This window comes from Aquarana catesbeiana, linkage group LG03, assembly GCF_042186555.1.
Source record: "Aquarana catesbeiana isolate 2022-GZ linkage group LG03, ASM4218655v1, whole genome shotgun sequence".
Lineage (NCBI taxonomy): Eukaryota > Metazoa > Chordata > Amphibia > Anura > Ranidae > Aquarana > Aquarana catesbeiana.
In genome coordinates, this window is record NC_133326.1 from 699,300,244 (window position 1) to 699,372,332 (window position 72,089).

General features: G+C 42.8%; 2 protein-coding genes across 2 annotated transcripts; both read left to right on the forward strand.

The window, feature by feature from the left end:
- Window positions 1-18,126: 18,126 nt before the first annotated feature.
- On the forward strand, window positions 18,127-32,306 carry LOC141134320 (olfactory receptor 8H1-like). Its single transcript, XM_073623892.1, has 2 exons — window positions 18,127-19,050; window positions 32,193-32,306. The coding sequence occupies exons 1-2, from the start codon at window positions 18,127-18,129 to the stop codon at window positions 32,304-32,306; spliced, it is 1,038 nt and encodes a 345-aa protein (XP_073479993.1).
- An 18,797-nt stretch (window positions 32,307-51,103) lies between these two features.
- LOC141134321 (olfactory receptor 5AP2-like) lies at window positions 51,104-52,057 on the forward strand. The gene has a single exon (XM_073623893.1). The coding sequence runs from the start codon at window positions 51,116-51,118 to the stop codon at window positions 52,055-52,057; it is 942 nt and encodes a 313-aa protein (XP_073479994.1). The 5' UTR covers window positions 51,104-51,115.
- The last annotated feature ends 20,032 nt before the right edge of the window (window positions 52,058-72,089 follow it).

Genomic DNA, 72,089 nt, shown 5'->3' on the forward strand with positions numbered 1-72,089 from the left:
CTTAGCACTAACAGGCTGACCCCCCCACCCCTTCAACCTCTGCAGCAATGCTGGCAGCACTCATACGTCTGTTTCCCAAAGACAACCTCTGGATATGACGCTGAGCACGTGCACTCAACTTCTTTGGTCGACCATGGTGAGGCCTGTTCTGAGTGGAACCTGTCCTGTTAAACCGCTGTATGGTCTTGGCCACCATGCTGCAGCTCAGTTTCTGGGTCTTGGCAATCTTTTTATAGCCTAGGCCATTTTTATGTAGAGCAACAATTCTTTTTTCAGATCCTCAGAGAGTTCTTTGCCATGAGGTTCCATGTTGAACTTCCAATGACCAGTATGAGAGAGTGAGAGCGATAACACCAAGTTGAGCACACCTGCTCCCCATTCACATCTGAGACCTTGTAACACTAATGCCCCGTACACACGGTCGGAAATTGATCAGACATTCCAACAACAAAATCCTAGGATTTTTTCAGACGGATGTTTGCTCAAACTTGTCTTGCATACACGCGGTCACACAAAGTTGTCGGAAAATGCGATCATTCTGAACGCGGTGACGTAAAACACGTACGCTGGGACTATAAACGGGGCAGTAGCCAATAGCTTTCATCTTTTTATTTATTCTGAGCATGCGTGGCACTTTGTGCGTCGGATTTGTATACACGCGATCGGAAATTCCGACAACAGATTTTGTTGTCGGAAAATTTTATGGCCTGCTCTCAAACTTTGTGTGTCGGAAAATCCGATGGAAAATGTGTGATGGAGCCCACACACAGTTGGAATTTCTGACAGCAAGGTCCTATCACACATTTTCCGTCTGCAAATCCGACCGTGTGTACGGGGCATAACAAGTCACATGACACCAGGGAGGGAAAATGGCTAATTGGGCCCAATTTGGACATTTTCACTTAGGGGTGTACTCACTTTTGTTGCCAGCGGTTTAGACATTAATTGCTGTGTGTTGTTATTTTGAGGGGACAGCAAATTTACACTGTTATACAAGCTGTACACTCACTACTTTACATTGTAGACAAGTGTCATTTCTTCAGTGTTGTCACATGAAAAGATAGAATAAAATATTTACAAAAATGTGAGGGGTGTGCTCACTTTTGTAAAATACTGTGTATATATATATATATATATATATATATATATATATATATATGTGTGACATTTATTGACATTTATTGTATATAATAGTTTCTATAATCCATTTATTGCATTATTAAAGTTTAATATTAGTATTTATAGTGTAGAGATGAAATTATATTTGTCAAATTTTATGAGGAGGTTCAAATAGCATAAATAACATTTGCTGAAAAAAATCATGTATTTATACTTTTTTTTATTTACATAAGTAATCAATTTATATTGTTTTATTTATATAGGTCATTAAATAGAAAAAAATATAAAATTGAAAGATTTAGAGGGCAATTGATAAAACTGTATTTGGAAGTATGTAGACAGAAGGAGCTTTGTTTGGGTAGCATGCTTGTCAAAGGTTTGCTGGCTTCCAGTAATATGTGTTTTTGCCAAAGCACAGAGGGGGCTGATTGCAAGGAAGGATGTGTGTCCGGAGAGGTGGCTACTTAGTATCAAATGAGAGAGGGGAACATCCAGGGTAGGGTTTCTCAACCCGGGTTCCATGGAAGCCAAGGGTTCCTCCAGAGGTTTCTAGGGGTTTTTTAATGAATTTCGACAAATTCGTAAATTGGAAAATTTGTTAATTCGTAAAATTGGAAAATTTATAAATTCGAAAATGCAAAATTCGAAAATCCGGAAACCCAAAAATTAGAAAATCTGAAATAATAACTATCAAATAATAACTTAACTATTACTAACTATTAAATTATAGGTATTGGAATTTCCTTTCAAATTTGGCTGTTAGTGAACGTAACAAATACAAATTTATCCTTTCAAATTTGGCTGTTAGTGAACGTAACAAATACGAATCTATCCGAAATAACGAATGTTGCATCTTAACGAATGGAACATAATGAATTAATAATAATAGATAACAATAATAATAATACACTTTTTATTATTATTATTTATTATTAATTTGTTCCGTTCCATTCGTTCAGATACGGAATTCGTTATTTCGGATAATTGGTAACTTCGGATAAACTCGTATTCGTTATGTTCACTAACAGCCAAATTTGACAGGAAATTCCAATACCTATAATTTAACAGTTAGTTATCAATAGTTAGTTAGTTATTCTTTTGAATTTTCGGATTTTCTTTCTTATTTTTGAATTTTCGAATTTATGACTTTACGAATTTTTGAATTTACGAATTTTTGAATTTACAAATTTATGAATTTACAAACTGCGATCATAACGAATGACCCGAGAAATGAAAAAATAAATAAGGAAAACGAACACATTTTTTGGCAGTGCACATGTCTACTGCCCTTTTTTTTTATCCTACCTAAAACTCACTGCCACTAACTGACATTAACTAATTAAAAAAAAATCCTGTAAAAAAATACTGACCTTGACCTTTAACCCTGACAATGGCCTTTGACCTTGACCCAGACACAAATCCTTGCATTGATCTAGATCAAACCTTGATCTAGGTATTTTTTATTTTTTTATTATTATTATTTTTTTTTTTTTTTCTACACACACTTTTTTTTCTATCTCTGCAAGGAGAGAGAAAGATACGATGTATCTTTCTCGTCCATTCACAGAGGCAGAAAATACAGGGGTGGGCTTCACAGTGACTGATCATTGTGATAGCCAATTAGAGGCTATCATAGCAGTCAGGCGATCTGATTGAAAGTTAGAGCGGGTACCTGTCAAAGCCAGGTCCCTGCATTTCACTATTTTCACTAAAAAAAAAAAAAAAAATTAAAAAAGAAAAGGAGGGAGGGAGGGAGGAGGGTATAAAGTTGAACTTTCCCTTTAGGTCGAGCTTCTGCTTTAAGGAACAGAGATGGATCTCTCATACACAGTAAAATATTTTCACCTCATTTGTTTTATCAAATAGATGTTATTTCAAGAAATGAAAAAGGAATTTCTGTATGTAATACATTATATTATGCTTAATCTATATGTGAGCTCTCATCTTGCAAAAAAATCCCATTCCGTTTAAAATAGAAATTAAAGGGAAAACATTTGTGTATAGATATTAAAAATATATAAATACCTTTTTTCTTTTTTTATAAATGATCATGTGACCTTTGTTCTCAGATGCATAAAAGGCTTAGAGGGGTGGAGGAGGAGAAACAGCAGTACACTGGTCTTTGGAGTGAATGGCTGTATGGGGGGGGGGGGCATGTTAGTACAATTCTGACCTTTTAGAGGACAGGCAGGCTGTTCTCCCAACACAGCCAGAATACTGACCACACTGGGATGGATGTGCTCTCATGCCTAGCGTGGACAGTTTGAAATAGAAAAGCATGGGGACTGGCAGGATCACCACTAGCTATTTCACACAAAGGAAGCAATACAAAGGGAACCGGATCCTTTTTAACACAAGTACATAGTACAGCAGGCACAATTTAGGAATATGAAATGTTGGAGTAACATAATCTTTAACTTAAAGTGGAACTATAGGCAAAGCTTTAGTTATGGAGGATTATAACCCCTTTAAAAAAAATTTTTATCATCTGTGTCCCATTGCAGAGATTTCCCTTCACTTCCTGTCCCATAGCCAAACAGGAAGTGAGAGGAAAGCCGTCCAAATTAAGGGAACTCCTTGGGGTCCCTCAGGTCACCAGTACTTCCCCATTGGAAGATTTCCCCTCTACTACTTTTCTGTGGACAACTCAAAATGTGGGGGTTTCTTTTACTTTCACTTTCAATGATAATGGTAAAAAAGGTCAAATAGAGAGAGGGAATCTCCCTAATGGGGACACAGACAGCAATAAAAACTGATAGGGGCTCTATTCTATCTCCACTCTATCGAAAACTAAAAAATAGTTTTTCCTTTAGTTATACTTTAACTTAGACATTAAATATAGAGGAATGAAGATGGAGATTTCCTATTGTCCCTGTGCTGTACCTACTGCTCCTTTCCTGGTTCCATTATTGTTTTATTAACCACTTACTGATGGACTCACATATATAAATGTCCTGTTAGCCAGTGGTTATTACAAAATCATGGCGGCAACCATGATCTTGGTACCATTTTTTTTTTCAGCCGACAATTAGCTATTTTGTAAAAGTAATCTGGGAGGCTGTAAAGGGAAGATTCACCCCCCACCGTCTTGCCACCATTCCTCCAGGGAAAATGGAACCATGGTAAGTAGCCGGGAATAACTTCACATAGAGGAGATGGAGGAACATCTGTACCCCCACCTCCTCTATGAAACAATGATGACATTGTTTCAGAGCTGTCATTCTGTTTTACAGATTGTTACAGACCGTGCATGGTTAGCTGCTCTGGAGGACAGAGGAGACATTGGAGCTATAATAGACCCCTATGATGTAAAAGTTTCATTAAAAGTTTTTGGATATTTCCAGCATGCATGCAATGGCAGAAGACAATGACAATCAAGAAAATATTCTTGATAATTAATAACAAGTAAACAGAATGCTCAACTGCAGCAACAGCAAAAGAGGATGACCGTGAGAACCACATCAACAGCAAAAAGGACGATGGCCAGAAGGGCCACATCAATAGCAGAAAAGGAGGATGACCAGAAGGATCACATCAACAGCAGAAAAGGAGTATGATCAGGAGGACCACATCAGCAACAAAAAAAGGAGGAAAAGGAGGATTACCAGGGGGACCATATCAACAACAGAAAAGGCAGATGACCAGAAGGATCACATCAACAGCAAAAAAGGAGGATTACCAGGAGGACCACATCAAATGCAGAAAAGAAGGATGACCAGGAGGACCACATCAACAGCAGAAAGGGAGAATGACCATGAGGACGAGGTAAACTGCAGAAAAGGAGGACCAAATCAACAGCAAATGAGGAGAAAATGGAGGGTGACTAGGAGGATCACATCAGCAGAAAAAAAGGAGGTAAAAGAAGATGACCAGGAGGACCACTCCAACTGCAGAAAAGGATGATGACCAGGAGGACCACATCAACAGAAGAAAAGGAAGATGACCAGGAGGACCACATCAACAGCAAAAAAAGGAGGAAAAGGAGGATGACTGGGAGCACCACACTAACAGCAAAAAGGAGGAAAAGGAGGATGACCAGTAGGACCATATTAACAGAAAAAAAAAGGAGGAAGAGGCCGATGACCATGGGGGCCACATAAACAGAAGAAAAGGAGGATGACCAGGGGGACCACAACAACACCAGAAAAAGAGGATGACCAGGAGAACCACATCAACATTAGAAAAGGAGGATGGCCAGGAGAACCACATCAACACTGGAAAAGGAGGATGACAAGGGGGACTACATAAACACCAGAAAAGGAGAATGACCAGAAAGAACACATTAACATCAGAAATGGAGATTGACCAGGAGGACCATATCAGCAGAAGAAAATGAGGGTATATATTGGGCAAAAATGGTAGACTGAGGACCATTGGGTCTTTTTCTGCCATAAGACTTTTATGCTCCTATGAAATGATCAGGGTAAATTTACCCTTAGTAATACTTAACCACTTGCCGACCGGGCCATAGTTGAAAGACGGCTGCAGCGCGGTTGGCTAGTTCTGGGTGGACGTCTGTGGAACGTCCTCCCAGAATCCTGCTCTCACGCGCCCCCTGGGGCGAGCGCACCCGAGAACTTCCGTGACTGCCGGGTCCAGAGGTGATCACGGGCGTTTACCATGTGATTGCTCCGTCAAATGACGGAGCGATCACATGTAAACAAAGCGGCGTCATGTCATGAGGCCGGTTCCTCCCTCCCCTCTCTGTACCGATCGGTACAGTGCGAGGGGAGGGGGGAGGGATCGGATGGCAGCATCACTGTGGGCTGCATGTGTAGTGCCCACAGCGCTGCTCAGTAACAAATACAGTCACATCCATCCATCCCTCCATGCTCAGCCATCCCTGCAATATACCCTGCAATACTCTGCAATATACCCGGCAATACTCTGCAATACACCCGGCAATACTCTGCAATATACCCTGCAATACTCTGCAATATACCCTGCAATACTCTGCAATACTCTGCAATATACCCAGCAATACTCTGCAATCTACCCGGCAATACTCTGCAATATGCCCGGCAATACTCTGCAATATGCCCGGCAATACTCTGCAATATACCCTGCAATATACCCTGCAATATACCCTGCACTACTCTGCAATACCCCGCAATACTCCGCAATACTCCGCAATACTCCGCAATACTCTGCAATACTCTGCAATTTTTAACCAGTTCCTGCCCGCCGTCATATGACGTCCTTCACTTTGAGCGGGGATATCTGAATGATGGGTGCAGCTACAGGTATCATTCAGATATCAGCTTTTTCAGCCGGCGATTTCCTACACCATAAGAATGATCATAGCGGCCGTTCCACTGCTTGATCGTTCTTATGGGAGGCGAGAGGGGGCGCTCCCCCCTTCCCGCCACCCTCCGGTGCTTCTACCGACTCAACGCTACGATCGAAGCCAGGATCATTTTTTTTTTTTTTTTTTTATTTCAGGCTTCCCAGCCTAGAGGTGAGATGTGGGGTCTTGTTGACCCCCATATCTCACTGTAAAGAGGACCTGTCATGCCATATTCCTATTACAAGGATGTTTACATTCCTTGTAATAGAAATAAAAGTGATCAAAAATTTTTTTTGGGGGAAAAAAGTGTCAAACTAAAATAAATAAAGTAAAATGAACAATAAAAAAAAAAAAAAATTTTTAAAGCGCCCCTGTCCGTGTGCTCGCATGCAGAAGCGAACACATACGTAAGTCCCACCCACATATGAAAATGGTGTTCAAACCACACACGTGAGGTATTACTGCGAACGTTGCAGCGAGAGCAATAATTTTGACCCTAGACCTCCTCTGTAACTCAAAACATGTAACCAGTAAAAAATTTTAAAGCGTCACCTATGGAGATTTTTAAGTAGCGAAGTTTGGCACCATTCTACGAGCATGTGCAATTTTGAAAGGTGACATGTTAGGTATGTATTTACTCGGCGTAACTTCATCTTTCACATTATGCAAAAACATTGGGCTAACTTTACAGTTTTGTTTTTTTTTAACCACTTCAATACCAGGCACTTAGACACCTTCCCGCCCAGGCCAATTTTCACCTTTCAGTGCTGTCGCAATTTTAATGACAATTGCGCGGTCATGCTACACTGTACCCAAACAAATTTTTTATCATTTTGTTCCCACAAATAGAGCTTTCTTTTGGTGGTATTTGATCACCTCTGCGGTTTTTATTTTTTGCGCAACAAATAACATTTTTTGTAAATAAGTACGCTTTCTCCTTCAATGATGGGCACTGATACGGCTGCACTGATGGGCACTGATACGGCGGCACTGATGGGCACCGATGAGGTGGCACCAATGAGGTGGCACTGATGAGGTGGCACTAACGGGCACTGATGATGGGCACTGATAGGTGGCACTGATGGGCACTGATAGGTGACACTGGTATGCGGCACTGATGGGCACTCATAGGTGGCACCGATGGGGACTCATAGGCGGCACTGATGGGCACTCGTAGGTGGCATTGATTGGTACATATGGGTGGCACTGATGGGTACATATGGGTGGCACTGATGGGTACTTATGGGTGGCACTGATGTGTGGCACTGATGGGCACTGATAGGTGGGCACTGATGGGCACAGATGGGCAATGACAGGTGGCGCCGATGGGCAATGACAGGTGGCAGTGATAAAACATTGCTGGGCAGATCTGGGCATTTCTGGGCAGATCAGTGACATAATGGTGCCAATCAGTGCCCATTTGTGGGCACTGATTGGCACAGATTGGGCACATGTGGATGGCCATGGGGTACATACCTGGCCATCCACGTTGCCCCTTCCCTGGTGGTCCTAGTGGAGATCCCTGGTGGTCCAGTGTGGTGATCTGAGGGGGGGCTGCGCTGATAAACAATCAGCGCAGACCCCCCCTGCCAGGAGAGCCGCCGATCGGCTCTCCTCTACTCGCGTCTGTCAGACGCGAGTGAGGAAGAGCCGATCAACGGCTCTTCCCTTTGACAGCGTGATCAGCCGTGATTGGACATGGCTGATCACGTGGTAAAGAGCCTCCACCGGAGGCTCTTTACCAAGATCGGTGGAGCGGTGTGTCAGGCTGACACACCGCTCCACCGATCGCCGCGATGCGCGCCCCCGGGGGCGCGCGGCACCACGTTATCCTGCTGGACGTCATATGACGTCCAGTCAGGATAACAGAACCACTTCCCGGACGTCAATCCGCTATAGGGCGGGCGGGAAGTGGTAAAGCACAAAACTGTTTTTTTTCCCAAAAAAAAGGCGTTTGAAAAATTGCTGCGCAAATACCGTGCGAGATAAAAAGTTGCAACAACCGCCATAGTATTCTCTAGGGTCTTTGCTTAAAAAAAAATATATATATATATATATATATATAATGTTTTGGGGGTATGTCATTTTCTAGCAAATAAATTATTATTTTTACATGTAGGAGAGAAATATAAGAATTGGCCTGGGTGCTCCAGAACGCCTGGAGGTGCTCCCTGCATGTTGGGCCTCTGTATGTGGCCACGCTGTGTAAAAGTCTCACACATGTGGTATCGCCGTACTCGGGAGTAATAGCAGAATGTGTTTTGGGGTGCAATTTGTTGTATGCATATGCTGTGTGTGAGAAATAACCTTCTAATATGACAATTTTGTGGAAAAAAAAAAAAAAAATCTTGATTTTGCAAAGAATTGTGGGAAAAGATGACAATTTCAAACAAACTCACCATGCATCTTTTCAAATACCTTGGAATGTCTTCTTTCCAAATAGGGGTCATTTGGGGGGTATTTGTACTTTTCTGGCATGTTAGGGTCTCAAGAAATTAGATAGGCCGTCAGTACTTCAGGTGTGATCAATTTTCAGATATTGGCACCAAAGCTTTTGGACTCTCTAACATTCACAAAGACCAAATAATATACACCAAGTTGTACTTATTTTTACCAAAGATATGTAGCAGTATAAATTTTGGCCAAAATTTACGAAGAAAAATTACTAATTTGCTAAATTTTATAACAGAAACAAAGAAAAATTAATTTTTTTACCAAATTTTCAGTCTTTTTTCTTTTATAGCGCAAAAAATAAAAAAACCCAACGGTGATTAAATACCACCAAAAGAAAGCTCTATTTGTGTGAAAAAAAGGACAAAAAGTTCACATGGGTACAGTGTTGTATGACTGAGTAATTGTCATTCAAAATGTGAGAGCACCGAAAGCAGAAAATTGGTCTGGTTAGGAAGGGGGTTTAAGTGCCCAGTGGTCAAGTGGTTAAGGGCCATACAAACTTGTGTGTTGTGAGAACACAATTATTATTATTATACAGGATTTATATAGAGCCGACAGTTTACGCAGCGCTTTACAACATGAGGGCAGACAATACAAGTACAATACAATTCAATACAGGAGGAATCACAGGGCCCTGCTCGTTAGAGCTTACAATCTAGGAGGGAGGGTCAAGTTATACAAAAGGGTAATAGCTGTGGGGGATGAGCTAATGGAGAAAATAGTGCAGTTGTTAGATGGAGGCAGGATATGCTTCTCTGAAGAGGAAAGTTTTCAGGGATCGCCTAAAAGTGGATACATTTGGAGACAGTCTGACAGATTGGGGTAGCGAATTCCAGAGGATGGGCGAGGCTCGGGAGAAGTCCTGGAGGCGGATATGGGAGGAGGTGATGAGGGAGCTAGAGAGCAGAAGGTCTTGGGAGGAATGGAGGTGGCGATTAGGTTGGTATTTTGAGACTAGGCTAGTGATGTAGCTGGGGGCAGAGTTGTGGATGGCTTTGTAACTTATTGTTAGTATTTTGAATTTAATTAGTTAGGTGAGTGGTAGCCAGTGGAGGGATTGGCAGAGAGGGGTAGCAGACACTGAGCGGTTTGTAAGGTGGATGAGTCTGGCAGCAGCATTCATGATGGACTGAAGGGGGATAGTCTATTTAAAGGTAAGCCAATGAGGAGGGAGTTGCAGTAGTCAAGGCGAGAGATAACCAGGGAGTGAATCAGGAGCTTTGTGGTTTAATTGGTTAGAAAGGGACGTAGTTTAGAGATGTTGCGGAGGTTGAGGCGGCAAGCTTAGGAAAGTGATTGGATGTGGGGCCAAAAGGAGAGTTCAGAGTCCAGGATAACACCTAGCACCCTGACATGTGGGGACGGGTGGATGGTTTTGCCATTGCTCTTGACAGAGAAGTCAGGGGAAGAGGCACGTGGGGGAGGAAATATTATAAGCTCGGTTTTGGACAAGTTGAGTTTGAGGAAGTGGTGTGACATCCATACAGATATGTCGGTTAGTAAGTTAGTGATGCGTGAGGAGACTGATGGAGTGAGTTGAGGGGTGGAGAGATAGATTTGTGTGTCGTCAGCATAGAAATGATATTGAAAGCCATGAGAGGCTATCAGCTGACCCAGGGAAGAGGTGTAGATTGAAAATAAAAGAGGTCCAAGAACAGAACCTTGGGGGACCCCAACAGAGAAGGGAAGAGGAGTGGAGGAAGTAGAATTGTAAGTGACACTGAATGTGCGTTGGGATAGGTAGGATGAGAGCCACTGAAGGGCACAGTCACGGAGACCGAGGGAGTAAAGATTAAATGTGAATGGGCCCTTACTGATAATGCCGTTATGCTGTTCATAGTTGTGGGGTTAACACATGAAACACTTACTAAATGATGTTCTCCTTATTATTAATTAAATGAATCCACAAGAGACCAGTTAGTAACTGTTTTGTTTGTTGATAAAAAATAATGAATGATATCCTTTGGGATGGAAGACAATTGCTCCCAAGCTAAAGCAATTAATTATAAAAAAGGATGCAGATTGCCATGGACAGATCCTTGACTTTAGACAGCTGTGAATATTGGAGAGGTAAGTGGCAAAACAAACGATACAAGGACATCGTTGTTGTATTGTTCGGTTTTGAAATAAAATTTGGAGGCTAGGACAATGTCAATCACAATGCTCCAGATCTTCAGCTGCAATGCTTTATTGAAGGGAATGCACAGTGTGTTTTCTGTGAGTGCATATTCTGAGTTACATTTTGCCTTAAAGGGTTGGTTCACCTTTCCAAATAAAAAAGGCCTATGCATTGCAGCCTCTCTAGAATATTACAAAGCAGGGCTCCAATTTTCATAATTAAGCTTTTTGTAAAAGTAACACCTGTAGACCATGATTGTCTCCCCCAAGCCTGTCTCCAAACTGCTAGGTGGCGAAAGGAAGCAGTGGACGTTGTGTGCGCAGCCCCAGGAACCCCCTCCTGCCCTACTTTCATGGAATGGCGCTCCAGATGTTGGGTGTGCAACCCTATTACACTCCCTTCCTGCCCTGCTTTCAATGAAGGAAACTCTGGAAGTTGGGTGCATAGCCCCAGTACACCCCCCTCCCGCCCTGTTTTCATGGAAGGATGCTCCGAATGTTGGGTGTGCAGCCCCTAGGACACCCCCCTCCCACCCTGCTTTCACAGAAGGATGCTCTGGACGTTGAGCATGCGGCCCCAGTACACCATGATCGAGCACTCTCGCTCGTTCAAAACTTGTGCATGCAAAGTGCACACTCTCTCCCTCTGTCCTAGCAGAGACAGAGGGAGAGAGCACTCACTGGTCATGTGTTAGTTTTGAATGAGCAAGCGTGCTCTTTCATGCTTTGCTGGGGCCAAGTGCCCGACATCCAGAGCAACCTTTCTCAATCCTTTAACATGGAGAAACCCTTAAAATAACTTCCATGTCTCTAGGAACCCTATAATTATTACTACATCTACAGCTCACTGTACATTATTTTATAATCAGTAAGAAGAATGTTTCTTAAACTTGTTGTCATTGAGAAGAACCCCCCACTTACGCATAGCTTGAAAGAGCATTGTTGTCAGTGGCTACTTATCTAAAAAGAAGAAAGTACTCAGTGGTTAAGGGACCCCTTGCAACCTCTGAAGGAACCCTAGAGTTCCACGGAACACTGATTGAGAGAGGCTGGCCCAGAGCAACCTGCCATGGGGGCAGGACAGGAGGGGGCCAACCACCTAGAAGTTTTGGGGGATAGGCTTGGGACAGGTTGGGCACAGCCTAACTTTTAAAAGAAGCTTTATTGTGAAGATTTGACCACTGCTTTGTAATGTTCTGGGGAGGCTGCAATACATAGGACTTTTTTTTGTAAAGGTGAACTAACTATTTAAAGCGGAAGTAAACCTATCCATAACACAGTTTATTTTCCGGCACGTCCCGGAAATGTAACACTCCCGTTGGTTGTGCTCTCAACCAAACTGTCAAACCATCCAATGGCTGGTGTCATAACTGATCACATGTGCAACATCATGACAGTTGTAGATTAAACAGTGGCAAAGATGGCAGCTTCCTTGGCTGAAAATGATAGGGGGTTTACTTACACTTTAAAGTGTATCTATAGTTTTTTTTAGATAAAGTGGGTAAGGATTGAAACTCCTGCCAGGATTTCAGAGGCTCAGTTGGAGAGATTACTTAACTTCCTGTCTGATAAAAAAAAAAAAAAGTTGCCCCCAGGACAGGAAGTAAGGGAAAATATCTCTCGATGTAATTTCTTTTCCTTTTTATTTCTTTTTTTTAATTAGTAGGTCAGTGCTAGAACCTCTGTTACCTTTTTATTGCTGTCTGTTTGCCTGTTGCAGATTTCCCATCATATTGGTTAAAGGTTGTCACCAGAACATTAGGGGAGGGGGAGATGGATAACAGTAAAGCCTTACAGGTGTTGTAACCTTTCCCCTAAAAAAATAGTTTTGAGTATAGATACATTTTACAGTGTATGTCTAGGCTAGCCCAAACATTTTCTTTAGTTTTGGAAATAACAGAAACGGCTAGAACCCCTGCCAGGTTTTACTATTACATGGGGCTCCATTAGAGATATGTTCCTTTATTTTCTATCTTAATGAAAACAGTTTTACTAGACAGGGAGTAGGAGCAAAACTCAGCAGCACAGACAGAAATATATATATTCTTTTTACATTTAATGTGTAATTTTTTTTTTTTTTTGTAAAGCACTGCACAAACTGTTGCTGCTATATAAATCCTGTATAATAAATATATACTGTAATTTATGTATATATATATATATATATATATATATATATATATATATATATATATTTATGTAAATACAGTATATATACACAAATTATGTATCAATATTCAAGCCAGGTTCATGAGAGAGTATAAATTTCATTAATACATATATATATGTAATATAGACATATAAATTGAGAATCCAACCAAAAATATAAAAACGTTCAAAATCACACGTTACATTTAAACATTACATTTAAAAAAATAAAAAGTTAAAGTAAAATACAACATAGCCCATTATCCCATAAAAAAACCCCACAATATTCCAAATATTCACCAGTGACCAGGGTGGTTACTTAGAGCTAAATTGTGAGTATAAAAGAAATTATTTAGTGCTGACCATCCAAAAAAATGAGATAAAATGTGTAACTGCTATCAAGAACTGAATAAAGCTAAACAGCTAATATATCTTCAACTAATGACTGGAAAGATCAATAAAGCACTGAACAATGTATTTTTATTTTTTTTTTTTACAATTTATCAAAAATGTCATTTTTACTTTGAATTTTGGACTTGTTATACCAACATTTAGTTATGTTACAGACTTATTTCAAAATGGATTATTTAAATTCATTATTTTCCTCAAAATTCTACAAACAATATCCCATAATGCACATTTATTAAAAATAATAATTCCCATGTACATAAGTATTCACAGGCTTTGCCATGACACTCAAAATTGAGCTCAGGTGCTTCCTGTTTCCACTGATCATCCTTGAGGTGTTTCTACAACTTGATTGTGGTAAATTCAGTTAAGTGGACATGATTTGGAAAGGCACACACCTGTCTATATAAGGTCCCACAGTTAACAGTGCATGTCAGAGCACAAACCAAGCCATAAAGTCAAAGGAATTGTCTGTAGACTTCAGAGACAGGATTGTATTGAGGCACAGATCTTGGGGAGGGTACAGACACATTTCTGCAGCATTGGAGGTCCCAATGAGCACAGTGGCCTCCATCATCCATAAATGGAAGAAATTTGGAACCACCGGGACTCTTCCTAAAGCGGGCCACCCGGCCAAACTGAGCATTCAGGGGAGAAGGGCCTTAGCCAGGGAGGTAACCAGGAACCCATTGGTCACTCTGATAGAGCTCCAGCGTTTCTCTGTGGAGAGTGGAGAACCTTCCAGAAGAACAACCATCTCTGCAGCACTCCACCAATGAGGCCTGTATGGTAGAGTGGCCAGACGGAAGCCACTCCTCAGTAACAGGCACATGATAGTCCTCCTGGAGTTTGCCAAAAGGCACCTGAAGGACTCTCAGTCCATGAGAAACAAAATTCTCTGGTCTGATGAAACAACAATTGAACTCTTTGGCCTGAATAGAAAGTGTCATGTCTGGAGGAAACCAGGCACCGCTCATCAACTGGCCAATACCATCCCTACAGTGAAGCATAGTGGTGGCAGCATCATGCTGTGGGGATGTTTTTCAGCCGCAGGAACTGGGAGACTAGTCAAGATCGAGGGAAAGATGAATGCAGCAATCTATAGAGACATCCTTGATGGAAACCTGCCCCAGAGCACTTTGAACCTGGTAACAACCAAATCCAAAGCAACAAAAGAGTCCACATGCAAATAAGGAAAGGGAGAACAGGAGACACAGTCCTCTTCCTAAGTGTTCATATAAACTTGTGCATATAATGAGCATCCATCACCTTTAAAAAAAAATCGGTGACGCCACTACCGTTATGGAAGGAATACAGGCTTACCAGCTACTATATACAGTATCTCACAAAAGTGAGTACACCCCTCACATGTTTGTAAATATTTTATTATATCTTTTCATGTGACAACACTGAAGAAATGACACTTTGCTACAATGTAAAGTAGTGAGCGTACAGCTTGTATAACAGTGTAAATTTGCTGTCCCTTCAAAATAACCCAACACACAGCTATTAATGTCTAAACCGCTGGCAACAAAAGTGAGTACACCCCTAAGTGAAAATGTCCAAATTGGGCCTAATTAGCCATTTTCCCTCCCCAGTGTCATGTGACTCGTTAGTGTTACAAGGTCACAGGTATGAATGGGGAGCAGGTATGTTAAATTTGGTGTTATTGCTCTCACTCTCTCATACTGGTCACTGAAAGTTCAACATGGCACCTCACGGCAAAGAACTCTCTGAGCATCTGAAAAAAAGAATTGTTGCTCTACATATAGATGGCCTAGGCTATAAAAAGATTCCCAAGAGCCTGAAACTGAGCTTGAGCATGGTGGCCAAGACCATACAGTGGTTCCACAGGTTCCACTTAGAACAGGACTCGCCATGGTCGATCAAAGAAGTTAAGTGCACGTGCTCAGCATCATATCCAGAGGTTGTTTTTGGGAAATAGATGTATGAGTGCTGCCAGCATTGCTGCAGAGGTTGAAGGGGTGGGGGGTCAGCCTGTCAATTCTCAGACCATACGCAGCACACTGCATCCAATTGGTCTGCATGGCACTAATCCCAAATGGAGGCCTCTTCTAAAGATGATACACAAGAAAGCCCACAATTTGCTGAAGACATGCAGGCTAAGGACATGGATTACTGGTACCATGTCCTGTGGTCTAATGAGACCAAGATAAACTTATTTGGTTCAGATGGTGTCAAGCGTGTGTGGCGGCAACCAGGTGAGGAGTACAAAGACAAGTGTGTCTTGCCTACAGTCAAGCATGGTGGTGGGAATGTCATGGTCTGGGGCTGCATAAGTGCTGCCGGCACTGGGGAGCTACAGTTCATTGAGGGAACCATGAATGCCAACATGTACTGTGACATACTGAAGCAGAGCATGATCCCCTCCCTTCGGAGACTGGGCTGCATGACAGTATTCCAAAATAACGACCCAAACACATCTCAAAGACGACCACTGGCTTCCTAAAGAAGCTGAGGGTAAAGGTGATGGACTGTCCAAGCATGTCTCCAGACATAAACCCTATTGAGCATCTGTGGGGCATCGTCAAACGGAAGGTGGAGGAGCGCAAGGTCTCTAACATCCACCAGCTCCGTGATGTCGTCATGGAGGAATGAAAGAGGACTCCAGTGACAACCTGTGAAGCTCTGGTGAACTCCATGCCCAAGAGGGTTAAGGCAGTGCTGGAAAATAATGGTGGCCACACAAAATATTGACACTTTGGGCCCAATTTGGACATTTTCACTTAGGGGTGTACTCACCTTTGTTGTCAGTCCTTTAGACATTAATTGCTGTGTGTTGAGTTATTTTGAGGGGACAGCAAATTTACACTGTTATACAAGCTGTACACTCACTACTTGTAGGAAAGTGTCATTTCTTCAGTGTTGTCACATGAAACGATATAATAAAATATTTACAAATATGTGAGGGGTGTACGCACTTTTGTGAGATACTGTATATATCTTTAGGAAATATATGCAACAAATACATTTATACAGTATGTGATTAATATGATATGTGGGAATAGATATAGAGATGCCAATGAACACAAATAGACAAAAGTGTATGTATATGAAACTGGCCTTTGTTTACAAGACCAACAATTGCTTTTAAGAGAACTGGTCTTTTCTGTTGTTGCTTTCATTAATATCCTAAAGTAAAATTTTGCACATTATGATTAAAGCCACGTATACATGAGCGGAATGTCCGACAGAAAAAGTCAGACGGAAGCTTTTCATCGTCTATTCCGATCGTGTGTATGCTTCATCGGACTTTCTTTTTCGAAAATTCTGACGGACCTAGAAATGGAACATATTCTAAATATTTACAATGGAACCAATTCCTATCAGGAAAACCGCTCGTCTGTATGCTGTTCCGACGGACCAAAAACGACGCATGCTCTGAAGCATGTACGAGACGGAAGCTATTGGCTACTGGCTATTGCACTTCCTTTTTCTAGTCCCGTCGTACGTGCTGTACGTCACCTCGTTCTGAACGGTCGGACTTTGGTTTGACCGTGTGTAGGCAAGACCGCTTGAATGGAATTCCGTCGGAGTTCCGTGGGAGAAACCTTCGGAGTTTATTCCGACGGCAAAACCGGTCGTGTGTACAGGGCATAAGATTCCCCCTCTGTCTTCAGAAGGCAGGCAAATAGGTGGAAGCAAGTGTGTCTCCATGAAGGTCATATGGCTTTGGTACAGTATGTTAAGAGGCCAACTGACGGACAAATGCATAGAATCACAAGTGGGGTATTGTAGTGTCTGAGCAGGCATGATTTCAGGAGATAAAGTTTAATGAACTTGGAGTTCTTCAAAGCAAGCAAGAGACACCAAGTCTCTGAATATTAAGGAGAGATGTTAATTAATAATGGACAGTCATCATATTAAAGAGGGCTTGAGCTCCATCCAATCGTTTTCATGAGAAAGATATGATTATGCAGTTTGGACTAGTCAGAGATTCCTCAAAGATAGCAAATGGAAAAAACTAGGATAAGAATCGCAGAGGGAGATCTGACTGGGAGACCTGAGCAGGAGAGACCGGGCCAAGAGACACTTGAGACATGTGGAGGTCAGGCACATAGGGGCAGACTTAGAGAGAGGCAAGCCATTGTTCAATCCCCTGGGATAAGTAATAATTGGTATACTTTTAAATAGTTATACAGTATATCCAGTTTATGAGGGTTTGAATGTATCATAATTTGCTCTTTAGAGGTGCTTTATTAATTGAGTGTCACATTGTGGTGATTTATGTGCCACTTGTTCTGCCATTCTTGTGTAATATTTCCTTACCAGACATTACCAGAGTTCATGATTGATTTTGTATAAAATAAACTATTTTTCACCTATAGTTTGTGATGTGTGTTTCCATGTTGAATGGTGAGAAGTGGGTGTTGATTAATAATATAGATATTGTTTATTAATGTCCATGTTATTATTTGTTTCATCATCATTTTATTATTGGGTCAGCCAAGACAACTAATATTTTCAGGAACAGGTCAATATTGATCACCTCTGCATTTCTATTAGCCTCGGCTTCCATCCCAAATCTAAAATTTAGATATTTGAATATTTTTCCATACCAGAATAACTCAATGACTATGGAAAATAGCACACAAGTCAAAGAATTTGTGCTTTGTGGACTTAGTAATAATGATAAGCTAATCCCATTCCTTTTTGCCTTTTTTTTCATGGTATACCTTGTGACTTTGTTTGGAAACATTGGCCTGATCGCCATTGTCAATGTTGCCTCCAATCTCAACTCGCCAATGTATTACTTCCTGAGTTACCTCTCAGCAGTTGACCTTTTCTACTCCACATCTGTCACTCCTAAAATGTTGTCTGATCTTATATCTCTCAAGAAGACCATATCATTTCATGGATGTGCCATGCAGCTGTTAGTCTTTGCTACCATGGCAGGAACTGAGGTTCTCCTACTCTCAAGTATGTCGTACGACCGATATGTTGCTATCTGCCACCCTCTTCGCTACATTTCCATCATGACCAAGAAAAAATGTGTGTCTCTGGTCAGTCTCTCATTTTTCTTTGGCTTTCTTCAGTCCTTTGCGCAGATCGTCTGTATGTTTAGTCTTTGGTACTGTGGACCAAATGTTATAGACCATTTCTACTGTGACATCCCTCCAATACTTAAACTGTCCTGCTCCAAGACACTTCAATGTGACATTATATCCATGACCTTAATTGGTTCTTACAGCATTTGTACATTGTCAGCAATCCTGGTCTCGTACGTTCTCATTTTCTCCACCATATTGCGTATCAATTCTTCTAAAGGACGACAGAAAGCATTTAACACTTGCTCCTCTCATCTCATGTGTGCCAGTGTCTTCTATGTCACAGTTATTTTTACTTATGTGCATTCACCCCCCAGTGGCCTACAGAAGCAAGACAAAGTGATCTCTGTTTTCTATGCAATAGGAACCCCCATGTTGAACCCACTTATCTACAGCCTGAGGAACCAAGAGGTGAAAAGGGCCATCATACAAGCATTTAACAATACAGTAAAACCTAGGATTGCGAGCATAATTCCTTCCAGAAACATGCTTGTAATCCAAAGCACTTGCATATCAAAGCAAATTTCCCCATAAGAAATAATGGAAATGCAAATGATTTGTCCCACAACCATTTATTCATAAGTCCTTCACTTTATAGTCCATATAAAAAGATTATAGCAATGTGATAGGTTGTGTAAGCATAAAATGTCCATCCATAAATGGAAGCCTCCACAAGAGGATTAGAAGCAAAATCTAGATGGAGCTGAAAATTATAAAAGAGAAGAGAGGCCCCTCTAAGTATAGCAATATGGTTACATTTAATGAAGGTCCAATATTTAGCAACTTACATGGTTGATAATTAAAAGAGGCACATCTAAGTATGCAGACATCCGCTGTAAGGCTGTACACATAGACCATCCTCCGCACCGCCAGCTCTCACAGCTGTCAGTGTGCAATCATGACCGGGAAGACTACCCTGCAGTAGAGCGATCTGAAAGTGAGGCTTGAAGCGATCTTGGAGCGCAGCATAGAAGGGATGACGTCGATGGTGGTGAGGGGGATGGTCTTTGTGGACAGCTTTACCCCGGAAGCCTGCATACTTGGATGTGTCTCTTTTAATCATCAACCATGTGAGTTGCTAAATGTTGTACCTTCATTAAATGTAACCATATTGCTACACGTAGAGGTGCCTCTCTTCTCTTTTATACTCAGTTGTGACATGACGCTACTTGTATATCAAGACATCGCTTGTATATCAAGTCAAAATGTATTTAAAAATGTTGCTTGTCTTGCAAAACGCTCTCAAACCAAGGTTTTACTATATTTCACATTTAGTTAAAAAAAACATAGCTGTTTAGGGTAAAGATTATGGTTCCTCTTGTTTTCTTTTGTTTACTTTCTTTTTATTAAAGATCATAATAGAGAAAAATAAAAAATATCAATGCATCCATAACAGAATACAAGTGGAACAAGTAAAGGAACTCGACGCTCATGATGAAGCATACTGTATATATAAACAGACCAGAAAATGTTACATATCAGATGTGACATATGACAGTAGTGGTACAATAAAAGTTATGAAATCTCAACATATATCTAGATACAGAATATAAAGTTGTCTAGACTCCAAAAGATTAAATTTGATCTGTGGCAAGGGTATGTCAGGCGATTTCCAATGGAGCGCAATCAACTATTGAACTGCAATACACAGCGTATGGATCCATTTTTCTTGGAAATGAGAGGTGGCCAAACAATAGGCACTGAGCTGTGGTTAATGAGTCTGGGCTACCTACCTAGGTAGCTGAAAAGGATTGTATTTTCCACCAAACATATTACGCCTTTCCACAAGACCAAAAAATATGAGAGTGTCCCAGGAAAAACATGTGGGCAATATAGTGCGGTGAATGTATGAAGTTTGACTGGGGTTAGATACCATCTGGTGAATAACTTCAAAGCTGTTTCCCCAGGAATCGAGTATTCTTTTGAAGGTTGGTCAAACAATCTTTCCAATCCTCTGGGGAGAATGAGGTACTACAATCCACCTCCCATTTAGCCATATGTGTCAATTTGTCTGGGGACACCAATCATGTAGCCTTTAAATGTCAGAGATAAGGCCTTTGCCTCTAGGAGAGTTCTGCCAGATTCTTCTGAATATAGAAGAGGTGGGGAAGGCAAGTTAGGGAGTAGTGGGAGTAAAAATAGTGGCAAATCTGTAGATATCGGAAATGCTCAAGCTGCGGAATTTGCCTAGAGAGAACTGAGAAAGATACAAAAGTACAGTTAGTTTGAAATCACACCAAGAAAGTAGCTTTTGAGAAATCCACCAGGATTTGGAAGGGGAAATTGGAGAATTCAGGGGGGAAGCAGGATTGCCCAAAATGAGGCTTGAGGTGGGGTAGATAAAACCAAATTACGTTTTCGTTTCTAGAGGTGCCAAAGGGAGTGAACAGCCGTATGATTAACCGGTTCCTGATGGGCTTGTGTACATATACGGGGGCAGAATGGCTCCCCTGCGCGAAACCCCGTACAGGTACGGGGTTCCTTTAAGAGCCGTCAGAGGGCACGCACACTGCACGGCGGGGGGCCTGATGAGCTTGGTCGGCGGTCGCGATCGCCGCCGGCCATGCGCGATCGTGTGCAAGAGCGCCAGCACAGGGATTTGTGTGTGTAAACACACAAAACACTGTGCTGTCAGAGGAGAGGAGACATGTCGTTTGTTCCTACTATGTAGGAACAACGATATGTCTCCTCTCCTACTCAGTCCTATCCCCATACAGTTAGAACACACTGCAGGTCCGATGAAGCCCACACACGGTCTAATTTCCACCGGAATCGGTCCGTCGGACCAGTCCGGTCGAAAAGTCCGCTCGTGTGTACGCAGCATTAGAGGTTCCATTGGGCTAATCAGGAGAATCGTGCGACCAAATTATAGAGCCAAATATAAGAAGGCCCAAACCTCCCCTGTGTTGAGAGCAATATAGGATGGGCCAAGAATTAGCCCATATAAATGTTTTGACCTTTGTATGAAAAGAGCCAAGTAAGACTTTGTTAGCCAATTAGGGAGGGCAAAGAATAAATATAGAAGTATTGGCAGGGCATTCATTTTAATGGCAGTAACCCGATCTAAGAATGAAATGGGGTAGGCAGTCCAGAGCTTGAGCATCTTTCTGAATCCTAGACAAAAGTGGGGGCTAATTTAAAGAAAATAGAAATTGCAATGTGGGGCTTAATTTAGGCCTCATGTACACTGCTGCTGGTAAATGGACGTTTAGGAGCAGTTGGGCATTTTTTTCAACTGCTCCTGAACTCTCCTCTATGTTATCTTATCAGTACATGTACATAGGGTCATTTATAGTCGCTTCTAAACAGTTGCGTCCAGAAGCTGTGTCTAGAGGCATTTCAAACGCCAAACACGGCTACCCGCGTTTAGGCGCGTTTTTTTGTCTAGTAGCGTTTTTAAAGGGAAACATTTTATCTATTACTTTTGAGCCTGGAAAATGCTAAAAACACAGGATAAATACAAAGCAATTCTGCGCTGCCGTAACGAAAAAAAGCAGCTAACACAACCAACAAAGCAAGACAGATAAAAAACACACAACAAGTGTAGCGCTAAACACTTGTTGTGTGTTTTCTAAATGCTAAAAACACACCAAAAACTCAATTATCACTGTATGCAAGCTTGATATACCATGTGATATTCCCCTCATCAGCCAATTATGCTGTACAATGCACAACTTGCATTACTTGATGGATATATATATGAGAGAGAGAGAGAGAGAGAGAGAGAGAGAGAGAGAGAGAGAGAGAGAGAGAGAGAGAGAGAGAGATGGATGGATATATATATGAGAGAGAGAAAAAATGATTATAGAGAGAGAAGGAGAGAAATATATGGAGATTGATAAATATATACACATACCTGAGAGTCACCAACAGACGTTCCTCTGGTGGCATGCTTTTCCTCATGTTGGTGTCCACGTGAACTAGACGTGGTCTAACCTTTTCTAAGAGAATGTCAAAGGTGGCAATTGACATGCGTGTAAAATTAAAAAAATTCTCTGGGTAATTACGCAGCTGAACATAGATATTAGAAAAGTATCCTGTGGACATGTGTTGAGCCATCAATGGATGTGTCCATTAGCGACGAACTCTGGTCCTCTCACTTTCAATTTTCTACATCTTTGGAGCCTCAGCAAAAGCAACATCAGGAGCATTTCCTCACACATGCTCATCATGGGATCCATATTAACAAACCAACCAAAAAAATAACAGCTAGCTACAAGCACACTGCTTTCTCAGCTGCTACTCACACTGTTCTCTCACAGAATGGCTGAAATAGTTAATACTTTTTTTTAGTGCTTTCTAATCATTTGGGAGGGTCTCCTGAGGGGCTCCTGAACGCAAAAGCGGCTGAACGCAAACGCTTGTAAACGCTGCTAAACACACGTTTTTAAACGTGGATTACTAGCTGTGATGTTCCAGCGTTCAGGAATGGTTGAGAAACGTCCCGTGTACGTGAAGCCTTAATTCTCTCATAGTTGCGCTAGGTGGCAATAGAGCAGCAGTAGTAACATAGTCAGTCAGCAAAGTCACCAGGTAGCAAAATACTCCAGCAGATAGAAAACAATAAATTTGAAAAACAGAGGAAAAGAAAAAAAAGGGGCTTTCAACAGGAAATGTCCGAAGAAAACACAGTCCAAAGCAGTGCCAGGACAAGGTCATCTAGTGCACAGGGCAAAGATGTCTAATTGCGACCCCCTTCCCTTAGGGTTATGGTTAGCAGTAATGTCGCTGTCACTACTCCTGTCAACCTTGTAACATAAAGGGAGTAAGGGCCCCAACCCCAGACTCACCAGGGAAGATGCAAGCGGACTATCTTGGTACATTTAAAAGGAAATATACAGCAATAAGCAAAGAATATATATATATATATATATATATGACAAGATTTATTGATACAACAAGCAAAAACAACACAAAATATACCAAAAATGTGCACAGATGACATGGAGTTTCGACTAGTTTCGCGGAATAACCACTTCATCAAGGACTATATCTGTGAATGAAATATAATACGATAAAATGTACTTATATTCATGTGAGAGGTATTACAGAAACATGGGATAGGGGAAGGATAGAAAGAAGTTATAAACAATTATATAGGGCTGCTTACCCATGTTGCGGTGCATGCGAGGCATAGAACATCCCGACAAAGCCTCCCGCGGCGATTGGGAAGGACATGTATGAGAAATCACCAGGAACCTAGCGTCTGGATGAAGTAATATAATATAAAATGATGCCCATGGTCAAGAAGGTGAGGACAAGTGTATGGAGCACCAGTGGAAAGTGAATAAAGAAAAATGAGGTGCGATAAGGGAACCAGGATCAAAGGAGAGAAGGGGGGGTGAGGTGAGTGGACAAGGTAGATCCTGATACCAGGAGAAAGACCATAAAGAATGGCCATGAAATAGGGAAATGCAACAGTGATTGTGCACAAACACAGAATGTGGGAACAAACGTATGAATGTGGAGGTGGTGAAAGTGTGACCAGTCAAAAAGAACCCGCAGAGTGAACCCAAGGGTGCAACTAAATAGCAAACAATGAAGACTAGGATGGGTATATACCTGGACCAGATGGGTATTGGTAAAAAAAGGGGCCCGGAGGCAGTGGCGTAGCGTGGGGGGTGCGAGGGGGGCATAGGCCCCGGGCGCAACATTTGGGGGGGGCGACATCCTGCTCCAGTATGTGTCACCCTCTCTCCATACAGCTAAATTCTGTTCTGTGACCCCGCGCTCCGGCCGCCATGATAATTCTCAGGCCGGCCCCTGGCGCCCTGTGATTGGGCGAAAGGGGTCATGTGCGGCAGGTGGGGCTGGCCTGTACTCAATCGGGGGGGGGGCGGGGCTGGCCTTTGTTGTGGCCGCCGTCTTCTCCTGCTCCTCCTCTCCAGCCCGGGTCACCAATCATGACGGCCGTTGCAGAAGGCAGTCTGTGGCCGCCGTCTTCTCCTCCTCTCCTCCTCCTCTCCGGCCCGGGTCACTGAACATCATGACCCTGTCGGCCGTCGCGGCAGGCAGTCTGTGGCCGCTGTCTTCTCCTCCTCTCCTCCTCTCTGGCCCGGGTCACTGATCATCATGTCCCCGCCGGGGCAGGCAGTGTGACAGTCGGCGGCGCAGAGGCACAGCAGATGGAAGAAAAAAAGGTAAGAGACTCACTCGGCCCGGGGGGGAGTAGATATGGTCTGAGGAGAGTGAGCAGCCAGAAAGTTAGCGTATAGTGTAATGTATAGTGTTGTAGGTAGTGTATAATGTATTGTGTGTAGTGTATTGGTCTGTGGGTAGAGTGTTGTGTAGCAGTCAGTATGTAGTGTATTGAGTAGTAGTGGTCTGTGTCTAGTGTATTGTGTAGTGGTCAGTGTGTAGTGTAGTGGTCAGTGTGTAGTGTAGTGGTGTGTAGTGGTCAGTGTGGTGTGTGGTTGGTGTGTAGTGTAGTGTAGTGGTCAGTGTGTAGTGTAGTGGTGTGTGGTTGGTGTGTAGTGTAGTGGTCAGTGTGTAGTGTAGTGTAGTGGTCAGTGTGGTGTGTAGTGTAGTGGTCAGTGTGGTGTGTAGTGGTTAGTGGTGTGTAGTGGTTAGTGGTGGTCAGTGTGGTGTGTAGTGGTCAGTGTTGTGTGTAGTGGTCAGTGTGTAGTGGTTAGTGGTCAGTGTGTAGTGTAGTGGTCAGTGTGTAGTGTAGTGGCCAGGGTGTAGTGTAGTGGTCAGTGTGGTGTGTGGTCAGCGTGTAGTGGTCAGTGTGTAGTGTAGTAGTCAGTGTGGTGTGTAGTGTGTAGTGGTCAGTGTGTAGTGGTCAGTGTGTAGTGGTCAGTGTGTAGTGGTCAGTGTGTAGTGTGGTCAGTGTGTAGTGGTTAGTGGTGTGTAGTGGTCAGTGTGTAGTGGTTAGTGGTGTGTAGTGGTTAGTGGTCAGTGTGTAGTGGTTAGTGGTGTGTAGTGGTCAGTGTGTAGTGGTTAGTGGTGTGTAGTGGTCAGTGTGTAGTGGTTAGTGGTGTGTAGTGGTCAGTGTTTAGTGGTGTGTAGTGTAGTGGTCAGTGGATAGTGTAGTGTATTGTGTAGTAGTATAGTGTAGTGGTCAGTATAGGAATCAGGTAGGTCAGTGTGTGGTGTTTAGTGTAGTGGTTAGTGTGGTGTGTAGTGGTCAGTGGATAGTGTATTGTGTAGTGGGTAGTGTAGTAGTATAGTGTAGTGGTCAGTATAGGAATCAGGTAGGTTGGTGTGGTGTGTAGTGTAGTGGTCAGTGTATAGTCGATTGTGTACTGGATTGTATAGTGTAGTGGTCAGTGTGTAGTGTAGTGGTCGATGTAGGAATCGTGTAGGTTGGTGGGGTGTGTAGTGGTCAGTATAGGAATCAGGTAGGTCAGTGTGTAGTGTAGTGGTCCTTGTAGGAATCGGGTAGGTCAGTGTAAGGGTCAGTATAGGAATGAGATAGGTCAGTGTATTGTATAGTGTAGTAGTATAGTGTAGTGGTCAGTATAGGAATCATATTAGTGGTCAGGTAGGTCAGTATTATTGTAGGAAGGGAAGGGACTCAGGGAGTGCGAATTGTCCGCAGGTTAGGGGGCGCAAATTACTTGCCTTGCCCCGGGTGCTGGCAATCCACGCTACGCCACTGCCCGGAGGTAGAGTCCTGTTAACTTGAGCAGCAGGTAGGTATGGATCAAGAGGGTCCAGTAGTCAGCAAGGTACTCATTGTACAAATTATGTACCTTTTTGAGTGCCGAGGTATTTGGAGACCAGATCCGATATCTATGGAATTAATAGTAAAAAATATATATTAAATGTAGTGACGATGCCTTCCCGTCCGCACTCAAGATTGGAGCGAGTGTGGTCTGCAGACAAACATGGGGTAAGTGAGTTAGATAAACTTACTCTAAGAAAAGCTGATCAGGGGTTCGTCCGTGTCCCACGCTGGCCTGTGAGATCTGCGGGATGAGCCCGCTGTATATATGTCCTACAACCGCGTGCGGTCACGGCAACGCCAGTGTTGGCGTGCAGTGGCGTCACGGGGTCAAGGGGCCTGCAGAGTGCGCGCGCGATGCGATCGCACGCGCGCCTGCGCACAACGCCTCAAGGAGTCAGTGGACATGTAGGGCCTGCGCATGCAGCGCGGGTACCCCAGTACCATCCGGCAAAGCCTCAGCGGTGCACATGCGCGAGTGGGTCACGGACGCGCCTGCGCAGAGGCCAAAAGGTCCCGGGAGGGACCCAAGCTGAGGCATGTACAAGCGACCAGTGGGACCATCCCAAAGAGGAAGGGGAGGCCCATCTGGTCGCCAGGGAACCTACCAATCGCCGCGTAGAGGCAAAAACCGGGAGGCTACAGCCAATTGCAGAGCCCAAACAACCGGGGGTTGAAGCCCAATAAATTAGGTGATAATATTGTATAACACAAATACAATGCAATGTGAAATGCAAGTAAAATGTAAGAAACACATTATAGATGTGAACATATCAAAGGACATAGTCACAAACAGTATATGATAATGGTAAGGAATTTTATACATGAACAAGAGGATTAAATACCTCAATAGAAGGCCTATAAATAAAACAGACATGTATGAAAGTTATGCATAGGTCAATAATAGCATACAGGGCAATATACATGGTAAACCAGAACCGATTAACAACAGCGCTGCCAGGTGCCAGGGAGATATCAGGAAACATTTGAAGGGAGATGCCATCCTGCATTACGTTTTGTGTGCTCCTCGCTGCCCCAAGGATCTCCTCTTTAATAAGAAAGTCCTTCATGCAGAGAACTATGTCTCTTAGGGGGGTTATCTGAAGGTAGCTTTGGTTGTAAGGCTCTATATATCTGGTGTGACATGTTGGGGCTTTGTAGCTCAATGGTAGCGTCAAAACAGTTGGAGTTTACTCCACACCAGAAAATGTTTTTAGGGCTTGTCTGCCCACTTTTATTTAGAACGCAAGAAAGGGGAGATTGGGACTTTAGATGAGGCAATTGACTAGTGGAGGTTAGGTTGTAAAAGCATTTTAAAAAATAAAACAAGACTTTTCCTCAGTTTAGGCCGATATGTATTCTTCTGCATATTTTTGGTAAAAAAATCGCAATAAGCGTATATTGATTGGTTTGCGCAAAAGTTATAGCGTCTACAAAATAGGGGATAGATTTATGTCATTTTTAATATTTTTATTTTTTACTAGTAATGGCGGTGATCAGCGATTTTTATCGGGACTGCGATATTGCGGCGGACAGATCGGACACTTTTGACACATTTTTGGGACCAGTGACAATTATACATATATGTATAAATGTCACTGGCAGGGAAGGGGTTAACACTAGGGGGTGAGCAAGGGGTTAACTGTGTTCCCTAGGTGTGTTCTAACTGTGGGGGAATGGGACTGACTAGGAGGAGAGAAAGATCGGTGTTCATACTTAGTATGAACACACGATCTGTCTCCTCTCCCCTGAGATAACTGGGATCTGTTTACACACACACAGATCCCTGTTCTCGCTCTGTCACGAGAACTGTGTCTGGGGAGGTGCTATATATACACCCCACACCACCACCAGCGTCACGTTGTCATGGCATGCGCAGGGAGGGCCCATCGATCCGGGCGGTAATTACCGCGGTAACCAACGTCCACATGTACCACAATTTTAAACAGTGGCATGGGCTCACCCCTCCACACTGGTCACAGGTAAAGAACTGAGTAGCCCATAGTTTTATGGTGTACATAGTTTCCAAGCTGCTATCAATGTCCTCTTTAGTGAGAGGAAAGTACTCAATGTGGTGCTTTTCCTCTAGTTAGGCTGCCTGTGAGCCAGCGCCATCTTGAGCCATGGCGAAGGGCTCTTTGTCCCTCAGGAGATAATGGGTGAAAGCTTATTGGCACCCTCCTTGCTTTTTCCTGGGTGTCGGCGTGCACAGCTTGTTCACCCAGGGGATGAAAGTAAAAGCAGTCCACTAATAGCTATCTTTGACCCCTGAGAGAACGTGAAATGCCCTAGGGTGTCCAGAGCTGTGCTCAGATGAAACTGTCCCACTCCACGCCGAGCATGCGCATTTTTGCATTTTGAATGTTTCATTTTCAGCATTATCACTGCTTCTCACCAAATGAAATTTTTATAAAAAATGTTTTCTGCTTCAGTACATATCTCGCAGGGCAGTGCTCATCTCCCATGCCTTTTGTTGAACAATCCTCCTCCTGTTAGCTCTGAAAATGGCCAGAACTGTTTTTTAACATTCAGTTCCCATTGACTTCCATCCAATTTGGATTCACCAGCTGAACTTTAGTCTGGTTAGCCAAACCTGTCTCAAACTGAAGCCAGGTACATTCAGCTCATCACTAGTGTTTAGTATATAGTTATCTGGAGAAGAATGGACTGTGATCTAGTAAGTGTACAGTATATCAGGAAGTGGTATCATAAAGAAGTTTGTAAGAAGGGCTTTGTGGTTGGCTAAAATTGGTGCCAAGAGCACAAGTCCCTACCCCTGCTCCTGTCCAGCTAGAACACTGTCCCTCCTGCTGAGGTCGAACCCTCCGCCATCTTGAGCCAAACTTTATGCCAGAGACCTTGATGACATTCCTGGCCCTTGATCTTTATTCCCAAAGGAAAGAATGTTCACACATGAAAGTAGTTTATTGAAAGAGGAGGTCTAAAGCCTAATGCCCTGTACAGATGACCGGTTTTGCCGTTGGAATAAACCAAGAAGGTTTTTACGACGGAGTTCCGATAGAATTCCGCTCAAGCGGTCTTGCATACACACGGTCACACCAAATTCCGACCATCCAGAATGCGGTGACGTACAACACGTACAACGGGACTAGAAAAAGTTGGTTGGCTAAAATTGGTGCCAAGAGCATAAGTCCCTACCCCTGCTCCTGTCCAGCTAGAACACTGTTCCTCCTGCTGAGGTCGAACCCTCCGCCATCTTGAGCCAAACTTTATGCCAGAGACCTTGATGACAATCCTGGCCCGTGATCTTTATTCCCAAAAGAAAGAATGTTCACACATGAAAGTAGTTTATTGAAAGAGGAGGTCTAAAGCCTAATGCCCCATACACATGACCGGTTTTGCCGTTGGAATAAACCATGAAGGTTTTTACGACAGAGTTCCGACGGAATTCCGCTCAAGCGGTCTTGCATACACACGGTCAAACCAAATTCCAACCATCCAGAATGCGGTGACGTACAACACGTACAACGGGACTAGAAAAAGGAAGTTCAATAGCCAGTAGTCTCGTACTTGCTTCAGAGCATGCGTCGTTTTTGGTGCGTCGGAACAGCATACAGACAAGCGTTTTTTCCGATAGTAATTTGTTCCGTCGGAAAAATATAGATTATGTTCTCTATCTAAGTCCGTCTGAATTTTCGACAGAAAAAGTCAGATGGGCCGGTTGGAATATACGATGAAAAGCTCCCATCGGACTCTTTCTGTCGGAAATTACGCTCGTGTGTAGGCGGCATAAGACTTATTCACAACAGGACATTGAGTGAGTACACCACAGCACCATGTGTAATAGAAGGGTTGCTCCCGACACATATGCTAAACTTCAACCCCCCTAGAACTTGGAACTGTTTATTGATGTTCCATCTCTATTACCATGTACTGGATAGTAGAAAGGGATCCTGTATTCTTCCAGTGTATGGACTGTTATAAGTACATTTAAATACTTTTAAACTAAAGTTTCAAGCAAAGAACTATCTGGTTTCATTATTGTCTCAGCTGGGGGCCGGTCAGTAACAGTGTATTATTTGAAGTTACACATTACGGTTTTGGGGTGTGTGTAAGGAATAGCAAATTCAGAGTGGAGTCATATTAGTGTTTGGTGCAATCTGGTCAGCCTCAGAGCTGGTGGAAATTGGAGAAACAGAGTCATCCTCCTGGTGGTGAGAGAAGACCCGTAACAAATAGATGGACCCTGCCCCCACCATTAACTGGCCTTCACAGCAAGTAGCACATGGAAATGCATACGCACCCGGAAGAAACGCCGAGGGCAAGATGTCAGCTCCCTCGGCGTGGACTGGGCTGCAATACGGGGGCTTCGATCTAAGGTAAGTATTTCATAATGAGCTAGTATGCACCGCATACTAGCTCATTATGGCTTTGCCTTGCAGGGTTTTTTTTTTTCTTTTTTTTAGATGTGTGGGTATACAACTGCTTTATATCAGCAAATAGTACTTGTACTTCTATAAGTACTAGTATATACTAAAGCAGTGCTACTGTCATTTCCCTATATGACAAGCTTTCATATGATTATAAGAACATGAGAAAATATAGATGACAGATGGTGATGAGAAAAAGTCTAAAAGACACAGGATGTGGTCCTAATGCTGGATAATAGTAGTGCACCTTACACCAAGATCCTCCAAAACGTGCCTCACACTCCCCTTAGGGGTTCTCACTCACCAGATATACGCAGAAAGCAAGCCTTTAATATGCCCAAAGATACGCCATCCTCATCTTAAGTTGGGTCAGAACCGTAAATCACCTCGGCAGGTACTTGAAAGAACAGCGTCTGCTGGTTACTTCCGGTTGTCTCTTCCTGGCTGTGGAATGCAAAACGTCACTTCTGGTCGCCGTAAGCTCACGCACTGACGTGTTTCGTCATCACGACTTCGTCTGAGGGCGTCGAAGTCGTGACGACGAAACGCGTCATCCTGTGTCTTTTGGACTTTTTCTCATCACCATCTGTCATCTATATTTTCTCATGTGCTTATTATCATATGAAAGCTTGTCATATAGGGAAATGACCGTAGCGCTGCTTTAGTATATACTAGTACTTATAGAAGTGGACTTGATACTATTTGCTGATACAAAATTTTATTTTTTAGCAGCTGCTGATTAATGAAGTGTATGTGATACATATGTGTTAGTGTGTTGTTATTAACATTCAAGCTTCGGAGCGCTGGGAGAGTGGAAGGAGGCCCCGTTTTTCACTATTTTTTATATATATATATATATATATATATATATATATATATATATATATATATATATATATATATATACACAACCGCTTTAACCCCCTCTGATCTGCATGCAAACTACTTCCAGAGCCCTGTGTAGCCTGCAAAGTGCTTTGTGACACTGAATTTGTGTCTTATGGACGATCTTTGCTTTGTGTCTGATGATGATCTATTCCTGTAATAAAAAGTGTTTTGTGAGCACGCCACGGCATGTGTTGGTGATGTGAGCTGCACACAAAGGACACCCCCCCCCTCTCCTTTCCCCAGCAGCAGTGCATGGCTGAGCTCCTAACTTGTGGATCAAACAAACTTTCTGCTGCATGAAGGGATGTCAGTGGGAGCACATGGGCTCTGCTCACCCACCATCCATCCATCCATCCCAGGCTCCATCCCCGCCTCTTCTACCCAATGTCATGTGTATGTGACACCAGCCCACACAGCTGGGAACGTCTTTGTTTGGGAATCAGGCTTGCATTCCTTAGGGGAATGGGGGAAATAACTTTTCAGGATGGATGTTTTGCTGATTCTGTAAAAAATCCCCCTCGTCAGACATCCTATGAGTGCACTGATCATCTCATCTAATAAGAGGACGGCCTTTCTCCTTACATTTGGGAGAATTAGGAAGCAATGAATGATGATGTATATGTGTGTCATCTGTATTGTGACAGTTCCCACAGCTGGATTGTATCTGTGACCTGTGCACCCAATCTCATCCAATCTTCATCATGGCAATGTTATTTCCAAAGTTCTTATCAATCTTTTCAAATCTGCAGCTGTCATGATAATAATACTCAGCGACAGTGGCGGCTGGTGCTCAAAATTTTTTGGGGGCGCAAACAAACTGAAAAATTCTGAAAAAAAAAACCATCAACCGCAGCCAATGTGCCCATCAATTGCCGCCACTGTGCCATCAGACGCAGCCACTGTGCCCATCAAACGCAGCCACTGTGCCCATAAATTGCTGCCACCGTGCCCATCAATTGCCGCCACTGTGCCCATCAAACGCAGCCACTGTGCCGTATCAAATGCTCCCAATGTGCCCATCAGTTGCCGCCACTGTGCCCATCAAATGCTCCCACTGTGCATATCAAATGCTCCCACGGTGCCCATCAAATGCTTCCACTGTGCCCCATCAAATGTTCCCACTGTGCCCCATCAAATGCTCCCACTGTGCCCATCAAATGCTCCCACTGTGCCCCATCAAATGCTCCCACTGTGCCCATCAAATGCTCCCACTGTGCCCATCAAATGCTCCCACTGTGCCCCATCAAATGCTCCCACGGTGCCCATCAAATGCTTCCACTGTGCCCCATCAAATGTTCCAACTGTGCCCCATCAAATGCTCCCACTGTGCCCATCAAATGTTTCCACTGTGCCCCATCAAATGCTCCCACTGTGCCCCATCAAATGCTCCCACTGTGCCCCATCAAATGCTCCTAATGTGCCCCATCAAATGCTCCCACTGTGCCCATCAAATGCTCCCACTGTGCCCATTAAATGCTCCCACTGTGCCCAACAAATGCTCCCACTGTGCCATCAATTGCTGCCACTGTGCCCCATCAAATGCTGCCACTGTGCCCCATCAAATGCTGCCACTGTGCCCCATCAAATGCTCCCACTGTGCCATATCAAATGCTCCCACTGTGCCATCAAATGCTCCCACTGTTCCCATCAAATGCTTCCACTGTGCCCCATCAAATGCTCCCACTGTGCCCCATCAAATGCTCCTAATGTGCCCCATCAAATGCTCCCACTGTGCCCATCAAATGCTCCCACTGTGCCCATCAAATGCTCCCACTGTGCCCATCAAATGCTCCCACTGTGCCCATTAAATGCTCCCACTGTGCCCCATCAAATGCTCCTAATGTGCCCCATCAAATGCTCCCACTGTGCCCAACAAATGCTCCCACTGTGCCATCAAGGAAAAGGAAAGGGTTCCCCTGAGTGGATTTTTCCGGCACTTGCAAAAGTAATATATGTAAAATAGGAAGATACGCGTATATATGTATATTAGATAAAACAGTATTTATGTTTATTCAAAACGTTCTAGTATTAAAAACAATGCATACATTGGCAAACAACAACAACATGTACATTAAACATATTACAAAACGGTTGTAATGTCTATTTCGGTTGGTAGGTGACAGATGATGTTTAAATAGTGGAGTTCTTTTCAAGTCCAACGCGTTTCGGGTACATTCTATTTCAGTCCTTCTTCAGGGGTAAAATTGAAAAGAAAAATTCATCTGTTATGTTACCGTTGATGTTTATGCAGAAAAAGACATTGGTAATTACAACCAGGAATGGGAAATGCTTGCAAGAGAGATGGCGTTTGATTTGATGTTCATGAGTAGGAAAGCTGTTCTGTGCCATATCAAATGCTCCCACTGTGCTCCTACTGTGCCCATCAAATGCTCCCACTGTGCCCCCTGCCCGCGGTCTGCCCGGCACTTACCCTGTCTCATTGGGGCAGCGGGTGACGGCGGCGAGCAGTGTCCTCCATGCTCCTCAGTGTCTTCTCCCATCCTATCTTCCCGTCCTCTGCTATGATTGGACGCCTGATAGGTGTCCAATCACAGGGACTGTCGTTTCAGCCAATCGGGTGACGGGTAACAAACCCGAGCACCTGATTGGTGGAGAGGCAGTTCAGTGTTAGGAAAGTGAATATTCATTCGCTTTCCTAACACAGCTGAGTGAATTGTGAACAGCATGGCGCTCGCTGTTTACCTTTTTTGATGCCTATTAGAGCCTATGGCTCTAATCAGGTGCTTAAAAAAAAAATACCCCGCTGCTGTAATTCAGGCGCCCAACGCCTGAAAAGGGGCCAGGCGCCTGAATAGGGGGTGGCAGAGGTGGTCATGGATAGATTCATGCAATGCATAAATCTATCTATTGATGCTAGAGGGTGTGGCAGGAGAGAGGGGGCGGCGCCCGTGCGCCCTTATGGATGCACCGCCACTGCCCAGCGATCCTTCTGTGAAGGTCCATGTTCAGGCACTTCCTGTTATTGTGGCAACGCTCTGTCCCCCTCTGCCAATTGTTTTCCTGGGTTGTCACCTGGTTTCACATACTGCTGGTGGAGACGGATGTGACAACATGCATCGTGCAGAAAGGTCCTGCCAACCAATGACATGCAGCTGGTGCAGGGGGCATGCTTATAAATGGGAAGTAGCTGCTAATAGGCAGCCACTTCCCAGAAGTGCTAAGATGCACAACTGCATGAAAAAAAAAAACGTTTTCTCAAAAAAAGAAAAAATGGCATTTGTTATGATAAACCGTGCTTTAGCAAGCTAAATGTCATTGTCATAGTAGTTAACATCTACCTTAAGTGTGTTAGGTATAGAGACAGGGAAGATGATAGTTGTCCTATATCTCATACACATGGCCAATTAGAGCCACATACCACCCTGATCAGCATATGTCTGCAGCGGGCATGGCCAGGTGTTTGTGATCAGCCACAGATAGGAATCAATTGTTTGCTATTTAGCACTGCATCGCTTTAATTGACAATTGCGCGGTCGTGCAACGCTGTACACAAATAAAATTGATGTCCTTTTTTTCCCACAAATAGAACTTTCTTTTGGTGGTATTTATTTGCGCCCCCCCCCCCCTCCCAAAAAAAAATATTTTGAGCACCAACCGCCACTGGTTAGTACTGCAGGTAATACAGGGTGCGGCGAAGAGGCCTTGCAGCTTATGCATGCATTTGGAAATGTGTGCTAACTAAACCCCTGTTCTTAACGCAGACTGTTGGACAGGTTAATCTGGTTGGTAAGCAGACTGGTTGGTGAGTTTAGGTGGGAATTTTCTTTGGTTTTGTCGGTGAGAGAAGACCCCCCCAGAAAACCCTCACCAGGTGGTTTGGGCCCCTGGTTTGAGTGTTGGGATAGACTCTGGCCTGGACCACAAGTAAACCCAAGGCCTGTGTAAGTGTTTGCTCTGGGCAAGAAGGGGTCAAGTAACTGTGACCAGGGGATGAGAAGAGACTGTGGCCTCCAGCCTGCATGCAAGCTTGTCTTCAAGTGTGAGCTTGGCAGACAGATTTATCATTTGCTTGAAGCTCTGTGTAATGGAGCAATGGGCAGGCCACTTCTCTGCATGTGCCCCTATGTATATGGTATGCAGTGAGGCCCTGTCTACAGGTGGAAGAGGCATTTTCATTGTATAGTCATTGGCTACATGCATTTTTTTTTTATCCTCCATAAACATATAGTTGTCTCATACCATTCATGTTCATGGGTACTGTGAGAGGAGGAATGGAGCTTTGCTAGAATTCATGTATGGGTATAGGGAGGTATGGAACAGAGGGATTCCCAAGCAGGTAATCTGTATGAGAAGGGGTGCCCAACCAAGAAGGAGGAACAGAAGGGGGGCTCTGTCAAGTAGGCTACATGGAAGGGGGTGCTTAGTCAGGTAGGCTGTGCAGTAGATATGCCCTGTCAAACTATTTGGTGATCCATTAGTGAAAGTTAATGAAAGTTATCTGGGCATAAGAAATTCCCCACTGTGTATATAGTAATGGTTCTTCTAGCACATTTTATGCGCATCAGAAATCTCACTTTTGGTAAATGCCCAATGTTGGTTTCTAAATTGCCAGCTCTCGTTGAGATAGCTGTGCCATTTTGTATGAAATATTTATTTCCTTATAGATATAGTGTGTGGGATGGTGAGAGCCGCATGTTGTCATTGGCCTCATGACCTTGTTGACCTCAAAGCACAACAACTGGGCTCTACTGTTAAATTATAGTCCAAATAATAAGGAGGAGGCACAAATACTCTTGTAATTTCATTTTAATCTTTCAAAATTTAGAGTACACAAGGAATAAAATAGAATATAATGGAATAACAGTTTTGGGCACCCTTACCCATTCTCATGTTCACTGTGAACTTGAGAAAGGGCGGGGATGCCTGAAACTTGTTCCAGTGTGTTCCTTGTTCAAAGCTCAAAAGCCAGGTTTCTCCCTACAATACATGTTGTTCCATAAATGTATATATATTGATGGTTGTCAGCAAAATGTAGACCTTCATCCCACCCAATATTCCACTAAGTCTCCGGAATGCAGAACCCACACCAGAAATTGCTAGTTCTGAAGAAAGTTCAAAAGCCTTTTTTTCTCCTACAATACATGAAAACTGCTGTTCCATTTTGTTCCTTGAGCAATATATATATATATATATATATATATATATATATATATATATATATATATATATTTAGATAGATAGATAGATAGATAGATAGATAGATAGATAGATAGATAGATAGATAGATAGATAGATAGATAGATAGATAGATAGATAGATAGATAGATATACTCATACAGTATCTCACAAAAGTGAGTACACCCCTCACATTTTTGTAAATATTTTATTCTATCTTTTCATGTGACAACACTGAAGAAATGACACTTTGCTACAATGTAAAGTAGTGAGTGTACAGCTTGTATAACAGTGTAAATTTGCTGTCCCCTCAAAATAACTCAACACCCCTAAGTGAAAATGTCCAAACTGGGCCCAATTAGCCATTTTCCCTCCCCTGTGTCATGTGACTCACTAGTGTTACAAGGTCTAAGGTGTGAATGGGGAGCAGGTGTGTTAAATTTGGTGCTATCGCTCTCACTCTCTCATACTGGTCACTGGAAGTTCAACATGGCACCTCATGGCAAAGAACTCTCTGAGGATCTGAAAAAAAGAATTGTTGCTCTACATAAAGATGGCCTAGGCTATAAAAAGATTGCCAAGACCCTGAAACTGAGCTGCAGCATGGTGGCCAAGACCATACAGCGGTTTAACAGGACAGGTTCCATTTAGAACAGGCCTCACCATGGTCGACCAAAGAAGTTGAGTGCACGTGCTCAGTGTCATATCCAGAGGTTGTCTTTGGGAAATAGACATATGAGTGCTGCCAGCATTGCTGCAGAGGTTGAAGGGATAGGGGGTCAGCCTGTCAGTGCTCAGAACATACGCCACACACTTTTGTCCTAATGGCTGTTGTCCCAGAAGGAAGCCTCTTCTTAAGATGTTGCACAAGAAAGCCTGCTAATAGTTTGCTGAAGACAAGCAGACTAAGGACATGGATTACTGGAACCATGTCCTGTGGTCTGATGAGACCAAGATAAACTTATTTGGTTCAGATGGTGTCAGGCGTGTGTGGCGGCAACCAGGTGAGGAGTACAAAGACAAGTGTGTCTTGCCTACAGTCAAGCATGGTGGTGGGAGTGTCATGGTCTGGGGCTGCATAAGTGCTGCTGGCACTGGGGAGCTACAGTTCATTGAGGGAACCATGAATGCCAACATGTACTGTGACATATTGAAGCAGAGCATGATCCCCTCCCTTCAGAGACTGGGCCGCAGGGCAGTATTCCAACATGATAACGACCCCAAACACACCTCCAAGATGACCACTGCCTTGCTAAAGAAGCTGAGGGTAAAGGTGATGGACTGGCCAAGCATGTCTCCAGACCTAAACCCTATTGAGAATCTGTGGGACATCCTCAAACGAAAGGAGGAGGAGTGCAAGGTCTCTAACATCCACCAGCTCCGTGGTATCGTCATGGAGGAGTGGAAGAGGACTCCAGTGGCAACCTGTGAAGCTCTGATAAACTCCATGCCCAAGAGGGTTAAGGCAGTGCTGGAAAATAATGGTGGCCACACAAAATATTGAAACTTTGGGCCCAATTTGGACATTTTCACTTAGGGGTGTACTCACTTTTGTTGCCAGCGGTTTAGACATTAATGGCTGTGTGTTGAGTTATTTTGAGGGGACAGCAAATTTACACTGTTATACAAGCTGTACACTCACTACTTTACATTGTAGCAAAGTGTCATTTCTTCAGTGTTGTCACATGAAAAGATAGAATAAAATATTTATAAAAATGTGAGGGGTGTACTCACTTTTGTGAGATACTGTGTGTGTATATATATATTACTGTGCAAAAGTTTAAGGCGGGTGTGAAAAAATATTGTAAATGAAGAAGGCTTTCAGAAATAGAAGTGTTCATAATTTATTTTTATCAACTGACAAAATGGAAAGTAAACGAAGAGAAGAGAAATCCAAATATTATCAATATTTGCCCTTCAAACCGGCATCAATTCTTCTAGGTAGACTTGCACACAGTTTTTGAAGGAACTCGGCAGGTCGGTTGTTCCAATCATCTTGGAGAACTAAGCACAGGTCTTCTGTGGATGTCGGCTGCCATAAATCCTTCTGTCTCTTCATGTCATCCCAGACAGACTCCATGGTGAGAAATCAGGGCTCTGTGGGGGCCAAACCATCACTTCCAGGACTCCTTGTTCTTCTTTACACTGAAGATAGTTCTTAATGACATTGGTTGTATGTTCGGGGTAGTTGTCCTGCTGCAGAATAAATTTGGGGCCAATCACACGCCTCCCCCATGGTATGGCATGTTGAATAAGTATCTGGGGTTTAGACCCTTCCAAAAAAAAAATAATTGGCCATGCATGCACTTTAAATGTAACTAGTGAAGCAGGAGGGGAAGTGGAGGGGCAGAGCCATTCACCAATCAGGTTTCCAAATGTCCTTTGTTAGGATATACGCTATTCAGTCTGTTGCTACTTCCCGGTATAATCACAGAACTCGGAGCATGGAGGTGACCAAATTGTATTGCCTAATTGCAGTAGAGAAAGGTCAGGTGACTGTATTGCCTGGTAGAGCTGTGTATATCTTTGGGACTGGATTGGCATCCTCTTGAAAGTAAAACTGTGTATTTGGCTGTCTTCCAGTACATCAAGAAAAAAGGAAAAAAAGAAAATAATTTAAAAAAATAAAACCAAATACATTTAAAAAAACAAAAAAACGAAGTAAATAAATAAAATAGGTACATAAATAAAGAAATAATATTATGCCAAGATCCTTAAAGGTTTGCTTTAATGTATGTATTTTTCAGAAAAAATGTATTTCTTTAAATTAAAGTGTTATTGTTACTTGTATTATTATTTTAATTAGCGTTTTCTGGAGAAGAGACAAGAATTGCCACTCAGGGGAACTGAGATTTATATAAAGAGAATTACTTACTTACAGAGATGAATGTACAGTATGTGACTTAGAGCTGTTACACAATATATGACGTACAGGTAAGACTGGGAAAGAACATTTTATGGTGTCGGTATTGTTTAATTGCTGAGCAAACACCAAGTTTTGATAGCCGTCTGATCCCCGATCATTAACCACTTAAGGGCCGAGCCTCTTTGAGATTTGTTGTTTACAAGTTAAAAACATTTTTTTTTGCTAGAAAATTACTCAGGACCCCCCAAACATTATACATTTTTTTTCCTAACACCCTAGAGAATAAAATGGCGGTCGTTGCAATACTTTCTGTCACACCGTATTTGCGCAGCGGTCTTACAAGCGCACTTTTTTTAAAAAATTACACTTTTTTTAATTAAAAAATAAGACAACAGTAAAGTTAGCCCAATTTCTTTTTTTTTTTATATTGTTAAAGATAATGTTACGGCAAGTAAATGAATACCCAACATGTCACGCTTCAAAATTGCGCCCGCTCGTGGAATGGCGACAAACTTTTACCCTTAGAAATCTCCATAGGCGACGTTAAAAAAATTCTACAGGTTGCATGTTTTGAGTTACAGAGGAGGTCCAGGGCTAGAATTATTGCTCTCGCTCTACCGATTGTGGCGATACCTCACATGTGTGGTTTGAACACCGTTTTCATATGCGGGCGCTACTCACATATGCGTTCGCTTCTGCACGCGAGCTCGTCGGGACGGGGCGCGTTTAATTTTTTTTTCTTATTTATTTTACCTTTTATTTTTTATTTTTACACAGTTTAAAAAAAAAAAAAAATGTGTCACTTTTATTCCTATTACAAGGAATGTAAACATCCCTTGTAATAGAAAAAAAAGTTAAATATGAGATTTGGGGTCAAAAAGACCTCAGATCTCATATTTACACTACAATGCAATAAAAAAAATAAAAAATGGTATTTAGACGGGTGGGGGGCATCTTCCCCTCACTCGTCTCCATACCCAGCAAGGGATAACATCCGATCACCTCCGCCGCTACCGAAAGCGCTGGTAGGCGGCAAAGGGCACCGGAGTGCGGCAGGAGGGGGGCCCCTCTCCCGCCGTCGATGAAAGTGATCTGGCGGCGAATCTGCTGCAGAGACCACTCTTATCTGAAAGCGGACCGCCGGCCGAAGAAGAGGACACCTGGGTTATGGCAGCTAGCTGCTGCCATAATAATGATATTCCTCTTCAAAGTTAGGACGTATATCGGCGTGCGGCGGTCCGTAAGTGGTTAACTGTTTCATCCCATGTATCTTATGACATTCAGAGTCTTTTACAGTAACAAATAACATACACTGTATACGATATTCACCACCAATGTCTGGAGTAGGAGAATTCGTTTTTTTGGTGGGTCATGATAATAGTAAGAATATGCAGCTAAAGTGCTAAAGTTCAAAAAATGGATGATATTTATTATAAAAAGAATTACAATTCTTTTACAGTTTTTACTTTTGGAAAAATCAGGAGATCTTGTCAGATATTTACCACCAAATAAAGGCCCAACTCATCCTGGAGAAAGACACGATATAATGAACCTGGATACACAAAGGGGTGTATAAAATTTGCTAAGCATTTGCGCAAAGGTATCAATTTACACATATACATATACAGGAGCTTACAATCTAAGATCCCTAGATCACATATATACAGTGCCTTGAAAAAGTATTCATATCCCTTGAAATTTTCCATATTTTGTCATGTTAGACCCAAAAACGTAAATGTATTTTATTGGGATTTTATGTGATAGACCAACACAAAGTGGCACATCATTGTGAAGTGGAAGGAAAATGATAAATGATTTTCAAACTTTTTTACAAATAAATATGTGAAAAGTGTGGGGGGTGTATTTGTATGGCGCCCCCCGGAGTCAATACTTTGTAGAACCACCTTTCTTTGCAATTACAGCTGCAAGTCTTTTTGGGGATGTCTCTACCAGCTTTGCACATCTAGAGAGGGACATTTTTGCCCATTCTTCTTTGCGAAATAGCTCAAGCTCTGTCAGATTGGATGGAGAGCGTCTGTGAACAGCAATTTTCAAGTCTTGCCACAGATTCTCAATTGGGTTTAGGTCTGGACTGTGACTGGGCCATTCTAACACATGAATATGCTTTGATCTAAACCATTCCATTGTAGCTCTGGCTGTATGTTGGAGGGCTTCGTTCCAAGGTAAGTCTCTCATAATGTGCCAGTATGTGATGCACACTAACACATTTTGCCATTGCCTTGCAGAGGATTTTTTTTTCTTTTTAATACCACTGTTTATTTCCGCTTTAAGCTGAATGAACCTCAAGCTGCCATATGAAGTGAAACATTTAGCAGCAGTATTACTACCATTGCCAACTGTGACAGCTTCCACCTCAAAGCTCCAGGTTGTTATTAGTAATTGCCTTGAGGCGATTCAGTTCGCATTTGCAGCGCTCTACAAATCTTTCATTCATTCATTCATTCATTAGTTGATTGTTCTTGAACTCTTCTGATCGAACGATCTTAAGGCTATTTTCTTTTAGGATCGAATGTTTCCTGGCAAAATGCAACAAAAAGAAACTGACATTACACACATTTTACAAACATTACCGGTATCATTTGTTACTTTCGAGCAAATGCTGATACCTTCACGAGGAGATATTTATATACAGAGATCCGTAAGTATGTGCAAAGATATTTACAGTTTAACTCACTCATGCCAAAGTTGCAAAATTGTGTACCAATATTAAAGTGGAGTTCCACCGTTTTGTTTTTTTTTTAGTTTATTAAAAGTCAGCGGCTGACTTTTAGCCTGGGTTCACACATGTGCAGTGCGAATTGAAGCTCAGGTTTCACTGGGAAGATAAAAATCAGTTGTTCAGAGATTCATCTGCGTTTTAGCTGTGGATCAGTGAGCAGGGAGAGGGGGGGGAAGAGGGGGAGGTGTAGTGAGGAGAAGGAGAAAATCCATGTTCAGAACGCAATGCATCTGCGAATCAGATGCGTTCCCATAGAAGATAATGGGCTTGTAATTCGCAGAAAAACGCACACTTTTTTTGTGCAATGCGCAGTGCGAATGCAACACACATATGTAAACCAGATGCATTCATATGAATGTATTTTAAAATGTCCTGTGAATTGGATGCGGCGTAAGCCGCATCTAATTCGCATAGGTGTGAACGGGGGCTTAATAAACAGACACTCACCTGTCCCACAGTCCAGCTTTGTGGGCACCCGGAACCTTGCTCCTCTCCCTCTCCTCTCCGCGGCGCCATCAAAGCAGCTGTGGGTGCCCGACCCGTGACAACTTACAGCTTCACAGCCGGGCACGCACTGCGCACGCGCGAGTCACTCTGCTATTGACCAGGCAATCTTCTGGGAACCTGTGACGTGTGCCAGAAGATCGCTGGCAGGGAGGGACCGCCTAGGCAACTCCTCCTCTCGTCCTAGACGCCCCTCCCTGCCAGCGATTTTCTGGCACACGTCACAGGTTCCCAGAAGATTGCCTGGTCAATAGCAGAGCGGAGGAAGGAGGAAGTGGGACAGGAAGTCCCACTAAAAAGAAGGTACCCCCCCCCCCAAGAAAATGTCATGCCAAATGTATGTATGTATATGGCATGTAAGGGGGCAAGGAGTACTTAAAGCGGAAGTTCCACTTTTGGGTGGAACCCTTCAGTATTCTTAAAGTGGAACTTCAGTCATTTTTATTTTTTCAGTTCATGGACATTCATTTTATTAATCTGTATGGCATATGATTACGGCAATGGCATCACATGGTGGAATTTGAACTGCACTAAGTCACTTTATAGCACAGTTCATGTTATATATATCGATTTTTAAGTAGCATAAGAAAGAATTTGTTATTGGAACATAAGTTCATAGCATGTGTCACTTTACAAGCGCAATTCCACTGCAAAGTAGTTCTGTTTATTATTTTTAATGTTCTGGATTTGCACATTGGGTTATATTTTTTGGCAAGTCCAAAGCACATGTCACTTTAAACTCATTTCACTAACATTTAGCAGCGCCATTACCACCACACTTTTTTTTACATCACTCCTCTTTAAACAAAGCCTGGTGCTAGAATAGTGGTTCCACATCCAAATGATATAGGACTAAACAAAATAATAGAAATCTGGCAGCAGTGTAATGCAGGGCGCAGGGATGCCGCCCACCTATCCATGTGCCCAGCCCCTAATCTACATGCGGGGCACCAGATGCGTGGATTCCAATCAGCGTTTTTATTTTTATTTTTTTGAAGCACGTGATTAGAGCCAGAGGCTCTAATAGGCTTCAAAAAAGGGTGGGCTCGGGGGCGCAGAGGACTGCCCAGCCCACCCAGTTGTGTGACAATAGCGGATGAATATTTGCTATTGTCACATTGATTCTCCTCCCGGCCAATCAGGAAGTGGGTCATGAGACCCGTTTCCCTATTGGCCAAAAGGAGAAGCGATCCTATTGGCTTAGGAGGAGGAGGGAGGAGATGCACGGCTGCCGTGATGCAAAGGAGAAAACACCGTTGCCCGAAGGGAAGTACTGCGCGCACCATAGATGGGGTAAGTGCGGGGCTGGTAACTGATGGACCATAGGGGGTGCGCGTGATCCGACTGATCCACCGACCAACCACGGGTAGGGGGGTGGCTGTGGGTGCATTGTTTTATGACCCCCGCCCCCCCCCAAAAGATATACCACCGGCTGCCACTGCCTGGCAGACTTTTAGGGCTCCAAAAACACCATCCTTAAAATATAGAAAAACTTTATTAATATACAGTTAAAAACATCAATTCAAAATTGGGTGGCATATTCCTCTATACCAGTGTTTCTCAACACCAGTCCTCAAGGCGCCCCAACAGGTCATGTTTTCAGGTTTACCAATATTTTGCACAGGTGATTTGATCAGTTTCACTGCCTTAGTAATTACCACAGCTGTTTCATATGAGGGAAATCCTGTAAACATGACCTGTGGGGGCGCCTTGAGGACTGGAGTTGAGAAACACTGCACTAAACTATGAATAAGACTAGGCTCATCCACATTCCTAGCCATTTGTATTTATGAATGTATACCAATGTCAAGCCACCATGTATATCACATAAATGTTAATGTATATGGTAATCCTGATGAGAGTGGGACTATTCTCAAACTCTACGCATTTCTGGACTGGACTGGTGACTCAACTGGACTGGTAACTTTTTTCAACTGCAATTAAGTAATACTGTAGGTCGCTGACTTGTCAGCCACAAACCGACTGGACCATGAGGTAGCTTCATCCTTCTGGAGAGGTCATCACTTTGTCCTGTAAGTCAGCTCTGCTGAGCAAAAAGACAATATTTATAATAGGTATATAAAAAAAGTATTATAGTGGATAAAATTTCAATTGATGGTCAGTTAGCCCAAATTCTGGGTCACTTTAATATGCAAATATCGAAACTTACTTGTATGTTCATAAGCCCCCTGTCTTGCATCATACGGGGAGAGGATTCTTGCCCCATAAACCCCAATGGCCCTAAAGAAGGATCCAGTTGAGTTCCTCCAATCACTCAAGGAGTGTGGAGCTTATGCTACTTTGAAACATGTTTAGTTTTTCACATGTTTAGTTTTTTACTTCCAAGGCAGCCCATACATTGATCTTTTTTCTTTCTTTTACCAAAGGCCTGAACAAAAAAAATGATCTGATCCACACATTCGAGGTGCATATGGCAATCTCTCCCACTGTGGTATTGTATTTCGTCAGTGGTGAGACCTCCCCACCGCAAGGAATACAATGATTAGTGTTGCCGGCTATAGATAATTCCGGAAAAACCCAAATTGGTAGATCAACTTGTGTACAACAAGCCTGCCTATGCATGTGTAGCACTAACTCACGGTGGAGCTGCTGATTTTTAGCAGGCTGTTACCATCACCTTTTTTACCTGTAATTCCACCAATACCGTGTCTAGGGTCCCGTTGAGCTTATTATGAGACAATGTAGGCACCAGTCACTTGAGCACTTTTCCAATGCTTTAATGGGAGATTACTGGAAGAAGTAGCAGGAAAGAGGTAGAAGAAGAGTTGCAGGGAAGTTCAAATACCTTTTCTTGGCGTAGCACTAAGGAATTTAAATCTTTGAGATGAATGTATCCTCAGCTCAGGATTAAATCTTTGCCCGCCCGGATAGGTCTCTCTCACTAACCTAGCAGCCGGAACGCAGCACGAACAAAAAGTCTCTGCCACAGACTTGGGTGAACAAAACTGTACGATCCTCTGCCACAGGATGTAGTAGTTTTCGATGAACAGCAAACACAGTACCAGAACCTTTAAGCCAACCTGGCAGTACTTGTGCGGTAGAGTAGTTTAGGATGCGTCCTACAATCGAGTCACCAGGCCCTTCTTAAGACCAGCCTTGCATGGTCCCTTCCAAGATGGGTCCTCCCCTGGATCTTACCGATTGCCCGGTTCTTCCTGCAGGACAGACAGCACAGGACCATCCCAGCAAGAGCAGGCCCCAGACAGGCTTCTGGGTCTACCCGCTCGGCTGCCGCAACACAACCCTCCAGGCCAGAGGGCCGCGAGGTAGAACTCACTGACCCATACCTCCTAGGTCAGGAGGGCCACGAGGTAAAGCCTCTTGAAACATGGCGTCTGTCCCATAAATACTCTCTCCCAGAATGCAAGCCGGAGGACCACCTCCGCCGAGTTGTCTACGGGACAGAAGAGCACTCTTATACGTCAGCTTGTTGCTTTCCAACACCGACCCATGGTGACAACGACACCCACAGGCAGGATGCGGAACTGCGCGCAGCATAGCCAAACTAGAACAGAGGCTAATCTAACTGTAAATTAAATCTGAACTATATACAGAACAGATGATCCATTCAATTTACCTAGAAGCGGTAGATTGAAAAATCTACCAGCGCTACACATGTATCAAAATTCAGCTGGTCCCTGCTGAACCGGTCAAATTTTGATCTATGTATGGCTGGCTTAAGACAAAGCAGTGTGGAAGCACCTTGAGATCCCACCCATCAAACATACAACAAATACTAGTTTGTTTAATCTGCTAATGAGTCCATTTAAAAAAAAATGTCGGTCATGGTATTGTATTATGGTTTATCTTTTTTATTCAACTTAATTTAACTGCCCTCCTTTAAATTGCTAATTTTATCAGAATCCTTGGTAACCTTTTATCAGAATCCTTGGTGGCACTGGATATTAAATACCCGAAGCGATGTTGTCACCGCTCATCATTCAGGGACCGGCCACCTTTGAAGCTGCATTCCTCTCAGAAGCCGGCCCCATTGCACTTTATAAAACTTCCAACATGTAAGTGTCCTCATTTGCTAAACTTTTTATCTTGATCTATAACTACTGTTTGTAATATATTTTTTTTCTTGGCGTTTACTTCCTGCAGGCCGTACAGCAGTTTGTACATTTCTCATAATTTTCTTAAATCACCTAAACTTTCTATTCTATTTACACTTCCGCCAGGAGTTGAATGAAAGCACCTACAGCTGTAAGCATGTATCTTTGGATAGCTTCTTGAGGAACCCAGGGAGTGGGGGTGAGCTTGGGTTAGACTCTGGGTTCTGTCCAAACCCATGTTCGGCCAAACCCAGAAGTCATATGTTAGTGCCGACCAATAAGTTGCGGGCAGGGGATTCCCCACCCCACAGCTGCACATACAAAGGGGCAGGGGCACTTACGACAGAAAATAAACAAAATATTTCCCAGCACACTTACCAGCCAGCCTGCAAAATAACCAAATAGGCCATGTCTAACAGTTAAAAACAGAAGGGTTTCCTGCAAAAGGCAGTTAAAGGTTAGAGTGGTTGCCATTTTTTGTAAAGTTGGTCGAATTGGGTGGAGGGACGCACTGGATGCCTTCACTGTCATTGTGCTGGGTAGCACATGCATCCTTGTGCCTTTAGGGAGTGGTGGGCACCCTCCAGGCACACCTGCCCATAACCTATCCATTGATATATGTGCTCCTACTATGGGGGCTCTGTAAATTTTAGAGCTAGGACCGCAGTGTATACAGAGGTCCCTTGACGTGGGCACTGCAGATTACGCATATATTTGCAAATGTGCGCAAGCAAAACCCTCTGGGATGTCACAAGAATTCTTGCCACGCAGCTGCACATACACAACATACAAACAGGCAGAGATGCTAATGACATTGTGACCTAATATGACCACATGGCTTATTAGGTCAGTGACATTGTGTTAATATAGCCATGTGTCCATATTAGATCAATGATGTCAAAAGAATCTCTGCTCCTTTGTGCATTTGTAGCTGCAGGGCAGGGAATCCCTCGCTTGCAGCTCATTGTTCAGATACTGATAGCTGACTTCAGGGTTTGGCCGAAAATGGATTTAGCCCAATCCCGGACCTGAAGAAAAGCTAGGTCAATGATATCATGGGCATCCTCACCCCTTTGCGTCCATGCAGCTTCAGGGCTGGGATTATCCTAGCTACAGCTGATCGGCCTATGAGTGAGAGTTGCCTTCAGGATTTGGCCCAAGCCCAGGTTTGAATCGAACCCAAGCTCATTACTACCAGGGAGCCCTCAAGTCTCAGTGTTTTCCATTATGCACCTTTCAAATTCACTAGTAGGAAGTTGAGTTCAGTCCCTGACACTTCCCACATATGACTATCCGTCTTTGAGGGTGGCAGTCACTCTGGGTATCAGTAAGGAGGTACAGGAGGTGATGGGTGGAGGCTGGCTTTTTATGTTAAAGGCTTCTAGAAAATGTAGGGATTTACAGCGTAGTATGTTTCCAAATTCCCATTACATCATTATGTGAGCAAGAAGTGAGCTGCAGTAAGCTTTTATTTTTTTATTTAAAATTCCAGCAGTTCTTTTGCTTACATTCTGCTATCAGCAGGGAATCCCGTTAACAGCAGATGAGTCATGGTTGTTAAGGATGTGGTGGCTGCCCGCTCCTTAACAACCACCTAGTCACAATGAATCCGAATTAAACAAATGCATTTATTAATTTTGGTATACCTTTTTTGGGGGATTTGTTGGCATTCTTACTATGTTTATTTGGGAATTCAGACACATTCAAATCTCTGGAAATCAAATTTGCATCTGAAAAAATAATCTGAATGAAACAAAATGCACATGTCTAGTCCTTTCCTTGCCTGGTGCAACTGAGTATTCTCCAGCAGCAGAAGCAACTTGTTGCATATGAATATTTTGTAATCTTGTCCAACCCCCAGGGGTTGGTAATGCGTTAAATATTTGGGAAATTTCCTGTTTCAGCCACTTATCTTTTGGGCTGAGACCTTAGAGCATGGTGCTGTAAGCTTCAAGCCTAGGGGATGAAAGATGCAGGAGCCTCCCCTGCTGGAAGGTATTCCTGAAGAGGTTTGCTTCCAGAGAATTGAGCTTCTAGCCTTAAGGTAGCAACTGTGGCTGCCCCCCCACAAATTTGAAAGACTGAGAAGCCCCACATGAACATTCTCAGCCCTCCTGTCTTTGAACACCAGAATTAAGATACCTCTAAAACCCTAATCTCCAAGAAATCAAATCCATGTAGGTATCCAGCCAGCAGGGTCTCTGATGTGAAAGTAGAGAGACTTATGGAGCATTTGGCCTTAGAAGAGGATTATGCCGCGTACACACGAGCGGACAATTCAACCATGCGTGGGCTTCATCGGACCTGCAGCTGACTTTTTCGGTCGAAAATCTGACGGACTTTAGATTTGGAACATGTTTCAAATCTTTATATGAGAACTCCGCCGGACCCAGTTCCTATCGAAAAGTCCGCTCATCTGTATGCTAGTCCGACGGACGAAAACCGACGCTAGGGCAGCTATTGGCTACTGGCTATCAGCTTCCTTATTTTAGTCCGGTCGTATGTCATCACGTACAAATCCGTCAGACTTTGGTGTGATCGTGTGTAGGCAAGTTCGTTCATTGGGAAAGTCCGTTGGCAGTCCGCCGAAAGTCCGTCGGATAGTCCGTCGGACCAGTCCAGTCAAAAAGTCTGCTCGTGTGTACGCGGCATTAGAGTACAGTTTAGTGTTTGAGACCATCTGCTTATTGGTGTTTCCTCCTTCTTTTTCCTTCCCATGTGCTGCAGTGTGCAATAAACTAGTTAATGTTTATTGTAACCAAAGCGATGGGTACCTATCCTTTATACTACTCTGCAGCAAAATACACACTTGAGATAACCTTGGACCTTATTTGACAAGTGAGTTTGCTTGTTATATTTGTAATGTAAAAGTAGTCATCTGAAGGTCAATATTTATTTAGGAGCTGTGCTGCACATGCGCTTGTTAAAATGCAGTACAGTCCCCAAGAGAGAGAGGAAGGCTGTAAAACACCACAAAATGTTCCTAGGGCTCATAGAAGTGGATCTGGTACCTTGACTTGCCTTTGTGAAATAAACACATTACTAGGGCTGAGTGAGCTGGACAAAATGCATAATGCTAGTTGTTTGAATGTGCGAACCCAGCGGGAAGTGAACACGCCATTCCCAACGCACACGTTCCTGTTGAAATGGCTATGTATATTAGTGGGTGCTGCAGCGACCACCGGCTGGAGCCGTATATAGTCAGAGCGAGAGAATGTCACCAGCACACCATGGATCCTCAGAGTGGGACCAAAGCTTTAACCAGCAATCACATTGTTACAGCAAATAGCAATGTTTCGGAGCCTCGCAGGACCCCTTCATCAGGCATGTGGCGTCATATAAACCCACCCCAGGAAAATATATGCCTCTTATTACTTATCCCCCACTTCAAAAAAAAAAAAAAAAAATTCAAAGTGTACAGTGCCTTGAAAAAGTATTCATAGCCCTTAAAATTATCCATGTTTTCCATATTTTGTCATGTTATAACCAAAAACGTAAATGTATTTTGTTGGGATTTTATGTGATAGACCAACACAAAGTGGCACATAATTGTGAAGTGGAAGGATAATGATAAATGGTTTTCCAACTTTTTTTACAAATAAATATCTGAAAAGTGTGGCGTTCATTTGTATTCAGCCCCCTTTTCTCTGATATCCCTAACTAAAATCTAGTGGAACCAATTGCCTTCAGAAGTCACCTAATTAGTAAATAGAGTCCACCTGTGTGTAATTTCATCTCAGTATAAATACAGCTATTCTGTGAAGCCCTCAGAGGTTTGTTAGAGAACCTTAGTGAACAAACAGCATCATGAAGATCAAGGAACACACCAGACAGGCCAGGGATAAAGTTCACCAGATGATTTGCCCCATCACACTACTCTCGCAAAATGACGGATCCCTGACTGACTGCTGTTTGTATTCAAATCAGAAAGGGATCCTGGACAACATCATTCACCAGACTTGGTCATGACCAGAAACAAAATTGCCTTTTGAGTTGGGAGTGCTGGGTGACCTAATTGACTAAATATAGTCCAGTATATCAAACAGCATCCCCATCTTTGAAGAACTTTTTTATTTTAGAAAATAAGCATTGTTAGTTATGAAACCTAGAAGAACACAACAAGTAAATGGTGTTGTCTTTTTCATGAATCTACACACAATATCTTGTTTCAGAGCAAATTTGTCTGGATTATTTTATTGATGAAAACTGTCAAATATGTTTTAAGATTTACAGAGGAAGATCTCAATGGACAACCTAAACCAGACTCAAGTGACAATGTTTGTGCTTTCTGGAATAACAGATAATGACTCACTTGTCCCATTCCTCTTTATTTTCTTCTCTGCGGTTTACATTTTGACCATCATTGGAAATGTGGGCATGATGGCCATGGTCCACTTATCCTCTAACCTCCAAACTCCAATGTACTACTTCTTGAGTTACCTCTCTTTGGTGGATCTTGTATATTCCTCTACTACCACTCCAAAAATGCTGGCTGACCTCGTTTCTCAGAGCAAGACTATATCGTTTAATGGTTGTGCTGCCCAGTTTTTCTTTTTTGCTGCAATGGCAGGTACTGAGGTTCTTCTTCTCTCGAGCATGTCATATGATCGATACGCTGCTATCTGTCACCCTCTTCAATATATTTCAATAATGACCATGAGGAAATGTTGGTCCCTGGTGGTCTTCTCCTTTGGTTGTGGCTTCTTGCAGGCAGCATTGCAGACCAGTTGTGTGTTCAGTCTTCAGTTCTGTGGACCAAACCGTGTAGACCAATTCTACTGTGACATCCCACCTCTAATGAAACTGTCCTGCTCAAAGGGATTTTCTTGTGATGTTGTCAACATATCAGTGATAAGTTCTTTTGGTTTGTATTCGTTAACAGCAATCTTGGTGTCATATACTTTGATCATTTCCTCCATTCTACGCATAAAATCTTCTGGAAGCCGTCAAAAGGCATTCGTCACATGCTCTTCCCATATCACATGTGCCTCCATCTTTTTCATAGCAATTTTCTTCACGTATTTTCGCCCTGTATCCAGTGTTCTTAAGAAACAAGATAAGACGGCCTCTATCTTCTATTCCATTGTGACCCCAATGTTAAACCCTCTTATCTACAGTCTGAGGAACCAAGAAGTGAAAAGTGTTATTATAAAAGCAGCAAAAAAGTTGTCATTGATGCACATATAATACTGTAACGTGTTACATGGGGGGTCTCATCAGTAAGGTTTAAACCTGCTGTCAGCAGGACCCATCATCTAGCGCTAGGTAGTTTTTTTCCATGGGACTGGTGTACATGAAATCTGTTATCTAAATATGCCACTATTGTGCTATGCTAGCTTCATTTTAATTGTAGTTCTAGCTGCAGTATACTCAAGAAAATGAACACTGTAGGTCACTCGCTTGGCACCTCCTCCATTCATTTAAATCCTTGCGTTCTTTCCAATGATTGCAAGGTGCTCTGTGATTGGAGGGGGCTAGTTTATTAGATCATCTGCACTTCCTTTAAATCACAGAGCACCCACCTTACATTCATTGAAAAGAATGCAATGCTTTTTTTTTATGAATGGAGGAGGTGTAGCGCAAATGACTCACAGTGATCAATGTATTAAGTGTACTGCAGCCGAAACTACAAGACTCAGCACCAGATGTTTTGCAGCCAATAGGAGACTGCTGCCTGAGTAAAAGTAAGATATGTAACAAATATGGGCCACACATCACTAGAGCTGAATTATTTTTACTGTGAAAATGACCAAAAATGATCTTTGGCCATACTTCAGCTTAACAATTGTATCGAATGTACCCAGCTGTTATCTCACCCAGATACTGGCATCTATCTTCCTTATTGTATCAAGTGTACCCAACTGCCATTACCTCCATCTCCTGCCATATACTTTTCCTATAGATTCTAGTGTACCCAACTGCCATTACCTCCATCTCCTGCCATATACTTTTCCTATAGATTCTAGTGTATGCAACTGCCATTACCTTCATCTCCTCCCATATACTTTTCCTATAGATTCTAGTGTACCCAACTGCCATTACTTCCATCTCCTCCCATATACTTTTCCTATAGATTCTAGTGTACCCAACTGCCATTACCTCCATCTCCTGCCATATACTTTTCCTATAGATTCTAGTGTATGCAACTGCCATTACCTCCATCTCCTCCCATATACTTTTCCTATAGATTCTAGTGTACCCAACTGCCATTACCTCCATCTCCTGCCATATACTTTTCCTATAGATTCTAGTGTACCCAACTGCCATTACCTCCATCTCCTGCCATATACTTTTCCTATAGATTCTAGTGTACCCAACTGCCATTACCTCCATCTCCTGCCATATACTTTTCCTATAGATTCTAGTGTACCCAACTGCCATTACCTCCATCTCCTGCCATATATATATATGTTCCCCCTGAAAAAAAGCCCTGAATATATGTCCCCCCATGGTTGCATATGTGGACACCTTTATAGATGTCGTACATTTGCTTCCTATGGTTACCAATGAATATCCACACACATATATAAATATATAGCAGGGTCTAAATGTCAGCATACCAGGAAGTAAAAATAGATATATATACACACAATAATAAAATGGATAATGTTCTCTAAAAATGACAAATTTGTATGTATATATATATATAGGACGGAAAAGAGTAAGAATGATAATAATTTAGCTACAAATTAGAAAGTATATCTATATCTAGCTATATATTAGCAAGGAAGGATATGTTTATGCTAGTTAATAGATTAATTAATTAAATAAATAATTAATACATAAAAAGTGAGAGTAAATCATAGTTGATGCCAATAGGGATCACTAACCACAATAAATAAAAAAACTAGCAGAGACCCTAGGGAATAAAATGCTATAATAAATGTCAATTGTTGCAAAATTTTATGTCATACTGTATTTGCGCAATGGTCTTTCTAATGCAATTTTTTGGGGGAAAAAATACACTTCAATGAATGAAAAAATAAAAATAAACAGTAAAGTTAGCCCAATTTGTTTTTATAATGTGAAAGATGATGATACCCCGAGCGAATCGTGATCTTTATTCTAAGCAAAGAAATTGTGATTCTCATTTTAGCCAGAATCGTGCAGCTCTAAAATTATATATATATATATATATATATACACACACACATACATACATATATTATACACTGTGTGTGTATATATATATATATATATATATATATATATATATATATATATATATATAAAATAAAATTCTCCCCTTGCTGGAGCAAATTTAATTCTGCTTTGGGGGGCTTGTCTTCCACTGAATCCACTGTGGGTATAGGATTATGTATACGGATATTTATTTATTTATTTTTTTCTCTCTGCGTTGAACTGGATGTGTGGTGTGTGTGTTTTTTTTTGTTTGTTTGTTTTTTTTGTAACAGTTGGTCATCTGAATGGGCATCCTCATAGGAAGATCTACCCTCACTCCTGTTTTTATGACCACTGTTATATTTTTTGGATTTTCTATAGTATTCTCTGTATGATAATGGAGACTACAGGGCGGGTCACCCTTCCCATCAGGGACATAAAGAGTAAAACAATTATAAAAGTCTCTTGTACATCCACACTTCACCCAAAGTAAAAAATAAATAAATCTTCTGATTCGTTTTACCAATGTCTTTATTCTAGGGCCCCATCGAGCGTCTTCCTGACTACAACCGTATCCGCAGTGCTATGTACTGGCTCCTTTTCTAATTGTCATCCAGCTCTTGGACGCTTTTTTGTAAAAAATCAAGGAGAAATCTGGTCTTTGAGGATCATATGGAAAAATGCTGGTAATTATCTTGCAGAAAACATGGAATGTCTGGGCTCCCTTTTCAGCAAATGTAACATGCAGCCTGGAAAGTCCATTTTACAAATTTTTGGATTTGTGAACAGCTTGTGACATCACTGAATAAAATGTCATTTAAAAGGATGAGATTAAATTTTTTTTTTTTTTTTAATAATTTGGGTGGGTTAGTATCCGGGGGTTTGTAAAGCCTACACATCTTTTCCCTTAAAGTATTCCCTGGAATAAAGCAAAAAATGTTTCGATGCATGTATCACCAGCCACCCCCCTCCCGTCCTCATCCTCCTCCTACCGGATCTTGATCCAGCTCTGTGCCCTGTGTGCAGCGGTGCCCTCCTGCCCGCTCTCTCAGGCTTTTCTGAGCACAGCGGGAGATATTGGCTCCCACTGCTGCCAGTAAAATCCTGTGAAGAGGGAGTGTAGAGGGGGGTGGGGGGGCACCTATCCTCGCTGTCCATAGATGCAGGCAGCACAGCGCGGGATCCAGCCCGCAGGTGCTCTACAATAGGAAGCAGATTTTTATGGTGGCACACCAAGAAGAGGAGCCAGGAGCCTGGCAAGGGACCCAAGAAGAGAATTGGTTCCCACTGCACAGAGCAGACAAGTATAACCTGATTGTGTTAAAAAGAAAAACACTTTACAAACTTTTTTTTTTTTTAAATTTCTAAACCCAAGAACAATTTAATTAAATATTTAATTTCCTAACATCACAGGATGTAGAGGTTGTAAACCTCTCTATGGAAGTAGCTTACCTATAATAAGGCTTACCTACAGGTACTGTAAATCTCTCCTAAACCTGTGCCATTTAGGAGACATTTACTGTGTTTTGCGCCGACGATGATATTGGCGCATGCACTGTGAGGCTGGATTCACACCTATGGCGTTTTTAGTGCTTTTTGCACTACAGAATGTGTTCCATAGGAAATGGACTGTAGTGCAAATCTGCAAAATGAAAAAAAAAACACTAAAAATGCCATAGGTGTAAATCCAGCCTGAAAAAACGCTGCCCCATCCCGTGCAGTTTCTTCAAGAGCGAGTGGCGGCTCGCGCGTGAGTGACGTCACACGGCTCCGGCCAGTAGCAGAGCCGGAGTCTGTGGCCCCCCCGTAATGGAGGAGGGCCAAACATGGTTGGCGGCCTGCAGCGGGGACGGCGCAGGCTTCATTAGCAGGTAAGTGTCACTTAATGTGCTAGTATGCACTGCATACTAGCACATTATGCTTTTAGTTTGCAGGTGTAAATGAAGGAAGTAAAGCACATCACGCAATTGTCAGTTAAAGCAACGCAGTGCCGTATCACAAAAAATGGCCAGGTCAGGAAGGGGGTAAATTCTTCCGGGGCTGAAGTGGTTAATGTCTTCTATAGGCTCTAATCAAAATGGATGGCTGGTGTGTGTGTGGGCATAATTGGACTCAGTCCCATACGAGTTACAGTGAAACAGAAACAAAATAATGCCCAAGGGACTTTTTGAGACACGTTGAGGATGGTAAAAAGCTTACATTTTATTGAAAAAAAACGTATTAAAAGATACTAAAGCTGAATATAAAATACTTAAAAAAAAATGACACAAGCTAATGATGTGCATATACATGTGAGCAATTGCATACATGTTCAACGTCATGAGTGATTCATAATGGACGAGCTCTTGCATAAATCTCAACGTGTTTCGCGAGACAGCACTCACTTCATCAGGAGAGTGTAAGAACTCATAGCTATCTACGGGGAAACCAGGTGGTTAATGAAGAAAAAAAAAAACACATGATACTTACAAGTCCAAAAATATAAAGAAGAGCATGTGACACGGAAATACTGACTGGTCCACATCATCCTGGCCAGGAGTTGTGGGAAGCACCGGACCATCCAAGGGACTAGCAACTCAATGGTGAGAGGGGAATCAGCTGTGCCACAAAGGCTAAAGGAGCTTATTAAGGATTTTCTTTTTAGCTTTAGTATCCTTCAATATGTCTATTTCCAAAAAAACAGTAAGCTTTTTACCGTCCTCAATGTGTCTCAAGTCCATTGGGCATTATTTTGTTCCTGTTTCTTCTATAGGCTCCTCTGTCTCTCTCTCTGCCCCCTGCACAGGGGTCTGCTTTAGAAGGCTAAAACTCTGCTAGGCCTCAGAATATTAAGGGATTTCCCTCCACCTTCTGGGCACACCTCTCCATGGATTGCCCGGAGTCCCATAAATATTCAGGCTGCCCCATCCCGTTCCCCCTCCCACTATACTTCTAGAAGTTTCTGGAAAACAGGGGGAAGTAGAAGACTAGCAGCCTGTGAGACACTGAACAGCCCCAAGCAATCAGCCCCTGCTCCACTATTTACAGAGGAGCTATCTAAATTTGCCTATAAGCCTACTCTGAACTAGAAGGGCGCTACACCACCTTTGTGAATAAAATGTAATTACCCTGACCTTGTGTACATGGCATAAGCCGTGCTTTATGTCAAGGCAGGCAGCCTACCGAGCAGCCAGTAGCCAGTGTAGGTTGGAATTTTCTGAAGATATTAAGGACACTCAGGCTAATCATCTCACACCAGACACGTTAGAAAAAGCCATGCAGCTGGGATCCGTATTGATAGGTGCCTTTTTAAATGCCGCTCTGAAAGACAGGCCACCACTCCTTTGTCTTACTCCTCATCCTAATCGGAGGCTCCTGCTGCCACTATTCCTTTGGAAGAACCTATGCAGATAGGGCCCCCTTTTCGTACCACCCAAGCAGTGGCGTCACTACAGCTGGTGTTACCCGTTGTGGAAAAAAATTGGTGTCACCCCCCTCCACCAACTATGGTCCCCCTTCAGTACAGACCGCCCCTCCAGCAGCATAGATCCTCCTCCCTCAGTACAGACCCCCCCACTAAGTATAGACCCCCCCAGTACAGACCCCTCTCCCTCAATACAGACCCCCCTCAGTGCAGACCCCCATCTATCAGTATAGACCCCCCATCAGAGGAGAGGGGTTTGCACTATCAGTGCAGACCTCCTCAGTGCAGATCCCCCTCCATCAGTGCAGACCCCTCTCCCTCAATACAGACCCCCCTCAGTGCGGACCCCCATCTATCAGTATAGACCCCCTCAGTGCAGACCCCTCTCCCTCAATACAGACCCCCATCTATCAGTATAGACCCCCTCAGTGCAGACCCCTCTCCCTCAATACAGACCCCCCTCAGTGCGGACCCCCATCTATCAGTATAGACCCCCTCAGTGCAGACCCCTCTCCCTCAATACAGACCCCCCTCAGTGCGGACCCCCATCTATCAGTATAGACCCCCTCAGTGCAGACCCCTCTCCCTCAATACAAACCCCCCTCAGTGCGGACCCCCATCTATCAGTATAGGCCCCCTCAGTGCAGACCCCTCTCCCTCAATACAGACCCCCCTCATTGCGAACCCCGCATCTATCAGTATAGACACGCCATCAGTGCAGATCCCCCTCCATCAGTGCAGACCCCCCTCAGTGCAGACCCCCTCCATCAGTGCAGACCCCCTCAGTGCTGACCCTCCCTCCATCGGTGCAGACCCCCCTCAGTGCAGACCCCCCTCTGTGCAGACCCCCCTCTATTAGTGCAGACCCCCTCTCCCATAGCGCCCCCCAGCACATATCCATTTGCATTACATTTTTACAGACCTCAGAACAGCGCGGGGTAGGCACAGCAGTGTGTCCCTTGGACTCCCTCCTCCTCCTCCTGTGTAGATGTGGGCGGCGGCTGGGGTACAGCCCATGTGGTTGTTTAGGGGTAGTTCGTACAGAATATAGGGCTAATGGCAAACCTTCCACCCATCCTTTTCCTGTATCTGCTTTCGTTTTTGCACATCTGTTTTTCAAAATTCCATTAAGTCTTCACCACTACTTTGTGGATGATAAGGTGACATCCAGTGGAAACCTAAACAGGAATTACTATATCTAGATATACATATATTTATCTCTCTCTGTATGTATATATATATATATATATATATATAAAATTTATTATAAAATAATTCCTGTGTGTGTCCACAGGTGGCTCCATATAAACTCCTTTTCTATATTTACATACGTGTATGTGATTTGGTTGCTATATATGGCATACATATATATATATCACACAGTATCTGACACACAGTATCCCTCCTGTGTAGATGTGGGCGGCGGCTTTGGTCTGCTCCGCTGTGTGAGACAGGGAGACAGCCGGAGAGATCATGCGAGAGAACAGGGTAGCGGGTGAGGACCGTGCGGCATTAGCGGTGCCGCTGCCCGCGGGTGTCACCCCTCTGGTGGGTGTCACCCGGTGTGGACCGCACCCCCCTTGCGACGCCACTGCACCCAAGAGAAGCTTTGCAGAGGGAACTTTGATCTCTCCATTTTGTAACGATCAGCTGAGTGTTTAGTCTAAATGTAAGTTCAGACCAAACACTCACAGTTTTGACGTTCTTCCGAATGTTTAAGGCATTTGGTGTGAATGAACATGATAGCTTCTTCCTGTCAATGGTTGACCCCTGATGAAGAGAAGGATAAGTGGATCACATTGCACATGGCGTCAGTCATCTTGCTAAGGGCGCGATGATGACACTTACTGACTGCTATTGGATAGCACCTGGATTTAGTGCATTTGCAGCCAGGTTTTGTCCTTCATGTCTCACTTGTGCTCTGTACAATGCAGGGAGGCCTGTCCATGTTCCCCAAAAGCATTCTCCTAAGCCAGATTTCCCTTTCCAAAGAATTCAAATAGACTACATTCAGATGCCCAGAATAAGCACCTATGAGTACGCTCTAGTGTGTGTTGACATTTTTTCAGGTTGGCCTGAGTGCTGGCCGGTAGCTAAAGCAAATGCAAAAACAACAGCAAAGAAAATTTTGAATGAAATAGTTTGTAGATATGGAGTTCCTGAAACTATTGGGAGTGGCAGAGGAACCCATTTTACTGTGGAAGTAATGAAAGAGGTAATGGGAGACCTTCACATACAGCAAGCTTTCCATACACCTTATCATCCACAAAGTAGTGCTGAAGTTGAGAGACTTAATGGAATTTTGAAAAACAGATGTGCAAAAACTAAAGCAGATACAGGAAAAGGATGGGTGGAAGGTTTGCCATTAGCCCTATATTCTGTACGAACTACCCCTAAACAACCACATGGGCTGTCCCCCTATGAGATTTTATTTGGAGGGCCACCCAAAACAGGGCTATATTTTCCCCAACAGTTGCAGGCTTCTCACAGTAATCTGTTAGAATATGTTCAGATTTTGCAAAGAACGTTGAATAAAATACATGAAGGTGTTTAGAAATCTATCCCCGACCCAAATTCCGTTTCAGGTATTCACAGAATCCAACCAGGTGACTGGGTGGTGGTCAAGCGACACGTCAGCTATGGTCGGAGCTAGGGTGGAGTACGGCTGGACAAACAGGTCTCCTTATTATAGGGCCATCTGCAAGCCTGGATGAACTCCCCCCCACATCTTCCTGTGGGAAATTGTTTTGCATTCATCAATTATGGATGCAGGTTTTTTACATCCCCAAACAGGAACAATACCCATGATAGCAATACCTCTCAATTTCACTGATCTAAACAGGACCAGAATAAATGGCTCATACATAGTCACCACAGCTAATGAGCACAGATCAGTAACTTTGATGGTTTCAAAACAGATAGACACACCGCAGATTTGTTTAAACATTAAATGCCCGTTTAACACTAAATGTATACGGTTGGGTATATCAGATTGCACCGGAGCAAAGATTACAGTTTATGGAGGAAACTATGGTCAATATTATTATATCCCAGATCCAGAACTAAATATAACCCTTTATATAGTACAAATTGCTCACAGTTCCCAATATGTGAAAATATCGGTTTCCTGAGATTCCATGTTATTGCTTCCAGTTTTTTAGGAGCAGGCATACCGTCCATACGTGGAGGGTTATATTATATATGTGGAAATAGAGCTTACGCCTGGCTTCCTACTAATGTTACAGGTACATGTTATATTGGGAAGTTAGTACCTGCTTTGGCTGTTCGCAAAGGTAAAGTGCGACCAGATCAAAGTCCGGAATACCCTTTAGTGTTCAAAAGAGAGGTTTTCACTGAAGATGACATGGCATGGTCATGGTTCCCTTCCTGGACAGGATGAGGAATTGAAGCAATAAAAAGAATAAATAATTACACTAGAATTGTAGATGAGATTATAAACCTATATCAGTGGTAGTGAGGTTAATAAAGTGAAGAAATGGCTCAGCTTAAAAAGTAGTATTAGAGCACAGATTAACGCTAAATTATCTCACTGCAGCTCAAGGTGGGATGTGTAAGGTATTTCACACTGACTGTTGTATATACATTTCTGATAATGAGGACATTATTAAAGGGCATCTTGCTAAGATAAGAGAACTACAGAATAAGGCCAGAGATATTGCTAAAAATGGATGGAGGGGGACAGCCCATGTGGTTGTTTAGGGGTAGTTCGTTCAGAATATAGGGCTAATGGCAAACCTTCCACCCATCCTTTTCCTGTATCTGCTTTCGTTATTGCACATCTGTTTTTCAAAATACCATTAAGTCTTCACCACTACTTTGTGGATGATAAGGTGACATCCAGTGGAAACCTAAACAGGAATTACTATATCTAGATATAAATATATTTATCTCTCTCTGTATGTGTGTATATATATATATATATATATATATATATATATATATATATTTATTATAAAATAATTCCTGTGTGTGTCCACAGGTGGCTCCATATAAACTCCTTTTCTATATTTACATACGTGTATGTGATTTGGTTGTTATATATGACATACGTATATACAGTCCCTGACATAAGTCTTATCGCTTGTGTACAAATTGACCTAAGGTGCTGCTAAAATATATTTCTAATCAAGATTTTGTTACAAGAAATGGGTCATTTTAATCCCAACAGCTTTTGTAATAATGTTTCAGTGCAAAACGAAACTGACAAAAAGTATTCTAATATTCACAGCTTGGTAAAGCCCATTGAGTCAATTTTTGCCAAGACATAAGTGTTGTCGCCTTGTTATATGAGCTCCTTCACCTGTGACTAATAATTTATCAATTAGGTCTCAGGTGTGTATAAAAAGAACACCAGTACACTAGACCTTCTCCACTGCAACTAGACCTCTGCAAACATGCCTAAGATTCACCCGGAGACTAAAGTTTTGATTATCAAGAGTCTGAAGACCAGATCCACTGCTGATGTGGCAGACACCTTCAATGTGTCTCAGCGTCAAGTTCAGAGGATAAAAAAAAGATTTGAAGAGACTGGAGACATTTTGGACAAGGCCAGGTCAGGCCAACCCCGCAAGACAACTGCTTGAGAGGACCGTTTGTTGGCTCGAAAGTCCAAGGCCAGACCATTTTCCACTGCAGCAGAGCTCCATGAGACCTGGACACCTGAAGTCCCTGTGTCAACCAGAACAGTTTGTCGGATTCTGTCTCGAAATGGCCTCCATGGTCGAATCAGTGCCCATAAGCCAGCACTAAACAAAAGACAATTGAAAAACCGTTTGGCAATTGCCAAGGACCACAACCTGCTAAAGGATGGACTCTGGAAAAGTGGCAGAAGGTGGATTTTTCAGATGAATCTTCTGTTGAATTACACCACAGTCGCTGCAAATATTGCAGGAGACCTACTGGAATCCCGCATGGAGCCGAGATTTACCCAGAAAACAGTGAAGTTTGGTGGAGGCAAAATCATGGTCTGGGGTTACATGCAGTATGGGGGTGTGCGAGGGATCTGCAGGGTGGAAGGCAACATCAATAGTCTAAAATACCAACAAATCTTAGCTATCTTTTATATTCCCAACCATAAAAAGGCAAAATTTTGCAGCAGGATGTTGCTCCATCGCATACTTCCATCTCCACATCAAAGTTCCTTAAGGCAAAGAAGATCAAGATGTTCCAGGATTGGCCAGCCCAGTCACCAGACATGAACATCATTGAGCATATGTGGTGTAGGATGAAAGATGAAGCATGGAAGATGAAACCAAAGAATATTGATGAACTCTGGGAGGCATGCAAGACTGTTTTCTTTGCTATTCCTGATGACTTCATCAATAAATTGTATGAATCCTTGCCAAACCGCATGGATGCTGTCCTTCAAGCTCATGGAAGTCATACAAGATATTAAATTTGGATCTCACAGCACCACTACTTAATTTGCTGACATATTTTTGGATTTTCAGTAAAGTTGTTCAATTTCTGTATAGGCGACAAAACTTTTGTCTTGCCAAAATTTGACCTGTCTGTCTTGATTAAATGATAAATCTTTTTTCAGTGAAACTAATTTATTTCAGTGCATTAAACATCATTTGGGAGGGATTTAGCTTTTCATATGAGCTATTTCTAACACCAATTGATTAATTAAAAGTCAGGTTAATAGCAGTAGTTTCTACAAAATAGAGAAGCGACAAGACTTTTGTCAGGGACTGTATATATCACACAGTATCTGACAAAAGTGAGTACACCCCTCACATTTTTGTAAGTATTTTATTCTATCTTTTCATGTGACAACACTGAAGAAATGACACTTTGCTACAATGTAAAGTAGTGAGTGTGCAGCTTGTATAACAGTGCAAGTTTGATGTCCCCTCAAAATAACTCAACACACAGCCATTAATCAATACAAAAATATAGTGAAGTCCCTGGCCTCCTTTCACTATCTCGGTGCTATGGAACTGAGATTTATTAAACCAATAGACTCAAATATTGATCTCACTGTTATAATTATCACAATATTCAAATGATTATCAGCAAGCTAAAAATTAAATACTTTAAAATAGTATACTTTAGATTTGAGGATCTTTTAAAGTATACAAACAGCAGCCGTTAAAATGCAATAAAATATTCAAAAAGTCAGTAAATGTCCACTGCGATTGGCCAGGCAATCTTCTGGGACCTGTGACCTGTCCCAGAAGATTGCAGGGAGGGGGGGAAAGGTGAACTTCCTTCCAGTGCCGCGGAGCCAGGGGAGGAAGTGGGAGCTGGATGGCCCTAAAAAGAGGGTATCCGCCCCCCCCCCCCCCCAAAAAAAAAATGACATGCCAAAATGTGGTATGTCAGGGGGTCACGGTCACTTAAAGCAGAAGCTACATTTTTGGGTGGACCTCTGCTTTAAAGCAAAAGATCTAAAAAGAAAATGTCTCTTTTGCTTTTAACCACTTCCCGCCCAGCCTATAGCAAAATGACGGCCGGGCGGTGGTTCAGTTATCCTGACTGGACGTCATATGACGTCCAGCATGATAACAGCCGCCGCACGCACGTGGGGGTGCGCATTGCGGCAATTGGTGGTGCGGTGTGTCAGTCTGCTACACCGATCTTGGTAAAGAGCCTCCCATGGAGGCTCTTTACCATGTGATCAGCCGTGTCCAATCACGGCTGATCACGATGTAAACAGGAAGAGCCGTTAATCGGCTTTTCCTCACTTGCGTCTGACAGACGCAAGTAGAGGAGAGCCGATCAGCGGCTCTCCTGACGGGGGGTTTGCGCTGATTGTTTATCAGCGCAGCCCCCCCTCGGAGGCCCACACTGGACCACCAAGGAAGCCCCTAACATGTGGATTGCCAGGTACATCCCCATAGCCATCCACATATGCCAACTTATGCCCAACATGCCAATCAGTGCCCACAAATGGGCACTGACTGGCACCATTATAGAACTAATAAAATCAATGATGCCCAGCAATGCCACCCACCAGTGTAATCAGTGCCACCCATCAGTGGCCCTCAGTGCCACCCATAAGTACCCATCAGTGCCACCTATGAGTGCCCATCAGTTCCGCCTATGAGTGCCGCATACCAGTGCCGCCTATCAGAGCCCATCATCAGTGCCCATCAGTGCCACCTCATGGCTGCACTGATGGGCACTGATAAGGCAGCACCGATATCAGTGCCCGTCATTGAAGAAGAAAACACTTATTTACAAAAAAATTTAAGAGAAACCAAGAAAAACTTTTTTTTTTCAAAATTTTCGGTCTTTTTTTATTTGTTGCGCAAAAAAATAAAAAAAAGCAGAGGTGATCAAATACCACCAAAAGAAAGCTCTATTTGTGGAAACAAAATGTTAAAAAATTTGGGTAGTGTAGGATGACCGCACAATTGTCATTTAAATTGCGACAACACTGAAAGCTGAAAATTGGTCTGGGCGGGAAGGTGTATAAGTACCTGGTATTAAAGTGGTTAAAGGCAAAGAAGAGATTTGGAGTCTTTTTTGACCCCGGATCTCTGCATAAAGAGGACCTGTCATCCTTATTTCTATTACAAGGGAGGTTTACATTCTTAGTTATAGAAATAAAAGTGATTAAAAAAATTGATAAAAATAAAGCGCCCCCATACCTCCATGCTCACGCGCAGAAGCGAACGCATACGCAAGTCACGCACATATATGTAAATGGTATTTGAACTACACACGTGAGGTATTGCTGCGATTGTTAGAGTGAGAGCAATAATTAAACTTGTAACCTGTAAACATATTTAAAGCATCGCCTATGGAGATTTTTAAGTAGTGAAGTTTGTAGCCATTTAACGAGCGTGTGGAATTATAAAGTGTGACATGTTAGTTATCTATTTACTCGGCGTAACATCATCTTTCACATTATACAAAAAAATTGGGGTAAATACTGTGTTGTTTTTCCAATTCATTATAGTGTATTTTATCCCCACAAATACCGTGTGACATTAAAAAATTGCAAAGATCCCATTTTATTCCCTAGGATCTATTAAAAAAAAAGTACATAATGTTTGGGGGTTATAAATAATTTTCTAGCAAAAAAAAAATACTGATTTAAACTTGTAAACAAAAAAGTGCCAGAAAAAGCCTGGTAGGCAAACGGTTAACTGACAATTTTGCGGTCATGCGATGCGGTACCCAAAATAACATTTATGTAATTTTTTTTCCCCACAAATAAAGCTTTTTGTGGTATTTTGATCACCACGCCATTTTTGAGCTATAAACAAAAATAGACTGACAAAAAAAAACAAAACACCGACCACCCATCGCAGTTGCACTGCGGCAAGGTGGCATTGCTGCGTGAAACGTTGTTCCATGCAATAGACACTGGGTGGCGCACGTGCGCCCATTAGCCAGCGGAGGAGCCAATCAGTGGGACCCACCAATCATTCCCCAGAGAGATAGAATGGCGGTCTGCCGATGTAAACAATCCCCTATTTTGTAGACGCGATAACTTCTGCACAAACCAATCAGTACATTTGACCCCTTACGCCCCCTAGTGTTAACCCCTTACCTGCCAGTGACATTTATATAGTAATCAGTGGCTATTTATAGCTCTGATCGCTGTATAAATGACAATGGTCCTAAAAAAGTGTCAAAATGTCCAATCTGTCCACTGCAATGTGGCAGTCCCAGTAAAAATCGCAGACCACCACTATTACTATTAAAAAAAAAAAAATGCCATAAATCTATTCCCTTTTTTGTAGACACTATAACTTTTGCGCAAACCAATCAATATATGCTTATTGCAATTTTTTTTACCAAAAATATGTAGAAGAATACATATCGGCCTAAACTGTGGAAGAAATTCATTTTTATTTATATATTTCTTGGGGATATTTATTATAGCAAAAAGTAAAAAATATTGTTTTTTTTTTTCCAAAATTGTCGGTCTTTTTTTGTTTATAGTGCAAAAAATTAAAACCCCAGAGGTGATCAAATGCCACCAAAATAAAGCTCTATTTGTGGGGAAAAAAGGACATCAATTTTGTTTGGGTACAGCATTGCATGACTGCACAATTGTCAGCTAAAGCGACGCAGTGCCGAATTGCAAAAAATGCTCTGGTCAGGGAAGGGGGTAAATTCTTCCGGGGCTGAAGTGGTTAGAGTTTATTTGCACATTTGGTTTACACTGCCACCTTGTGCACACCTTTATTATTGACTTTTTTTTTGAAGGACCTTTATTATTTTGTGACACATTGGTTACACTTCAGTTCAACAACAGTGCAACATCACTTATTATACACATAGACAAATTGCTGCTCTTGTTTTCTTGGAATGTCTTGTTGTGGAACATACAGACATTTAAAGTGGTAGTAAACTCCACTTTTCACTTGGACCTACAAATAAGTCTGTCATAAGGCTTACCTGTAGATACAGTGAATATCTCCTAGACTTGCAGTGTCTTGCAGTAGATATTCACACTGGATGCAGCCAGAGATGTCACCGTCATGAGCACTGAATTGACAGCACACTGAGTATGCCTTCAATTCAGAGTGCTGTGCCGAGGCCTTGACCTTGTGTGCATGCATGGGGTGACATCATTGCAGCCCGGCCATTCAAACAGCCAGAGCCTGCGAACCTGGAAGGAAGACCAGATGAAGGTGGAAGCCCTGTCAGCAGTGATAGTGTAAGTAAGTCTGTCATAATGTGCTAGAATGTGGTACATTATGACTAAAACCATCTGGGGCCCCACTATTTTTGAGAGGGTCCTGCATGGCAGCTGCCCAGGATTGAAGCTTAAAGCATCCCATTTTGATCAAGAGATCAGATCCTTGGTATGCCGGACATGTTGAAGTCTTCTTTTCCAAATAAACTTTCGAAACCTTTCACCATGAGCGAAGGTTGTAGATTTCCACGCGGCATGGTGGGCGGCGTGGCATATTTGTGATACTGACCTTCAGATATTTGGCACGCTTCCTTGTTCTTGGAGACTAATGTATGGACACTCCCCTATCTTACTGTTTATCTATTCTGCATTCTCCATTCCTACTGTGAAACACGGAGGTGGATCGCTGATGTTTTGGGGATGTGTGAGCTACAAAGGCACAGGAAATTTGGCCAAAATTGATGGCAAGATGAATGCAATATGTTATCAAAAAATACTGGAGGAACATTTGCATTCATCAGCCAGGAAGCTGCACATGGGACGTACTTGGACATTCCAACATGACAATGATCCAAAACACAAGGCCAATCGACCGGTCATTGGCTACAGCAGAATAAAGTGAAGGTTCTGGAGTGGCCATCTCAGTCTCCTGACCTCAATATCATTGAGCCACTCTGGGGAGATCTCAAACGTGCAGTTCATGCAAGACAGCCCAAGAATTTACAGGAACTGAAGGCTTTTTGCCAAGAGGAATGGGCAGCTTTACCATCTGAGAAGATAAAAAGCCTCATCCACAAATACCACAAAAGACTTCAAGCTGTCATTGATGTTAAAGAGGGGCAATACACGGTATTAGGAACTGGGGTATGTAAACTTTTGATCAGGGTCATTTGGGTATTTTCTGTTGCCATTATGCATTAAAGAGAGTAAACACGGTTAATTGATAATAAATGGCTTCAACCAAAAACTAACCATGAGTGAAAGAAAAGTTTGTGTTATCGTTCATATTCTCTGAAAAATGGCCAAGAAATCATAAATTCTGCCAGGGTATGTAAACTTATAAGCACAACTGTACATACAATAAAGATTGGATTTATGGTTGGAAAAGAATCGTGGTCTGTATTCTCACTGTTGTACAAAAACTTGTGTCAGTGGTAACAAAAATCTTAAGCAGCTCCATTTTTTAAACGCTACCTCTGTGGGTATAGTTCAAGCTTTCTAACTATAGGATGAAATTCACCTCATCTATCCAATGGCATGTTGTAGAGGGTTGGAGAAAGAACCAAGGTTGTGCTATCATTTTCCCAGACAAGTACAGGGTTCTAGTTACTGCCAGCTCCAGATGAGGGTGGTCAAAGACAAGCTCCAAAATTCCCACCTATATGGAATTCTTCTGTGGTTGCATAGAACTGTATCTGGTTAGTATTCTGACATATGCTGACTTCTACTGGTGGTTTAGGGCAACTATAACTTGTTTACTTATTTCCTTTGGTATCTCCCTCTGTTATCCCCTCATGTTTAGTATTAGTTCAGTTCTACACTGTTCTTTCAATGTTCCTTCAGTCATTGTTAATTCTTCACAGAGGCTTAGAAAAGTGGTTTCTTATTACACATCAAACAACTAAAAAATTCCCTTTGTACTGCACTTATCTGAAGTAACACTGCATTGGATTCTACTCCCGTGTCTTACTGATGAGGAATGAATTCAAGGCCCGGATCGAACTTTGCCTTCATCCAAATGCTAGACTTTTATCCGACAGCTTCCGGTCAATGGTTGTTTGGGAAGCATCGAGTGTCGGCACCCATGCCATGTTTAGGAACCATTGATGTCACCCAGCCCCATCCTTTTAATGTCAGAAAATTCCTGGCTATAAAACAAATAGGCCAGGAAAACATGAGTAAATATGGCCACAGGGTATGGATTTGGGACAGGCTCATATCCTTATGTCTTGTTTTTTCTTTGGGGTTTCCCCTCTTAAAACAGAAAGCATGGGATTTCCCTCAGAGATACATACCAGACCCTTATTCCTGGTATGGATGTCAAGCGAGACCCCCAACACAAAAAACAAAATTGGCATGAGGGTCCCCTCAAAATCCATACCAGACCTCTCAGGTCTGGTATAGTTTTAGGGGTGGACCCCCATCTCTTTTTTCTTTTGGGTTCATTTCTTGTTTTTGAATGCGTGTGTGTGTGTGTGTGTGTGTGTGGGGGGGTTCCCATTGACATCTATACCAGACCCGCAGTTTTCTTTTTAGTATACACAAGGCACAAGTCCGTTTACACCCACTTGTCCATTGGGATGTATGAACGTTTTGATCAGGTCCCTCCGAAAAAGCTGACTGGCAGACCTGATCGGATTGCCCATATGAAAGGGGCCTTAGATCTTCATTCTTTAGATGAAAAACAAGAAAAAATGTACAACTTCATTCTTCAACATTTCGGCTCACAATGGCCACAAATGATCGCCGATTTACCCCCATAAACTTTGATAAAATCAGGAGAGTTTCATTCCAGGTCTGAGAACTAGGTTAAAAAACATATACCATACAAAGTGTGCTATGGTGTGGTTGGTGGACATGGTGACAGGTAGGTGTTTGAAAAGCACTTGGTTTATTATGTCTCACCTCTTTCTATCTTACCACATCGGCTGCTTTTGCACGTTTGATCATCTGAGCCTCCAGATAAGTTGGTCTCTGCCTAGGCAGCTGGTAGATATACAAGGGTTGATTTACTAAAGACAAATAGACTGAGCACTTTTGCAATGCCGTTGCCTCAGAGATTAGTGAAGTAGGTAGAGCTCTGCTGGACTTCCATCAACCAATCACGTCCAAACAAAAATGCATTTTTTTAAATTTTCCTTGCATATGATTGGGTATTCTTTGTAAAGTGAAGCTTTACCTCATCTACTAAGCTCTGGAACTCTGCAGAGTGCAACTTCCCTTAAAAAAGTGCAGTCCCTTTGTCTTTAGTAAATCAACACCATAGCTGACACGTCACAGGTACCTCTCTCCATTAAGAAACACTTGTCTTCATAGTAACAGATGTCCTCCTGCTCCACCAGCCCAGTCCTTCCCTGGTCACATTCATTGACAGGTTATCATTGCTGCCTGTGTCCCCACTTGGAGATTTCCCCCTACATCCTGCCCAGGTGACACTGTAAACAGGGACTGTAAATGAGGTAAAATTTCCCCATTAAAATCTTGCCATTTGCCTGGCTTCTCTAGCATTAAAATAAAAGATAAATTATATTTGAATTTTTAATGTTCCCATCACCCAGGGGCTTATATCTAGAGATTCCACCCCCACCCCCCCCCCCCAAACATTATAATTGTTGTAGTGCACTCATAGGTTTTGGCTTTGATAAACTTGAGGGTGTATCTCATATCTGAAATCCCAATAAAGTGAAACAGACAATTGTAAATAATTTGCAACTTTATTAATGGTTAGTACAAACAAGAGGAACACATTCAACAATCAACTGTGGCATCCCAATACTTGACATCAACAGAAATGTGACATAGCGATTGACTCTTCCCTGCAGGTCTGCGTTGGAGCCGTGAACAACTGCGGAGTAACGGAATCCTTCCCAAGGCTTTAAAGTTGCAACTTACCTTCCTGTGATTCCTCATGTGGAGGAAGTGTAAAGTAAATGTTATTTATCAATGGAAAACCTGAGCCAGGGACAATGTACACCACCACCTGGATGAAATTAACTTCATATCAGGGGTTCCCCATCACACCAGAGGCCCCCTCCCCCATCACACCAGAGGCCCCCTCCCCCATCACACCAGAAGCCCCCCTCCCCCATCACACCAGAGGCCCCCCTCCCCCATCACATCAGAGCCTCCCATACATCAGTCACCCTCCTATACATGAGAGCCCCTCATCACATCAGAGTCCTCCAATCAGTCCCCCCCCCAATCACACAGCCCCCCATCACAGAGCCAGTGGTTGTTATGGTACTGCCAGCTGACACCTGATGATGCTGCTTCAGGGCAAACTTGGTCCTGTATTTGCGGCACCACAAAGTACTGCGGCACCCGGCTTGGGAAACCCTGCTATAGTATAAGTAAAGGCAAAGCTTTTTTGCAGACTTGGACATAGTGATAGAGGTTAAAACCCCTGGCAGACTTGTATTGTTGCATGTATCCTGGTTAGGAAAACATGCTTTCTCCAAGGCTGGCCATAGACTAAAGGATGTCAGGCAGGAGGGGGTCGGCAGGGCCACCCACAGAGTGAATTTAGTCATTTCATCATGAACTGGATGAAACTCACATACAGTATGGCCAACTATACCATTCTTATTACCAGTGTCACCAGAAATAAAAGTGAAATTGAGTGTATACCAGTATACTGGCGCCCAACATCTCCTCCGACAATATCAAACTAGTTCCAACGCGTGGGCAAATTGAAGAAGAAGTGGAGGAACTTGTCCATAAAGCACGGGAGACACCCTCGAAATGTGTCTTTTTGACCCCGGATCTCCCCATAAAGAGGACCTGTCATCCTTATTTCTATTACAAGGGATGTTTACATTACTTGTAATAGGAATAAAAGTGCTAAAAGAAAAAAAAAAAGGGACAGTGTTAAAAAAAAAAAAAAAAAAATTTAAAGAGCCCCAATCTCTCCAGAAGCGACCGCATATGTAAGCGGTATTCACACTACATGCGAGGTATCGGGTCATCGTTAAAGTGAGAGCAAAAATTCTAGTGATAGATCTCTAAATCTAAACTGGTAACCTGTAAAAAGTTTTAAAACATCGCCTATGGAGATTTTTTAAGTACCGTAGTTTGTCACTGTGACGGAGGTGTGGGTTGAACACGCAGAGAGTACACACAATGCTTTTATTGAACAGTAAGGAGTTGGCTCGCAGCCAGCTAGCAGGAATTGCAGACAGGCAAAAGTCAGTAACGCAGGGGCGGGCACACAGCGGGGATAGAGTTCAGGCTGGTAAAGGGTAATTCGCAACAGGCCGGTCTCATGGCAGGGAAAGCAGAGTCCTGGCAGGTAAAGGGTAATCCTTACACAGTTCTGGGCACACAACGGGGATGGCAGAGTTCTGATATTCACT

Bases quoted from the DNA above. Each gene is read 5' to 3' on its own strand.
- LOC141134320 (XM_073623892.1), top strand. From the start codon at position 18,127: ATGACTATGGAAAATAGCACACAAGTCAAAGAATTTGTGCTTTGTGGA. The intron at 19,051-32,192 runs GTAAAACCTAGG...GTATTGTGACAG, and splicing joins TACAAGCATTTAACAATACA to TTCCCACAGCTGGATTGTAT.
- LOC141134321 (XM_073623893.1), top strand. From the start codon at position 51,116: ATGGACAACCTAAACCAGACTCAAGTGACAATGTTTGTGCTTTCTGGA.